General features: G+C 47.6%; 1 protein-coding gene across 1 annotated transcript; it reads left to right on the top strand.

The window, feature by feature from the left end:
* Positions 1–32,109: 32,109 nt before the first annotated feature.
* IKBKB (inhibitor of nuclear factor kappa B kinase subunit beta) lies at positions 32,110–63,237 on the top strand. Its single transcript, XM_044278990.1, has 22 exons — positions 32,110–32,243; positions 37,736–37,858; positions 37,959–38,053; positions 38,128–38,245; positions 39,974–40,043; positions 40,139–40,227; positions 41,224–41,313; positions 43,765–43,889; positions 43,986–44,093; positions 46,980–47,109; positions 47,580–47,774; positions 49,687–49,801; positions 50,860–50,983; positions 51,069–51,220; positions 53,697–53,758; positions 54,642–54,751; positions 54,856–54,905; positions 54,984–55,083; positions 56,577–56,724; positions 58,288–58,376; positions 59,681–59,771; positions 62,717–63,237. The coding sequence occupies exons 1-22, from the start codon at positions 32,232–32,234 to the stop codon at positions 62,780–62,782; spliced, it is 2,262 nt and encodes a 753-aa protein (XP_044134925.1). The 5' UTR covers positions 32,110–32,231; the 3' UTR covers positions 62,783–63,237.
* The last annotated feature ends 8,852 nt before the right edge of the window (positions 63,238–72,089 follow it).

Raw genomic sequence — 72,089 nt, 5'->3', positions numbered from 1 at the left:
ATGATGTTTAGATCCTTTCTCGATGACCTTTGTGCTTTATAACCATGTGACGTTCTACCCGAGCAGCCAAGTTCATAACTTTCTATCTATGCACAGTATTTGTTCTACCTGGAAACCATAAACAAGCAGGATAGGGGCTGCTGTCGACAGATCTTTCTTTGGATTTATTTTCTACAGCAACTCATTGACCATTTAAGGGGTTTTTTCGTCTCAGACAATGGGGCCATATCGCTAGGATATGCTCCCATTGTCTTATAGGTGCGGGTCGGGAATGGACCCCCACAGAGTGGAGGCTGGAGGACTCTGGTCTGGCCACCACCAAGCTCTCTCCCCCATAGAAGTGAATGGGAGTCCACCGCGCATTACCAGCCACCACTCCCATTCCCTTCTATGGGCCCGATGGAAATAGCCGAGCGGCCCCATAGAAAATGAATAGAGGGCGGCTGTACATGTGCAGTGCACCCACCACCACTTTCAGGGCTCTGTTCTCGATATAGGTGCGGGTCCCAGAGGTGGGACCCGCACCTATCAGACAATGGGGGCATAGCCTAGCGATATGCCCCCATTGTCGAAGATTAGAATAACCCTTTAAAATATGGATGTCTAATCCTACAATGAATGTGTTAATGAGATCGGGGGACAGAGGAGGAGTATAAGGGTATATTTATACAACTGAAAGTCTGTTACATACATCTGTAATGAAAAGACCCTAGCCTGCTTGTTGACAGTTTTCACGCAGCCATAGAATTTCTAGAGTGGCATGACTATAGAGGTCCTGGCAGGACCTCTACGCCAGGGAGTCTGAAGGCCCTCCTCACCACTCCAATGCTGTCTGCCTCTGCACTGGTCCTGCCAGCCACTAACCTCTGGCACCAGCATGGGCGGACTGGCTATAGACCCTACAAGGAAAATTCCTGGTTGGTCGATGACCAGGGGGCTGCCTGACTCTTGAGGCTTCCTTTTGAGCCAGGTATATAAAGATCTGATGCCCCCCAGTGTTAAATAAGGTCAGGTACTTTTGTACCAGGCCGGCAGCTGCAGGTGCCCTCCTGAATTTGACTGTATTGCCGTCCTCAGATGTCGTCATGATGGTCTGGGCTGAATGGAGAATAAGAAGAAAGAGACCATCTACATCAGAGGGGCAACTTCTGGGTAGTATTTTGTGCTGCATTGCGGTATTTAGTTCTCGAGCTATATTTTGCACAACGCTATTTTATTGCTGAGCCTACTTGTGTTGGACTCCCCTGTAAGCTAGGCAGGTGGATGGAGACAAACTCACTCTGACAATTGAGGAACGCTGGAACGGCTTTACTGATAATTTTGCAGTATAGAAACAGTCAATTTATATTAAGTAGGGACGCTGTCTCTTTAAGAAACTGAGTTGATAGCAGCAGAGAGGGTGTAACTGCAGTCTCTCAAGAAGTGGTTTATAACGCTATAAAGTCTCCCAGGGGCCGCACTTAGGACTGTATTACACCAACAGATTACCTGACCAATATCTGTCCTATCAGACCAATAGTTGGTGTGTAAACGGCCATCACACCAATGATTGGTAAGAAATCTGTCAGATTACTATTCCTCCCAGTGGGAGAGAGATCCTCCAGGGGCTCGGTCTCTATCTCTCCACGGTGGGCCCTCTCTCTTTGCTGCAGTGGAGGCCGGGCACTTCTGAGGCCTTGCTTACCTGCCACATGTGCTCCACACTCTGCTCCCTTGCACTGGTCCGTGCTGCACTCTTCCCTCAGTGCCACACAATGCTCTGCCTGCCACAGCCTCTCTGTACCTGTCTGGGCAGCCCTGCTATACTAGGGTGACCACATTTCCTAACTGCCATTCAGGGACACTTACTTTCACAAGTGCATTTCGTCAAACTTATACTTGAGACTGGCAAAAACATATCTGCCTGTGCATTTTTCAGTATTTCTGCATAACAGACACACTACATCCATGTACCCTGCCAGCAAAATTATTATTATTATTTTATTATTTATATAGCGCCAGCAAATTCCGTAGCGCTGTACAATGGGTCGACTAACAGACATGCAATTGTAACCAGGCAAATGGACGCACAGGAACAGAGGGCCTTGCTCAATGAGCTTACATGCTACAGGGAGTGGGAAATCGCAGTGATCAATGAATTATCTGACAAATACTAGTGGGGCGGCAGTGTGTCAAATGTCCAATCTGTGGTATTTGACACAGCACCTTTATTTATTTTTTCCTAAAGTCAAAAACAATATTCCAGACTTGCACGCCCTAACATCTACATATCCATTGCTTATATGTTGCCTGAGCCTCTCCATGTGTCTTTTAATTTGCACTTACATTCCATTTCCTTCCTCTAATTCCATGCAGTAACTAACTTACTACACGTTTTACAAGTCACACAACATCCGATCCAACTTTCTAAGAAATAAATATTTGCTGCCCTAACCCCAAAGAAGAGGCAGACATAATTATTCATTGCAAAGTTAAACTTACATTTTGTCCTCTTTAATGCTGATAACGGCCGCACAGTTACAGGCACAGTAGAGATCCCGGCCAGGCCGATATCACGTGAGTCTAAGATCACGCGGTCGCGGTCACGCTACTCGGCCGCGCAGCAAGGCAGGGGAGGAGCCACACACACACAGGACAGTACTATGCGATGCCGATCTGATTCGGCGATCGCATATTATAAAGAAGTGACTGTCACAGCAGCAGTTGGCGGCTCAGGTCATTCCGGGACACTGCATTGTCCCGGAATGACGGTGACCGGGACCCGGGACAGACTCTCCAAATGCGGGACTGTCCCGGGTGATCCGGGACACGTGGTCACCCTAGTGGCCACATCCCCAGCACCCCTGCGCTCTGGTAAGGGACCCTGCTTTGGATCTCCTGCACTGCACTCCTCTCCTCCTCCAGGCACTTCCTGTGTCCTGCAGGCTTTATTTCTAGCTGGGAATGGGCTCCCTCTGCTGGACAGGAATGATGACAGCAAGTCTATGTCCCAGCATCTCCTGACACCACACCCCTACAGCATGAGGCTATTTTAGTTTTTATCCACGGACATTTTACTTTCCCAGTCCACCCCTGGACACCAGACATCCATGACAAGAGCAGACCAAGGCGGAGACCACTGTGGGGCAATGCTGGAGAAATAAACTGCTGCATACCATGAAAACAGCCTACCAATGAGGGGCCAACACAACTGGTCTCCTCCTGCCATCCGCCTCTGCTGCCCATACAACTGCTTCTGACACTAATCACATTGTGCATGCAGCGACAAGATGAGGGCGAATCTACTGCTTGTGGAGACAATCGAAACTGACCGGCAGGGGCGTACCACCAATGAGGCCAGGTGAGGCAGCACCAGCTAGGGGCAAAAGGGGGGCAGCAGAAGGGCCATGGGCAATGAACGCTTTCATTGTGGCAAAGGGGTTAGGTTAAGAAATTGGCATGGGGGGGGGGGGGCGCCATTTCAGTTTTCACCTCAGACAGCAGAAAGGCTAGGTGCACCCCTGCCTGACCAGACTAGATGACCCAATTTATGATGCCCTGATAGCATAGCCTTTACATCAGGAGCTGTAGAGTAAACTTAAAGGTGTTCTCTGGGCTACAGATGTTGACAGTCTATCCTCAGGGTAGGTTATCAGATAGATGAGGGGCTGACACACAGCTGTTTCAGGCTGCCCCCACTCTGGGAACTAACAGTGTATGGATCGGAAGCAGAAGAATTGGTATACTGTGGCACTGTCGTACTGGAGCTGCAGTACCCAGCCACGGCCACTACACAGTGTATGGCGCTGTCTACCTCCAGCTACACAGTTTCCTTTCTGGCACCGTGGACGCCCAAAACAGCTGATCGGTCTTGTGCTGGGTGTCAGACTCCCATCGATGATGATATTGATGACTTATCTGGAAAATAGGTCATCAATATCTAATACCTTTAAAGGGGTTGTCTCATCTCAGACAATGGGGGCAGATCGCTAGGGGATGCCCCCATTGTCTTATAGGTGCAGGTCCCACCGCTGGAACCCGCACCTATATCGGGGACGGAGCCCCACAAAGTGGCGGCTGGAGGGCTGCGGTCTGGCTATCACCAAGCTCTCCCCATAGAAGTGAATGGGAGCGCACCGTACATGACCGGCCACCACTCCCATTCACTTCTATGGGCCCCACGGAAATAGACGAGCCAGTGCTTGCCTATTTTTGGTGGCCACATAGAAAATGAATGGAGGGCAGCTGTGCAGTGTGCCCTCTACCACTTTTGGGGCTAGGTGACTCCCATCTGTAAGACAATGGGGGCATATCCTAGCGACATGCCCCCATTGTCTGAGATGAGACAACCCCTTTAATGTTGAAAGAACTAACCGTCCCACTGAATTAAAGGAGTGTCTTATGACATGCTGTTTCTATTGACAACCAGCAGAATTATGAATGCAGCTCTGAGGATCAGCACAAAATAAGTAATAAAGTGACCCGGCTTTTTATATAGATTCCTTCGTAGGATGGGGGCCTTCAAGGTGGATATAGCAGAAGGATACGGAAAAACGTATTTGTGCTTGGAGAGGTCAAATTAGTGGCAGCATGGAGGACAGAGATATTCATTGCGCATCGTTGCGTCACGCGGGGCTCCGGGAAAATGTGTGAAATAATGACATAAACATGTGGAGTAGTGATATGATCATGGATGACGCACGTCCTAATACGCCCCCCCACCCGGTGATTAGGATGAGAGGATGTGATCATTACTAAGGACCTCCATACACAAACATCCCCAATGTGCGTAAACTCCAATTCTCCAGAAATTTCATGTCTTCAGTTTCCCGTCTGGCAGCGGCCACTTTGGCCTTTTTTTTTTTTTACTGCAGTTCATCATCTAAAACCATCATATTCCAGTTTGGGGCCCCTGTATGTTACTGGGAGACACAGCTGGTTGATTGGATAAGGAGTAATCAGGGGCGCACCACCAATGAGGCCAGGTGAGGCGATCGCCTCAGGCGGCACCAGGTAGGGGCAAGAGGGGAGCAATGGAAGGGCCATGGGCAATGAGCGCTTTCATTGTGGCAAAGGGGTTAGGTTAAGAAATTGGTGTGGGGGGAGGGGTGCTGTTTCAGTTTGTGCCTCAGGCAGCAGAAAGGCCAGGTGCACCCCTGGGCGTAATATTTCGTTGCATACATGGCAGTGGCACGGTACATATTATTGCAGATTTTAGCATACTTTTCATAGGGCAGTATTTTGATACCCCTTATTTAAAGCGTCCTATCCTGGTAAAGGACTGCTGAAAAGGATGGGACAGACCCCTGTGAACCTATCCCCAAGAGTCCTCTTTCATTGCGGCGCTCAATATCTATGGCTCCAGTGCAACAGCGCCACCTGCTGTCTGTGGAAAGAAAACACCCAAATTTCCAAAAGTTTGGATTTACGAAATTCTTATTCTAAATTGTTATTCGTGTCTTTTGGCGGGAAGGTTTACATGATATTATATTTATAAAGGCTTTAATATAATGTGCTGTGTGTAATATGAAGACAGAAGGTGAGGATGGACTTTTTTTTTATGTCATCCTATAAGCAGCTGACAGCGGAGAAATCCTTTAGGTGACAAAAAAGTCATTACAGATGCATGGCGAGTTGGCGACATTTATGCGCAACAAGAAATGCCCGTGACATTTCATGTAGTGTATTTCAATGGTGTCGCAATGCGACATGCTGCTACTGCAATGCAACAGGATTTGCGACTGGATTTTTGCAACTGTCGCATCGCAACACTATTGAAATGCATTACATGAAATGTCACGCTAATGTATTGGGATTGTCCATATTGCCTCCCTGGCTGGCTGGATTCACTTTTCCATCGCATTATACACTGCTCGTTTCCATGGTTACGACCACCCTGCAAGCCATCAGTGGTGGTCGTGCTTGGATAAAAGGAAAACAGGATAAAGCCTTGGCCTCTCTGATGGCTGGGACAGTGGGAGCGTGCAGAGGCACGCATGCACAGCAGCTCCCATCCCGGCCACATTGTATCTGCGCTGCAGCGGTAGTCGCAACCACGGAAACGAGCAGTGTATAATGTGATGGAAAGATGAATCTTGCCAGGAAAGGAGGCAATATGGGCAATCTTCTATATATATAATGAAGGACGTATATATGTATGTATGTTCCGCGATCACTCAAAAACACAACCATCGATTTCAACGAAACTTGGTATACGCATCCCTCGCTACCTGGAAAGAAATCTTGTGGGGGTCATTCGCCCCTACACAGCAGCTGCATGGAGTTTGTATGCTCCAACTTTTTTTGCTACACGTATTTTTCTCTGTAACTCAAGAACTCATCGATCAGTTTCTACTAAACTTGGTCCTTACTATCTGGGAAAGAACACTGTGGAGGTAACATGCCGGTACACAATGGGCTTCTGTCTGTCCGTTCTTTATGCGTGACCAAACGACTTGAGCGATCTTCACCAAATTTGGAACACAGACACATCATAGTAACATAGTAAGGCTACATGCACACAACCGTTGTCAATGAGGCCGCAAAAGATGCAGACAGCGCACCGTGTGCCGTCCGCATCCGCACTTCCATTCCGCGGCCCCGCAAAAAAATTAGAACATATCCTATTCTTGCCGCAACCACGGACAAGAAAAGGCATTTCTATTATAGTGCCGTCCATGATCCAAAACGGATCCACACAAAAATACGGATGATGTCCATGTGCATTCCGTATTTTGCGGAACAGCTGGCCCCTAATAGTCCCATTCTTGTCCGTAATGCAGACAATAATAGGACATGTTCTATTTTTTTGAGGAACGGACATACGGAAACGGAATGCACACAGAGAAACTTCAGTTTTTTTTGCGGACCCATTGAAATCAATAGATTCGTATGCGGTCCGGAAAAATAAAACTGAAGAACGGACACGGAAAGAAAATACATTCATGTGCATGAGGCCTTAGGCGGGATTCACATCACGGTTTCATTTTCCATTCTGTTCCATCTAGAGTTGCACCGGGTATCGAACTTTCGATACCCAAATGATACTTTTGTACCTGGATCGATCCCATACCGGGATATCCTATTTGACTATACTAGGCTGCACTACTGCGCAGCCTAGTATCTGTTAGAGAACATAGAGCGCGCTGCTCTCCGCTCGCGCCATGTTCTCCTCAGCAGCACAGTGCAGAAGGAGAGAGTCCCTCCCTCCCCACTGTGACGCGGCCGCCACTTCCACCAATGAATATAATTAACCCATTAACACAAATGTAGGCAATGGGTACTGGCCGTATCACACAGCTGGCACCTGGCCTCTATGCAGGGCCGGTGCCACCTGTAAGGCGACCTAGGCAGCAGCCTAGGGCGCAATTTAGCAGGGGGCGCCGGAACCGTGCGATAAAAAAAAAAAACGTTGGTTAAGTGGCCAGCAGCGCAGCATGCTCTAGTAAGCAGGGCTGGTGCTTCCATAGAGTCCTTAGGGGCCCCCCCGCAACTAACTATAGGCAGGAGACACGTGTCACCCGGAGATGAGCACTTCCATTGTGGAAGCGTTCATCTCCAGTCATCTGTATCGCCGTCCTCAGGACAGCGATACAGATGACTGTGCAGCAGGGCAGGGGAGGGAGAGGTGTGTCCCGTCCTCTGATAGGCTGCAGGCACTAGGCCAACGCAGGCAGCACGATGACGTCATCACGCCGCCTGAGCCCTGAGCCGTACAGCCAGAAGAGGCCTGCATCGCTGACATGGAGGTAAGTATAAGTGTTTTTTTGTTGTTGTCATCAATAATAATGGTGGCTACTGGGCTGGCACATGATCGGGGGGGCCTATGGCTACTGGGACATGATAGGGGGGCCCTATGGCTACTCGCACATGATAGGGCGGGCCTATGGCTACTGGCACATGTTGATGGGGGGGGGCTCTGGCTACTGGCACACAAAACGTACATAAATAAATAAAAAGTATACATATTAGGTATCGCCGTGTCCGTATCAACCGGCTCTATAAAAATAAAAATATCACATGACCTAACCCCTCAGATGAACACCGTAAAAAAATTAAAATAAAAACTGTGCTAAATAAACAATTTTTTGTCACCTTACATCACAAAAAGTGTAATAGCAAGCGATCAAAAAGTCACACGCACCCCAAAATAGTGCCAATAAAACCGTCATATCATCCCGCAAAAATCATACCCTACCCAAGGTAATCGCCCCCAAAAACTGAAAAAATTATGGCTCTCAGACTATGAAAACACTAAAACATGATTTTTTTTGCTTTTAAAAAAGAAATCATTGCGTAGAACTTACATAAATTAAAAAAATATATACATATTAGGTATCGCCGCATCCGTGATAACCTGGTCTATTAAAATATCACATGATCTAACCTGTCAGATGAATGTTGTAAATAACAACAAAAAATAAAAACAGTGCCAAAACAGCTATTTCTTGTTATCTTGCCTCACAAAAAGTGTAATATAGAGCAACAAAAAATCATATGTACCCTAAACTAGTACCAACAATACTGCCACCATATCCCGTAGTTTCTAAAATGGGGTCACTTTTTTGGAGTTTCTACTCTAGGGGTGCATCAGAGGGGCTTCAAATGGGACATGGTGTCAAAAAAAACAGTCTAGCAAAATCTGCCTTCCAAAAACCTTATGGCATTCCTTTCCTTCTGCGCCCTGCCGTGTGCCCGTACAGCGGTTTACAACCACATATGGGGTGTTTCTGTAAACTACAGAATCAGGGCCATAAATATTGAGTTTTGTTTGGCTGTTAACCCTTGCTTTGTTACTGGGAAAAATAGATTAAAATGGAAAATTTGCCCAAAAATTGAAATTCTGAAATTTCATCTCCATTTGCCAATAACTCTTCTGGAACACCTAAAGAGTTAACGACGTTTGTAAAATCTGTTTTAAATACCTTGAGGGGTGTAGTTTCTTAGATGGGGTCACTTTTATGGAGTTTCTACTCTAGGGGTGCATCAGGGGGGCTTCAAATGGGACATGGTGTCAAAAAAAACAGTCCAGCAAAATCTGCCTTCCAAAAAACGTATGGCATTCCTTTCCTTCTGCGCCCTGCCGTGTGCCTGTAAAATAGTTTACGACCACATATGGGGTGTTTCTGTAAACTACAGAATCAGGGCCATAAATATTGAGTTTGGTTTGGCTGTTAACCCTTGCTTTGTAAAAGTAAAAAAAATATTAAAATGGAAAATCTGCCAAAAAAGTGACATTTTGAAATTGTACCTCTATTTTTCATGAATTCTTGTGGAACACCTAAAAGGGTTAACAAAGTTTGTAAAATCAGTTTTGAATACCTTGAGGGGTGTAGTTTACAGAATGGGGTCATTTTTGGGCTGTTTCTATTATGTAAGCCTCGAAAAGTGACTTCAGACCTGAACTGGTCCCTAAAAATTGGGTTTTTGAAAATTTCAAGATTTGCTTCTAAACTTCTAAGCTTTGTAACATCCCCAAAAATAAAATGTCATTCCCAAAATGATCCAAACATGAAGTAAACATATGGGGAATGTAAAGTAATAACTATTTTTGGAGGTATTACTATGAATTATAGAAGTAGAGAAATTGAAACTTTGAAATTTGCATTTTCACATTTTTTTTGGGTAAATTTGGTTTTTTTTTTATAAATAAAAATATTTTTTTTTTACTTTATTTTACCAGTGTCATGAAGTACAATATGTGACGAAAAAACAATTTCAGAATGGCCTGGATAAGTCAAAGCGTTTTAAAGTTATCACCACTTAAAGTGACACTGGTCAGATTTGAAAAAAATGGCCGGGTCTTTAAGGTGAAATAGGGCTGAGTCCTTAAGTGGTTAATGGCTGTCTGTGCCGTTCTGCAAATTGCGGAACGCACACAGACGCCATCTGTGTTTTGCGGACCGCAAAACACACAACGGTCGTGTGCATGAGGACTTATTCTGCTGCTTCTCCTGCATGATGTGCCTGTTTTAGCAGCAGCAGAGCCCTGTGAGAGAGAGCTCCCCGACACGGTAAGGCTACTTTCACACCAGCGTTTTTACTGGATCCGGCAGGGCTCAGCAAAAACGCTTCCGTTACTGATAATACAACCGTCTGCATCCGTTATGAACGGATCCGGTTGTATTATCTTTAACATAGCCAAGACGGATCCGTCATGAACTCCATTGGCAGATCAGTTTTCTATTGTGCCAGACAAAACGGATCCATCCCCATTGACCTGCATTAGGGGTCATGCTGGATCCGTCTTGCTCCACATCCCAGGACGGAAAGCAAACTGCAACATGTCGCGGTTTGCTCTCCGGTATGGGAACGCAACTAAATGGAACAGAATGCATTTTGGAGCATTTTTTTTCCGGTATTAAGACCCTATAGCCCCTTTCACACGGGCGAGAATTCCGCGTGGATGCGATGCGTGAGGTGAACGCATTGCACCCGCACTGAATACCGACCCATTCATTTCTATGGGGCTGTGCACATAAGCGGTGGTTTTCACGCATCACTTATGCGTTGCCGGAAAATCACAGCATGCTCTATTTTGTGCGTTTTTCACGTAACACAGGACCCATAGAAATGTGTGGATGCGGTGCGATTTTCACGCACGGTTGCTAGGAGACGATCGGGATGGAGACCCGATCATTATTATTTTCCCTTATAACATGGTTATAAGGGGAAATAATAGCATTCTGAATACAGAATGCATAGTACAATAGGTCTGGAGGGGTTAAAAAAATAATAATAATTTAACTCACCTTAGTCCAGTTGATCACACAGCCGGCATCTCTTCTGTCTCCTTTGCTGAACAGGACCTGTGGTGATGTCACTCCGGTCATCACATGTTCCTTCACATGATCTTTTACCATGGTGATGGATCATGTGATAGATCATGTGATGACCTGTCATGGTCTTACCTTCGTTTGACATGTGCTGGCGGCCATCTTGGTTTCTGGGTTTCTTGTAGCCTCCCACCCTGCGGCTTCTCCTTCCCACTGGGAGGAGCTGGATGCCTAGCTCATATATATAGAAGGTCTGTGGCTTCAGTTCCTTGCTTGGTCCTCCTGTGTTCACATGCTTCTAAGACTGCTGCTGCTTCTGGTTCCTGATCCTGGCCTCGTCTGACTACCCCGTTGGTTCCTGATCCTGGCTTCGTCTGACTACCCCGTTGGTTCCTGATCCTGGCTTCGTCTGACTACCCCGTTGGTTCCTGATCCTGGCTTCGTCTGACCACCCTCCTGGTTCCTGACCTCTGTCTACGCAAGACCCTGCTTCGGTTTAGCCATCCGTTTGGACTTTTGCTACGGCTTGATTTCCAATAAAGCCTTCTTATTTCCACTCATCTCTGTTGTACGTCTGGTTCATGGTTCCATGACATGACCGGAGTGACGTCACCACAGGTCCTGTTCCTGCAATGAATGCTCACCACGGGTCCTGTTCAGCAAAGGAGACAGAAGAGATGCCGGCTACGCGATCAAGTGGATTAAGGTGAGTTAAATTATTTTAGATTTTTTTTAACCCCTCCAGCGCTATTTTACTATGCATTCTGTATTCAGAATGCTATTATTTTCCCTTATAACCATGTTATAAGGGAAAATAATACAATCTACAGAACACCGATCCCAAGCCCGAACTTCTGTGAAGAAGTTCGGGTTTGGGTACCAAACATGCGCGACTTTTCTCACGCGAGTGCAAAACACATTACAATGTTTTGCACTCGCGCGGAAAAATCGCGGGTGTTCCCGCAACGCACCCGCACATTTTCCCGCAACGGCCGTGTGAAAGAGGCCTATGACTGATCTCAATACCGGAAAACTCAAGAAACGCTAGTGTGAAAGTAGCCTTAGCAGCACTTTACTGCTCTGACCTCCTGACCACTGTGACCTGCAGAACCCGGCCCGGAAAGGTATCTCCAGTAGTGTTGAGCGAACTTGTGTTTTAAGTTCGGCGTCCGTTCGGGATCGGGTTATCGAAGAATCCCGTTAAGGATTTAGTCACCATGAACCATAATAGCATTCGGAATCCATAACGGGATTCTTCGATAACCCGATCCCGAACTTTGGACGCGGAACTTAAAACACAAGTTTGCTCAGCACTAATCTCCAGCATCCCACAGACAGTCCGCACATGTGCTGCAGGGTGGAAGGGAGGGGGACACAGCGAGCTTACACTGGGTCATTAGTGTGTATGTAGTGTGGGGATTTGCTCTGGTAGACAGGCTAGCTAAACAGTTCGGTGTTAATTCACACAAGGAAAAAACAAATGACCGTTCACAGTCTTGGTGTTTGTTCACACCTTGCAATGTCCATAGAACAAAATCTTCACCTGGTTAGCAGTCTTTCCCCCAGCCGTCCACCGCAGGCTTTAGGGGCCTGTTTTCCAGCATGCGGCTTTCAAGCCTTTAGCACAGCACCAATTCACAGATCCCAAAATAGAGTCTCCACAGCTTCCCTGTCAGATGGAGAATCATCCACACCCTGCTGGCTGGGTTTTATATATGCCAATAAAGACCCGGCCTGGAACTTGAGGAGCAACCACCCACCCAGTACTTTGGCTACTCCCAGAAAGAGCCGGCTCGGATCGGCTTTACAGCCATACTAACAACAAACAGTGTCAATCAGCACTAGCTGCCGCTGACACTTAAAACTACCGGCTCTTACCTCACCGAGGCCAGGAATCTCGGTGACACATACCTTCGATCAATGATGGCCCCTTGCACCTTCCTACATACCTCCCCCCTTTGTTCAACCCTGAGGGGGTGAACATCCGCCAGACAGTGTACCCGGGACAGGGCATCTGCGTTTCCCTGTAACCTGCCTGCCCTATGTTCCACGGAAAATTTAAAGTTCACGACAAGAACCATCTGGTGACCCGAGCATTCCTCTGTTTAGCTTGGCTCATCCACTTGAGAGGGGAGTAGTCGGTCACCAGACGGAACTTTCTCCCCAACAGATAATAGCAGAGAGACTCGAGTGCCCACTTGATGGCCAGGCACTCTCTCTCTCTCCACTTCACTGTACCTAGTCTCGGCTGGGGTGAGTTTGTGACTCAGGAAAACAACGGGATGTTCCTCCCCATTGATTTCCTGAGAGAGTAAAGTCGTGGCCAAAAGTTTTGAGAATTACATAAATATTAGAAATTGGAAAAGTTGCTGCTTAAGTTTTTATAATAGCAATTTGCATATACTCCAGAATGTTATGAAGAGTGATCAGATGAATTGCATAGCCCTTCTTTGCCATGAAAATTAACTTAATCCCAAAAAAAACTTTCCACTGCATTTCATTGCTGTCATTAAAGGACCTGCTGAGATCATTTCAGTAATCGTCTTGTTAACTCAGGTGAGAATGTTGACGAGCACAAGGCTGGAGATCATTATGTCAGGCTGATTGGGTTAAAATGGCAGACTTGACCTGTTAAAAGGAGGGTGATGCTTGAAATCATTGTTCTTCCATTGTTAACCATGGTGACCTGCAAAGAAACGCGTGCAGCCATCATTGCGTTGCATAAAAATGGCTTCACAGGCAAGGATATTGTGGCTACTAAGATTGCACCTCAATCAACAATTTATAGGATCATCAAGAACTTCAAGGAAAGAGGTTCAATTCTTGTTAAGAAGGCTTCAGGGCGTCCAAGAAAGTCCAGCAAGCGCCAGGATCGTCTCCTAAAGAGGATTCAGCTGCGGGATCGGAGTGCCACCAGTGCAGAGCTTGCTCAGGAATGGCAGCAGGCAGGTGTGAGCGCATCTGCACGCACAGTGAGGCGAAGACTTTTGGAAGATGGCCTGGTGTCAAGAAGGGCAGCAAAGAAGCCACTTCTCTCCAAAAAAAACATCAGGGACAGATTGATCTTCTGCAGAAAATATGGTGAATGGACTGCTGAGGACTGGGGCAAAGTCATATTCTCCGATGAAGCCTCTTTCCGATTGTTTGGGGCATCAGGAAAAAGGCTTGTCCGGAGAAGAAAAGGTGAGCGCTACCATCAGTCCTGTGTCATGCCAACAGTAAAGCATCCTGAGACCATTCATGTGTGGGGTTGCTTCTCATCCAAGGGAGTGGGCTCACTCACAATTTTGCCCAAAAACACAGCCATGAATAAAGAATGGTACCAAAACACCCTCCAACAGCAACTTCTTCCAACAATCCAACAACAGTTTGGTGAAGAACAATGCATTTTCCAGCACGATGGAGCACCGTGCCATAAGGCAAAAGTGATAACTAAGTGGCTCGGGGACCAAAACGTTGACATTTTGGGTCCATGGCCTGGAAACTCCCCAGATCTTAATCCCATTGAGAACTTGTGGTCAATCCTCAAGAGGCGGGTGGACAAACAAAAACCCACTAATTCTGACAAACTCCAAGAAGTGATTATGAAAGAATGGGTTGCTATCAGTCAGGAATTGGCCCAGAAGTTGATTGAGAGCATGCCCAGTCGAATTGCAGAGGTCCTGAAAAAGAAGGGCCAACACTGCAAATACTGACTCTGCATAAATGTCATGTAATTGTCGATAAAAGCCTTTGAAACGTATGAAGTGCGTGTAATTATATTTCACTACATCACAGAAACAACTGAAACAAAGATCTAAAAGCAGTTTAGCAGCAAACTTTGTGAAAACTAATATTTGTGTCATTCTCAAAACTTTTGGCCACGACTGTACAGCTCTGAGGCCTACTTCAGAGGCATCGGTCTGCACCACAAACTCCCTCTTGAAGTCGAGTGTCACCAAACCGGGGACCCACACAGGGCCGACTTCAAAGCGGAGAAAGCTTTTTCCGCCCGATCATTCCATTGAACCGTCACTGACTTGCATCCCTTCAAAAGGCCTGTCAATGGTGCAGCAACTGTAGCAAAATTAGGGACAAACCTCATATAGTACCCCACCATTCCTAGGAACGATTTTACTTGCCGAGTAGTGACAGGTCGGGGCCAATTTCTAATTGCCTCAATTTTGTTCACCTGAGGTTTGATAGTTTGGTCTCTTCTAACCCCATCACGCACTTTTTGGGGTTAGCGGTTAAGCCAGCCTTCCTAAGGGAGTCCACTACAGCCTGTATTTTAGGTAGGTGACTTTCCCAGTCGGTAACAATGGGGTAACAATATCGTCCAGGTACACCGAAGCGTACCGACGATGTGGACGGAGTACAATGTCCATTAGCCTTTGAAACGTGGTGGGAGCGCCATGTAGACCAAAGCGTAATCCCTTGTACTGATACAGCCCCTCTGGTGTGATGAAAGCCGTTTTTTCCTTGGCAGCCTCCGTCAAGGGTACCTGCCAGTACCTTTTGGTGAGGTCCAACACAGAAAAATACCGGGCTTGGTCTAACCTCTCAATAAGCTCATCCCCTCGGGGCATGAGATATGCGTCAAACTTGGACACCTCATTCAGTTTGCGGAAATCGTTACAGAACTGCAATGTCCCGTCCGGCTTGGGTATTAAGACTATCTGTCATGGTCTTACCTTCGTTTGACATGTGCTGGCGGCCATCTTGGTTTCTGGGTTTCTTGTAGCCTCCCACCCTGCGGCTTCTCCTTCCCACTGGGAGGAGCTGGATGCCTAGCTCATATATATAGAAGGTCTGTGGCTTCAGTTCCTTGCTTGGTCCTCCTGTGTTCACATGCTTCTAAGACTGCTGCTGCTTCTGGTTCCTGATCCTGGCCTCGTCTGACTACCCTGTTGGTTCCTGATCCTGGCTTCGTCTGACTACCCCGTTGGTTCCCGATCCTGGCTTCGTCTGACTACCCCGTTGGTTCCTGATCCTGGCTTCGTCTGACCACCCTCCTGGTTCCTGACCTCTGTCTGCGCAAGACCCTGCTTCGGTTTAGCCATCCGTTTGGACTTTTGCTACGGCTTGATTTCCAATAAAGCCTTCTTATTTCCACTCATCTCTGTTGTACGTCTGGTTCATGGTTCCATGACATTAGGACCAAGCCATCAATTCTGACGGTACAGGGCCATCCTCGCTACCTACGCTGGTTGCCAGACTTGATCAGCAGGATCACCTGTTGGGTCGGTTCGCTGTGGCGTTGCAAACCCTGCTTGAACGCACGGCTCATTTCGCTTCCGTTGCCGATGGGTCGGTTGTCACTCCTGGGCCCGCTCCTACTGCTGCCCCGGTTGTTGCGCCATGAGTCTACCCCGACACCTGTTGCTGCGCCTGCGGTGTCTCGGGGTATGACCGGTTCTGCCCCCCTTCCACAGCGCTTTGGGGGAGAGCCAACTCAGTGCCGAGGTTTCCTTAACCAGGTGGGCATTTATTTCGAGTTGCTGCCACATGCCTTTCCTACTGAGAGATCAAAGGTGGGCTTCTTGATCTCGCTGCTCTCGGACAAGGCCTTGGCCTGGGCCAGCCCTTTATGGGAGAACAACAATCCGGTGGTTGCCGAGTTTTCCGGTTTTGTTGCTTCTCTTCGGAAGGTATTCGATGTGCCGGCTCGTGCTGCCTCTGCTGCGAAGCTCCTTATGTCCATCAGACAGGGTTCACGATCCGTAGCTGAATACGCCATTGAGTTTCGTACCCTGGCAGCAGAGGTGGGCTGGAATAATGAGGCTCTGGTCGCTGCTTTCTCTCATGGTCTCTCGGATGCCTTGAAGGATGAGGTTGCAGCTAAGGACCTACCAGTGGAGCTCGAGTCTCTTATTTCTTTCCTGATTTTGATTGACACCAGACTCAGGGAGAGACCTTCCTTTAAGGAGAGCCTGCGGAGGTCTCCTAACAGATTGGCGCCTACGTTTGCTGTCCCACCCGTGCCTCCCTCTCCTCCCACGCCTCCTGGGGATGACTTGTCTGGGGGTGAACCCATGCAGCGGGGGTTTGCTCGCCTGTCCGAGGGGGAGAGGGCACTCCGGAGACGCGAGGGCCGATGCATGTACTGTGGTCTCGGTGGGCATTTTCGGTTGGCATGTCCGAACCGTCCGGGAGAACGCTCGCACCTGAGGTCCTGTCGGGGGCAGATCTTGGGTGGAGTCTCCTCGTCCCCGGTTTCCCGTGTTGACAAACCACTGATCACGGTTGTCCTCTCCTGGGTCGGGGGCTCGGTGACGACCCAGGCGTTGGTGGACTCTGGTGCTGGTGGTTTGTTCATTGATAGAGTGTTCGTTGCCGCCAATTCCATTCCTCTGCAGCCTCGAGGTTCCCCACTGGCTCTTGAGGCGATAGACGGCAGACCCCTTCTGCCGCCACACGTGACTCATGAGACCCTTCCAGTGGGGATAGCCATTGGTGCCGTTCACAGAGAGTCGGTCTGTCTCCAGGTTATTTCGTCTCCACACTACTCGGTGGTCTTGGGGTACCCCTGGCTCCAGAAGCATAACCCGACTTTCGATTGGAGATCGGTCGAGATCCTCTCGTGGTCACCGCAGTGTGGGGTTAGTTGCATCCATGGGCCTGTCAAGTTGCTGTGTACTTCCTCGGACTCTGTTGCCTCCTGAATACGAAGAGTACCGGGATGTATTCGATAAGGTGCGCGCGGTTGCCCTACCTCCGCACCGCCCATACGATTGTGCCATAGAGTTACAATCCGGTGCCGTTCCTCCTCGTGGCAAAGTCTATCCACTGTCGGTAGCGGAGAATGAGGCCATGGAGGAGTACGTGAGGGAGGCGCTTTCACGCGGACACATTCGCAAATCCTCGTCCCCGGCAGGGGCTGGATTTTTCTTTGTGAAAAAGAAGGGCGGTGAGTTGAGGCCTTGCATCGATTACAGGGGTCTCAATCGCATCACGATCAAGAACGCTTACCCGATACCCTTGATTTCCGAGCTGTTCGATCGCCTCAAAGGGGCCACGGTCTTTACCAAACTCGACCTGAGGGCGGCATATAACCTGGCAAGGCGGGCGATGAGTGGAAGACCGCGTTTAACACCAGGACCGGTCATTATGAATCCTTGGTTATGCCCTTTGGGTTGTGCAATGCGCCCGCAGTCTTCCAGGAATTCATCAACGATGTTTTCCGTGACCTGTTGCAGCAGTGTGTGGTGGTCTATTTGGATGACATCTTGGTATATTCTGAATCCATGGAGGCCCACATTATGGATGTCAGACGAGTGTTGCAACGGTTACGAGAGAACAGGCTGTTCGGTAAGCTTGAGAAATGCGAATTTCACCGATCCCAGGTAACCTTCTTAGGTTACATCATTTCCGCTGAGGGGTTCTCCATGGATCCTGAGAAGGTTTCGGCTGTCTTACAGTGGCCCCAGCCCAGTGGTCTCCGTGCCCTGCAGCGCTTTTTGGGCTTCGCCAATTATTATCGGAAGTTCATCAGGGACTTTTCCATGCTAGCCAAGCCTCTCACGGATCTGACCAGGAAGGGCAGTAATTTCTAGGTCTGGCCGCTCGAGGCCATCCGAGCTTTTGAGGCTCTAAAGTCCGCCTTTGTGTCGGCTCCGATTCTGTCGCATCCCAACCCTGGGTTGCCCTTTGTCCTCGAGGTGGACGCGTCTGAGACGGGAGTAGGCGCCCTTCTGTCTCAGCGTAGAACACCAGAGGGTCCTCTGCTTCCCTGTGGGTTTTACTCCCGGAAACTGTCTTCCGCGGAGTGCAACTATCAGATTGGTGACAGGGAGTTATTGGCCATCGTGCAGGCCCTTAAAGAATGGAGGCACTTGCTCGAGGGCTCGGTGGTTCCGGTTCTCATCCTGACGGACCACAAGAATCTGACCTACCTTTCTGAGGCCAAGAGATTGACACCACGTCAGGCCAGATGGGCTCTGTTCTTGTCACGTTTTAATTACGTGGTCTCCTACCTACCCGGTTCCAAGAACATCAGAGCGGATGCCTTATCACGGCAGTACTCCGAGCTGTCCGGGGAGGAGTCGATTCCGACTTCGGTCATACCTCCGAATCAGATCCTGGCCGCCATTCGCACCAGCCTGACCTCTCCCCTGGGTGAGCAGATTTTGGCGGCTCAATCTGGTGCTCCCTCTGGGAGACCCAATGGCAGGTGTTTTGTGCCTGAGGAGTTGCGCACTCGGTTGTTGCGAACCTACCATAACTCCAAGGCCGCGGGGCATCCTGGAAAGAACCAGCTGTCCTGGGCTGTTTCACGTCTGTTCTGGTGGCCTTCTCTACGTTCCGACATCGCCGCATATGTAGCGGCATGCTCCGTTTGTGCCCAGAGTAAGTCCCCTCGGCACCTTCCGTTGGGCCTTTTGCAACCCATAGCCACCGGGGAGCGCCCATGGTCACACCTGGGGATAGATTTCATTGTGGACCTCCCTGCATCCCGAGGCCATACGGTCATTCTCATGATTGTGGACCGGTTTTCCAAAATGTGCCACTGTGTTCCTCTCAAGAAGTTACCCTCTGCACAAGAGTTGGCCACGATTTTCGCCAGGGAGGTCTTCCGGTTGCACGGTTTGCCCAAGGAGATTGTGTCGGATCGGGGGAGTCAGTTTGTGTCCAGGTTCTGGCGCGCCTTTTGCTCCCAGTTGGGGATTCATCTCTCTTTCTCCTCGGCCTACCACCCTCAGTCCAATGGGGCCGCAGAACGATCTAATCAGGCCTTGGAGCAATTCCTTTGTTGCTATGTCTCCGATCACCAAGACAATTGGGTTGACCTCCTGCCTTGGGCTGAGTTTGCCAGGAACACGGCGGTGAACTCTTCCTCTGGGACATCTCCCTTCATGGCCAATTATGGGTTCCAACCTGCCGTGTTACCGGAGGTATTCTCTCCCCAGGATACTCCGGCTGTGGAGGATCACCTTTCCGTCCTACGTGCTTCTTGGGTACAGATCCAGAGGTCCCTTGAGGTCTCTGCGCAGCGCCAGAGACTCCAGGCTGATCGCAGACGAGCGCCCGCTCCTTCCTACCAGGTCGGAGACCGTGTATGGTTGTCCACCCGCAACCTCAACCTTCGAGTGCCCACTCCCAAGCTGGCGCCTCGCTTTGTTGGTCCCTTCCGAGTGCTTCGCAGGGTAAACCCGGTAGCCTATGCCCTTGCGCTTCCTCCTGGCATGCGGATCTCCAACGTGTTTCATGTCTCCCTGTTGAAGCCGTTGGTGTGTAATCGTTTCACTTCCTCGGTTCCTCGGCCCCGTCCGGTCCAAGTGGGCAATCGTGAGGAATATGAGGTGAGCAATATCCTGGACTCACGCCTGGTCCGCGGTCGGTTGCAGTTTTTGGTCCATTGGCGTGGTTATGGTCCAGAGGAGCGTTCCTGGGTTCCCTCCGCAGATGTCCATGCTCCTGCTTTGCTCCGAGCCTTCCACGCACGCTTCCCTCAGAAACCGTTCCTTACTCCGCGGAGGAGGGGCCCTTGAGGGGGAGGTACTGTCATGGTCTTACCTTCGTTTGACATGTGCTGGCGGCCATCTTGGTTTCTAGGTTTCTTGTAGCCTCCCACCCTGCGGCTTCTCCTTCCCACTGGGAGGAGCTGGATGCCTAGCTCATATATATAGAAGGTCTGTGGCTTCAGTTCCTTGCTTGGTCCTCCTGTGTTCACATGCTTCTAAGACTGCTGCTGCTTCTGGTTCCTGATCCTGGCCTCGTCTGACTACCCTGTTGGTTCCTGATCCTGGCTTCGTCTGACTACCCCGTTGGTTCCTGATCCTGGCTTCGTCTGACTACTCCGTTGGTTCCTGATCCTGGCTTCGTCTGACCACCCTCCTGGTTCCTGACCTCTGTCTACGCAAGACCCTGCTTCGGTTTAGCCATCCGTTTGGACTTTTGCTACGGCTTGATTTCCAATAAAGCCTTCTTATTTCCACTCATCTCTGTTGTACGTCTGGTTCATGGTTCCATGACACTATCGGACTGGCCCATTCACTTTTTGACTCCTCAATGACACCTAGCTGAAGCAGTAGTTGCACTTCCTCCGCGATGGCCTGTTGCCGAGCCCCGGGCACCCGGTACGGTTTTAACCGGACTTTTGCCTGACGCTCAGTGACTATGTCATGTCGGACTATGGACGTGCGTCCAGGGAGGTCCGAGAACACATCAGTGTTCCGACTAATGAACTCCCTGGCTTCCTGAGTCTGTTTAGAGGAGAGGCTGTCAGCAATTTTCAATGTGGCAGCCGCCTCCCTTGCTTCAGACAGAGGGGCCGAAACCACTTCCCCTAGGAACCCTGGCCATGGGCTGTATCCCGTACAGGTTTCACGATCTATCTATGGTTTGAGCAGATTCACATGGTACACCTGCTCCGGCTTTCACCTCCCTGGCTGGTGTACCTTGTAACCTACCTCTCCTGTTTTTTCAAGTACCTCGTAGGGCCCCTGCCACCTAGCTAGGAACTTACTGTCTACGGTTGGTACCAGAACCAATACCCGATTACCCGGGTTAAAGTTACGGACCCGAGCCTGCCGATTATAGATCCTACTCTGAGCTCACTGTGCTGCCTCCATATGCTTCCTAACCAGAGGTAACACTGTTTCCATCCGTCCCTGCATCTGGGTAACGTACTCAACAACACTTCTGTACGGTGTGGGTTGGTGTTCCCACGCCTCTTTGGCGACATCCAACAGACGGCGAGGATGTCTGCCGTATAGCAGTTCGAAGGGCGAGAACCCAGTAGAGGCCTGGGTCACCTCTCGCACTGTGAACATGAGATAGGGCAGAAGAAGGTCCCAGTCCATCCCATCCTTAGACACTACTCTTTTTAACATTTTTTAAAATGTTTGATTAAACCTGTCTACCAGGCCATCTGTTTGCGGATGATACACGGACGTCCGTAGCTGTTTTATGTGGAACAACTTACAGAGTTCTCTCAGGACCTTGGACATAAATGGGGCCCCTTGGTCAGTCAGAACCTCCTTAGGCAGACCCACACGAGAAAACATCTCCATTAACTCCTTAGCTATGAGTTTGACTGATATATGCCGCAGAGGCACCGCCTCCGGGTACCGAGTGGTGTAGTCGAGGACGACCAAGATGTGTTGGTGTCCTCTAGCGGACTTCGGTACCGGGCCTACGAGATCCATAGCGATTCGCTCGAACGGGACCTCGAAAATCGGGAGGGGTGCCTGGGGACTACGGTAATGTCGCTGGTGGCTGGTTATCTGGCAGGTTGGGCAAGACTTACAATATTCTTCTACCTCTCTGAACACACTGGGCCAGTAAAACCGTTGTAGAATCCGATCCTGCATTTTTTGCATTCCCAGATGACCCCCGAGGACATGCTGGTGGGCTAACTCTAACACGAGTTTGCAATAAGCCTGGGGCACCACCAACTGTTCAATGGATTTACCTCGCAGCTGATTTACACAATACAACATCTCTTGATGAACCACAAAACGGGGAAACACCGACTCTGCCCCCGGTTGTTGTGGTTCCCCATCTATTAATAATACATTTTCCCAGGCTCGGGATAGGCTTGGGTCCCGGTGTTGTGCAGAACCAAAATTATCCCTGGAGACATTCAGTTCGGCTAGCTCCACACCTGGCGGCAAGTCCTTCATGTCTCCCACCATCACACTTAGTGGGGTTGTCTCCCCCTCTTCCACCGAAGTGGTGGTCACCCCTACCGCTGGCCCTTCTGACTCAGGTTCTCAGGGTTCTGGTCTCCCCCCTGAGCCGGGCCACTCTGCTAGGGTCACATCTGTCTCACAGGTATCGGTAACTTTCGTATCCGGCCATAGTGCCAGGAAACCGGGGAAGTCTCTCCCAATTATTAGTTCATACTGTAATTTTCTGGTGACGGCCACCTCATGAGTCCACCTGCCGGCCACCATTGGTAGAGAGACCAGGGTGGTGGGATGGTCTTTTAAGTCCCCATAAATGCACACAACGCCGACCTTTTGCCCAGTATACTCGACGGACCAAGGCAGCTCTTACCAGGGACACCAGGCTCCCTGAATCCAGCAGTGCTACTGCCAGAGTGTCCCCCACTTGCACCTGTTATTTTCCACAACACACCTGACACAGGTGGCTAATGTCTATAGTCTCGGAGGTACCTGTGGCACACAGCTTCCTGGCACACAATGAGTGACGGTAGCAATAGTTGGTATCCATGGGTTCACCCCAATGGGGACAGTCGGCTCTTATGTGGCCAGGCTCGTTACACCGCCAGCAAACCACCGGGGCTGGGGCTGCAGGGGATACGTCCCAGGTGGGTTTGGCTGGCATCGCCCGCTGGGTCTGGTGTGGAGATTTCGGGGGTTTGACTGGCCCGCTCCCAAAAGAACCCCCCTGGAGATTTTTGGTGGCCTCGTAGCGCTCCACCAGGTCGACCATCTCTAAGGCATTACCAGGAGACACCTGGCTGGAGAGGTTACGACAAAGCCCTCCAAAACACATCCGCCAACAGACAGGACAGCATAGCAGTGGGAGTCTATATGTCAGGCTGCAGCCGGTGTAGCAGATTATAATATTGTGGTCTAGTGGGTTCAGCCGGGTTAAATTCCCACTGATGCACCCACTGAGCCCGGACCAATACATTCACCCCCAGTCTCGTCAGGATCTCACCTTTTACGGTCGGGTAGTCGGCCGCTTGATAATCGGGGGATCAAAAAACACTTGCTGGGGCCCAGACGCCAAGCCCACTGGTCTCAGGGTAACTTCTCCCTCACGACCTCCTTTTCGAACATCGCCAGATAGGTCTCGACGTCATCCGAGGGGGACATCTTAGTGATCGCCGCACGGACAGCTTTCTGGGCATCGTGGACGTTCTGAGACGCTCCTGCCGCATGCAACGCCATCACATGTTGTAATAACAGCTGGTTGGTTTCCTGCTGCTGCTTGTTAGCCTCCACGACGGCTTTCACAACCGCCTCCATTTTGTCAGGGGACACGGGTCGTAACCTTGCCGGCTTAATATAGGACATGCACTTGTGCCCGTGAAAAACAAAAAAACTTTTCGGCCTTCAGGCCGACCTCACTGCGTTTGCCCGCATCCGACACCAATTGTGGGGTTTTGCTCTGGTAGACAGGCGAGCGGACACAGTATAGAGGCAATCACAAAGTCTTTAACTTAAACAGTTTGTTGTTTATTCACACATAAGTAAAAACCAAATGACCGTTCAAAGTCTTGGTGTTTGTTCACACCATGCAATGTCCATAGAACTAAATCTTCACCTGGTAAGCAGTCTTTGCCCCAGCCGTCCACCGCAGGCTTTAGGGGCCTGTTTTCCAGCATGCGGCAGCACGGCACAAATTCTCAGGTTCCAAAACAGAGTCTCCACAGCTTCCCTGTCAGATGGAGGATCATCCACACCCAGCTGAGACTGCTGGCTGGGTTTTATATAGGCCAATAAAGACCCGGCCTGGAGCGCGGGGAGCAGTCACCCACCCAGCACTTTGAATACTCCCAGTAAGAGCCGGCCCAGATCAGCTATACTAAATAGCTAGGTGTCAAACAGCAACTGCTGCTGACACATGAAAACTGGCTCTTACTCTACCGAGGCCAGGAACCTCGGTGACACATACCTTCCGTCAATGACTGCCCCTTGTGCCTTCCTACAGTATATATATACACACATACACACACACAACACTATTCACTGCTTACCACACAGCAGCCCCCCATAGACATAGGCTTCAAATTCTGAAGGGGAGGGGCCAATTCTGAATTTTGCTATGAGGCCCCGTGATTTCTATGTACGCCCCTGGTGTGAACAAATCCAGGGCCGGTTCTAGGTGAAATGGGGCCCTGGGGCGAAAAACAATAAGCCCCCCCCATGACACTCGATGACTTTTACAGAAGAAACTGTATATTTTGGGGCACAGTGTAGCGGTATACTGTATATTGTGGGGCACAGTGTAGCGGTATACTGTATATTGTGGGGCACAGTGTAGAGGTATACTGTATATTGTGTGGCACAGTGTAGAGGTATACTGTATATTGTGGGGCACAGTGTAGAGGTATACTGTATATTGTGTGGCACAGTGTAGAGGTATACTGTATATTTTGGGGCACAGTGTAGAGGTATACTGTATATTTTGGGGCACAGTGTAGCGGTATACTGTACATTGTGCGGCACAGTGTAGCGGTATACTGTACATTGTGGGGCACAGTGTAGCGGTATACTGTACATTGTGGGGCACAGTGTAGCGGTATACTGTACATTGTGGGGCACAGTGTAGAGGTATACTGTATATTGTGGGGCACAGTGTAGAGGTATACTGTATATTGTGGGGCACAGTGTAGAGGTATACTGTATATTGTGGGGCACAGTGTAGAGGTATACTGTATATTGTGGGGCACAGTGTAGAGGTATACTGTATATTGTGGGGCACAGTGTAGAGGTATACTGTATATTGTGGGGCACAGTGTAGAGGTATACTGTATAGTGTGGGGCACAGTGTAGGATACTGATAGTGTGGGGCACAGTGTAGAGGTATACTGTATATTGTGGGGCACAGTGTAGAGGTATACTGTATATTGTGGGGCACAGTGTAGAGGTATACTGTATATTGTGGGGCACAGTGTAGAGGTATACTGTATATTGTGGGGCACAGTGTAGAGGTATACTGTATATTGTGTGGCACAGTGTAGAGGTATACTGTATATTTTGGGGCACAGTGTAGAGGTATACTGTACATTGTGTGGCACAGTGTAGCGGTATACTGTATATTGTGTGGCACAGTGTAGAGGTATACTGTATATTGTGTGGCACAGTGTAGAGGTATACTGTATATTGTGTGGCACAGTGTAGAGGTATACTGTATATTGTGTGGCACAGTGTAGAGGTATACTGTACATTGTGGGGCACAGTGTAGAGGTATACTGTATTGTGTGGCACAGTGTAGAGGTATACTGTATATTGTGTGGCACAGTGTAGAGGTATACTGTATATTGTGTGGCACAGTGTAGTGGTATACTGTATATTGTGTGGCACAGTGTAGTGGTATACTGTATATTGTGTGGCACAGTGTAGCGGTATACTGTACATTGTGGGGCACAGTGTAGAGGTATACTGTATATTGTGGGGCACAGTGTAGAGGTATACTGTATATTGTGGGGCACAGTGTAGAGGTATACTGTATATTGTGGGGCACAGTGTAGCGGTATACTTTACATTGTGCGGCACAGTGTAGAGGTATACTGTATATTGTGGGGCACAGTGTAGAGGTATACTGTATATTGTGGGGCACAGTGTAGAGGTATACTGTATATTGTGGGGCACAGTGTAGAGGTATACTGTATATTGTGGGGCACAGTATAGAGGTATACTGTATATTGTGCGGCACAGTGTAGAGGTATACTGTATATTGTGGGGCACAGTGTAGAGGTATACTGTATATTGTGCGGCACAGTGTAGAGGTATACTGTATATTGTGCGGCACAGTGTAGCGGTATACTGTATATTGTGCGGCACAGTGTAGCGGTATACTGTATATTGTGGGGCACAGTGTAGCGGTATACTGTATATTGTGTGGCACAGTGTAGAGGTATACTGTACATTGTGTGGCACAGTGTAGAGGTATACTGTACATTGTGTGGCACAGTGTAGAGGTATACTGTACATTGTGTGGCACAGTGTAGAGGTATACTGTACATTGTGTGGCACAGTGTAGAGGTACTTACATTGTGTGGCACAGTGTAGAGGTATACTGTATATTGTGTGGCACAGTGTAGAGGTATACTGTATATTGTGTGGCACAGTGTAGAGGTATACTGTATATTGTGTGGCACAGTGTAGAGGTATACTGTATATTGTGTGGCACAGTGTAGAGGTATACTGTACATTGTGTGGCACAGTGTAGAGGTATACTGTACATTGTGTGGCACAGTGTAGAGGTATACTGTACATTGTGTGGCACAGTGTAGAGGTATACTGTACATTGTGGGGCACAGTGTAGAGGTATACTGTACATTGTGGGGCACAGTGTAGCGGTATACTGTACATTGTGGGGCACAGTGTAGAGGTATACTGTATATTGTGTGGCACTAAAAAATGGCGATTGCTCACCGCATAGGAGATATTTTTAAATAATTTAATAGTTTGGACTTTTCGGACGCAGCGCTATGTAATATGTTTATTTATTGTATATATTTTTATATGTAAAATTGGGAAAGGGGGGATTTAAACGTAATATTTTAGAGTACTTTCACACTAGCGTTTTTCTTTTTCGGCATAGAGTTCCGTCACAGGGGCTCTACACCGGAAAAGAACTGATCCGTCATATCCCCATGCATTCAGGATGCATCAGGATGTCTTCAGTTCAGTCATTTTGACTGATCAGGCAAAAGATAAAACCGCAGCATGCTACGGTTTTATCTCCGGCGAAAAAAACTGAAGACTTGCCTGAAGGACGGATCCGACATTTTTCCCCATAGGAACGTATTAGTGCCAGATCCGGCATTCAAAATACCGGAATGCAGGATCCGTCCTTCCGGTCTGCGCATGCCGGTAAAAATGTGTAAAACGATACAAGACGGATCCGTCTGTCCGCATGACAAGCAGAGAGATGGATTCATTCTTGCAATGCATTTGTGGGATGGATCCGCATCCGGATGCATCTCATAAATGCTTTCAGTCACATCCAGATCGGTGGCTCCAACGGGCAGTTACGACGACGGAACTGCTTGCCCGATCACACTACCGCAAGTGTGAAAGTAGCCTTAGTGTTTGTGTTTTATTTTTACTTACTATTAGCCCCCTTAGGGGCTGGAACCCTTGTCCTATTCACCCTTAGGCCCCTTTCACATGGGTGAGATTTCTGCGCGGGTGCAATGCGTGAGGTGAATGCATTGCACCCGCACTGAATCCGGACCCATTTACTTCTATGGGGCTGTGCAGATGAGCGGTGATTTTCACACATCACTTGTGCGTTGCGTGAAAATCGCAACATGCTCTATATTGTGCGTTTTCATGCAAATCGCATTGTATCCGCAAGCAAGTTCGGATGCGGTGCGATTTTCACGCTTGGTTGCTAAGATGAAAGTCTATTCACTGTGTAATTTTCCCTTATAACACGGTTATAAGGGAAAATAATAGCATTCTTTAATACAGAATGCATAGTAGAAGGTCAATATAATAAACATTATATACACCCCACTATAATAAACATTGAGCGCGCCCCCCCCAGTATAATAAACATTGAGAGCGCCCCCCCAGTATAATAAACATTGAGAGCGCCCCCCCAGTATAATAAACATTGAGAGCACCCCCCCAGGATAACATTGAGTGCGCCCCCCAGTATAATAAACATTGAGAGCGCCCCCCAGTATAATAAACATTGAGAGCGCCCCCCAGTATAATAAACATTGAGAGCGCCCCCCCAGTATAATAAACATTGAGAGCGCCCCCCCAGTATAATAACATTGAGAGCGCCCCCCAGTATAATAAACATTGAGAGCGCCCCCCCCCACAGTATAATAAACATTGAGAGCGCCCCCCCAGTATAATAAACATTGAGAGCGCCCCCCAGTATATCAAACATTGAGAGCCCCCCCCAGTATAATAAACATTGAGAGCCCCCCCAGTATAATAAACATTGAGAGCGCCCCCCCAGTATAATAAACATTGAGAGCGCCCCCCCAGTATAATAAACATTGAGAGCGCCCCCCAGTATAATAAACATTGAGAGCGCCCCCCCAGTATAAAAACATTGAGAGCGCCCCCAGTATAATAAACATTGAGAGCGCCCCCCCAGTATAATAAACATTGAGAGCGCCCCCCAGTATAATAAACATTGAGAGCGCCCCCCAGTATAAACATTGAGCGCCCCCCAGTATAATAAACATTGAGAGCGCCCCCCCAGTATAATAAACATTGAGAGCGCCCCCCCAGTATAATAAACATTGAGAGCGCCCCCCCAGTATAATAAACATTGAGAGCCCCCCCCAGTATATAAACATTGAGAGCCCCCCCAGTATAATAAACATTGAGAGCGCCCCCCCCAGTATAATAAACATTGAGAGCGCCCCCCCAGTATAATAAACATTGAGAGCGCCCCCCCAGTATAATAAACATTGAGAGCCCCCCCCCAGTATAATAAACATTGAGTAGCGCCCCCCAGTATATAAACATTGAGAGCGCCCCCCCAGTATAATAAACATTGAGAGCGCCCCCCCCAGTATAATAAACATTGAGAGCGCCCCCCCCAGTATAATAAACATTGAGAGCGCCCCCCCAGTATAATAAACATTGAGTAGCGCCCCCCAGTATAATAAACATTGAGAGCGCCCCCCCAGTATAATAAACATTGAGATGCGCCCCCCAGTATAAAACATTGAGAGCGCCCCCCCAGTATATAAACATTGAGAGCGCCCCCCCAGTATAATAAACATTGAGAGCGCCCCCCAGTATAATAAACATTGAGAGCGCCCCCCAGTATAATAAACATTGAGAGCGCCCCCCCAGTATAATAAACATTGAGAGCGCCCCCCCCAGTATAATAAAAATTGAGAGCCCCCCCCCAGTATATAAACATTGAGAGCGCCCCCCCAGTATAATAAACATTGAGAGCGCCCCCCCAGTATAATAAACATTGAGTAGGCGCCCCCCAAGTATAATCAAACATTGAGATGCGCCCCCCCCCAAGTATATCAAACATTGATGACGCCCCCCCCAGTATAATCACACATTTGAGAAGGCCCCCCCCAGTATAATAACATTGCGAGCGCCCCCCCCCCAGTATAATAACATTGACTTCGAGCGCCCCCCCACCCCCAGTTTATAATAAACCTTGAGAGCGCCCCCCCCCAGTATAATAAACATTGAGAGCGCCCCCCAGTATAATAAGACCTTGAGAGCGCCCCCAGTATTAATAACAAGTGAGAGCGCCCCCCAGTATAATAACATTGAGAGGCCCCCAGTATAATAAACATTGAGCGCGCCACCCCCAGGTATAATAAACATTGAGAGCTCCCCCCCCCAGTATAATAAACATTGAGAGCGCCCCCCCAGTATAATAAACATGAGAGCGCCCCCCCAGTATAATAAACATTGAGAGCCGCCCAGTCCCCCCACCCCCCCGAAATTGAGAGCGCCACAGATAATAAACATGAGTGCGCCCCCCCAGTATATAAAACATTGAGAGCGCCCCCCAGTATAATAAACATTGAAGCGCCCCCAAAACCCCCCAGTATAATAACATTGAAGTGCGCCCCCCAGTATATAAACAATTGAGTGCCCCCCCGTATATCAAACCTTGAGAGCGCCCCCCAGTATAATAAACATTGAAAGCGCCCCCCCCAGTATAATAAACATTGAGTGCGCCCCCCCCCCAGTATAATAAACATTGAGAGCGCCCCCCAGTATAATAAACATTGAGAGCGCCCCCCAGTATAATAAACATTGAGTGCCCCCCCAGTATAATAAACATTGAGAGCGCCCCCCCCAGTATAATAAACATTGAAAGCGCCCCTCCAGTATAATAAACATTGAGAGCGCCCCCCCCAGTATAATAAACATTGAGTGCGCCCCCCCAATATATCAAACATTGAGAGCGCCCCCCCCGTATAATAAACATTGAGTGCGCCCCCCCAATATATCAAACATTGAGAGCGCCCCCCCCCAGTATAATAAACATTGAAAGCGCCCCCCCAGTATAATAAACATTGGAGTGCGCCCCCCCAATATATCAAACATTGAGAGCGCCCCCCCAGTATAATGAACATTGAAGCGCCCCCCCAGTATATCAAACATTGAGAGCGCCCCCCCAGTATAATAAAACATTGAGAGCACCCCCCCAGTATAATAAAACATTGAAAGCGCCCACCCCAGTATAATAAAACATTGAGTGCGCCCCCCCCAGTATATCAAACATTGAGAGCGCCCCCAGTATAATAACATTGAAAGCGCCCCCCCAGTATAATAAACATTGAGTGCGCCCCCCCCAGTATATCAAACATTGAGAGCGCCCCCAGTATAATAAACATTGAAAGCGGCCCCCCCAGTATAATAAACATTGAGTGCGCCCCCCAGTATAATAAACATTGAGTGCCCCCCCAGTATAATAAACATTGAAAGCGCCCCCCCAGTATAATAAACATTGAAAGCGCCCCCCCAGTATAATAAACATTGAGTGCGCCCCCCAGTATAATAAACTGAGTGCCCCCCCCAGTATAATAAACATTGAAAGCGCCCCCCCAGTATAATAAACATTGAAAGCGCCCCCCCCAGTAATAAACATTGAGTGCGCCCCCCAGTATAATAAACATTGAGTGCCCCCCCAGTATAATAAACATTGAGAGCGCCCCCCCAGTATAATAACATTGAAAGCGCCCCCCAGTATAATAAACATTGAGTGCGCCCCCCAGTATAATAAACATTGAGTGCCCCCCCAGTATAATAAACATTGAGAGCGCCCTCCAGTATAATAAACATTGAGAGCGCCCCCCCCCCAGTATAATAAACATTGAGAGCGCCCCCCCAGTATAATGAACATTGAAAGCGCCCCCCCAGTATAATAAACATTGAAAGCGCCCCCCCCAGTATAATAAACATTGAGTGCGCCCCCCCAGTATATCAAACATTGAGAGCGCCCCCCCAGTATAATAAACATTGAGTGCGCCCCCCCAGTATATCAAACATTGAGAGCGCCCCCCCCCCAGTATAATAAACATTGAGAGCGCCCCCCCAGTATAATGAACATTGAAAGCGCCCCCCCCAGTATAATAAACATTGAAAGCGCCCCCCCAGTATAATAAACATTGAGTGCGCCCCCCCAGTATATCAAACATTGAGTGCGCCCCCCCAGTATAATAAACATTGAAAGCGCCCCCCCAGTATAATAAACATTGAGTGCGCCCCCCCAGTATATCAAACATTGAGAGCGCCCCCCCAGTATAATGAACATTGAAAGCGCCCCCCCAGTATATCAAACATTGAGAGCGCCCCCCCAGTATAATAAACATTGAGTGCGCCCCCCCCAGTATATCAAACGTTGAGAGCGCCCCCCCAGTATAATAAACATTGAGAGCGCCCCCCAGTATAATAAACATTGAGAGCGCCCCCCCCCAGTATAATAAACATTGAGAGCGCCCCCGCCCCCCCCCCCCCCAGTATAATAAACATTATCCATAAAATCGGATATTGTCCGCCTTGTGTGGATGAGATCTGAGATTTCTGGTAGCTGCTTATCTCTAATGTATGCATGCTCGGCCCAGCGGAGATTGCATGCTTCTATTGGGTGGACCAGGTAGATGTCGGCCGATCTGTAGTCGGAGGTCTGTGGCTTGTTCTAAAAGGTCTGAAGTGTTTTGCTTCTGACTTGTGACTGTCTCTTTAAGTGTGACCACGCCTCCTCAATGACGTCACACCGGGAACCGAGTGAGGAAGTGTACAGACTACAGAGCGCAGGGCGCCGCGCTCCCCTCAGTCCTGTCCGCGATCCCCGAGCCCAGCGCCGCGTACACCCGGCTCCTCACCGCCCCGGCCCATGACACATCAGGTAGGAGGGGGCCCCGGGGGATTCCTGCTGTGGACTGACCGTATACTCTGTACTGTGCACACTGTGTACATATACTCTGCACTGCCTGTATACACTGTACTGCCTGTATACTCTGTACTGCCTGTATACACTGTACTGCCTGTATACTCTGTACTGCCTGTATACACTGTACTGCCTGTATACACTGTACTGCCTGTATACACTGTACTGCCTGTATACTCTGTACTGTGTACACTGTACTGCCTGTATACTCTGTACTGTGTACATATACACTGTACTGCCTGTATACTCTGTACTGCCTGTATACTCTGTACTGCCTGTATACTCTGTACTGCCTGTATACACTGTACTGCCTGTATACTCTGTACTGCCTGTATACACTGTACTGCCTGTATACACTGTACTGCCTGTATACACTGTACTGCCTGTATACTCTGTACTGTCTGTATACACTGTACTGCCTGTATACACTGTACTGCCTGTATACACTGTACTGCCTGTATACTCTGTACTGTGTACACTGTACTGCCTGTATACTCTGTACTGTGTACATATACACTGTACTGCCTGTATACTCTGTACTGCCTGTATACTCTGTACTGCCTGTATACTCTGTACTGCCTGTATACACTGTACTGCCTGTATACTCTGTACTGCCTGTATACACTGTACTGCCTGTATACACTGTACTGCCTGTATACACTGTACTGCCTGTATACTCTGTACTGCCTGTATACACTGTACTGCCTGTATACACTGTACTGCCTGTATACACTGTACTGCCTGTATACTCTGTACTGTGTACACTGTACTGCCTGTATACTCTGTACTGTGTACATATACTCTGTACTGCCTGTATACTCTGTACTGCCTGTATACTCTACTGCCTGTATACTCTGTACTGCCTGTATACTCTACTGCCTGTATACTCTGTACTGTGCACACTGTGTACATATACTCTGCACTGCCTGTATACACTGTACTGCCTGTATACTCTGTACTGCCTGTATACACTGTACTGCCTGTATACTCTGTACTGCCTGTATACACTGTACTGCCTGTATACACTGTACTGCCTGTATACTCTGTACTGTGTACACTGTACTGCCTGTATACTCTGTACTGTGTACATATACACTGTACTGCCTGTATACTCTGTACTGCCTGTATACTCTGTACTGCCTGTATACACTGTACTGCCTGTATACACTGTACTGCCTGTATACTCTGTACTGTGCACACTGTGTACATATACACTGTACTGCCTGTATACTCTGTACTGACTGTATACTCTGTACTGCCTGTATACACTGTACTGCCTGTATACTCTGTACTGCCTGTATACACTGTACTGCCCTTATACACTGTACTGCCCTTATACACTGTACTGCCCTTATACACTGTACTGCCCTTATACTCTGTACTGCCCGTATACTCTGTACTGCCTGTATACTCTGTACTGCCTGTATACCCCGTACTGTCTGTATACCCCGTACTGTGCACACTGTGTACATATACACTGTACTGCCCGTATACACTGTACTGCCCGTATACACTGTACTGCCCGTATACACTGTACTGCCCGTATACACTGCACTGCCTGTATACACTGCACTGACCGTATACACTGTACTGCCTGTATACACTGTACTGCCTGTATACACTGTACTGCCTGTATACTCTGTACTGCCTGTATACTCTGTACTGCCTGTATACTCTGTACTGTGCACACTGCACTGCCTGTATACTCTGTACTGCCTGTATACTCTGTACTGCCTGTATACACTGAACTACCTGTATACTCTGTACTGTGCACACTGCACTGCCTGTATACTCTGCACTGCCTGTATACTCTGTACTGCCTGTATACTCTGTACTGACTGTATACCCCGTACTGTGCACACTGTGTACATATACTCTGTACTGCCTGTATACTCTGTACTGACCGTATACTCTGTACTGACCGTATACACTGTACTGCCTGTATGCTCTGTACTGCCTGTATACTCTGTACTGACCGTATACCCCGTACTGTGCACACTGTGTACATATACTCTGTACTGACCGTATACTCTGTACTGCCTGTATGCTCTGTACTGCCTGTATGCTCTGTACTGCCTGTATGCTCTGTACTGCCTGTATGCTCTGTACTGCCTGTATACTCTGTACTGACCGTATACCCCGTACTGTGCACACTGTGTACATATACTCTGTACTGCCTGTATACTCTGTACTGACCATATACCCCGTACTGTGCACACTGTGTACATATACTCTGTACTGCCTGTATACTCTGTACTGCCTGTATACTCTGTACTGACCGTATACCCCGTACTGTGCACACTGTGTACATATACTCTGTACTGCCTGTATACTCTGTACTGACCGTATACCCCGTACTGTGCACACTGTGTACATATACTCTGTACTGCCTGTATACTCTGTACTGACCGTATACCCCGTACTGTGCACACTGTGTACATATACTCTGTACTGCCTGTATACTCTACTGACCGTATACACCGTACTGCCTGTATACTCTGTACTGACCGTATACTCTGTACTGCCTGTATGCTCTGTACTGCCTGTATACTCTGTACTGACCATATACCCCGTACTGTGCACACTGTGTACATATACTCTGTACTGCCTGTATACTCTGTACTGCCTGTATACTCTGTACTGACCGTATACCCCGTACTGTGCACACTGTGTACATATACTCTGTACTGCCTGTATACTCTGTACTGACCGTATACCCCGTACTGTGCACACTGTGTACATATACTCTGTACTTCCTGTATACTCTGTACTGACCGTATACTCTGTACTGACCGTATACCCCGTACTGTGCACACTGTGTACATATACTCTGTACTGCCTGTGTACACTGTACTGCCTGTGTACACTGTACTGCCTGTATACTCTGTACTGCCTGTATACTCTGTACTGACCGTATACCCCTTACTGTGCACACTGTGTACGTATACTCTGTACTGCCTGTATACTCTGTACTGACCGTATACTCTGTACTGACCGTATACACTGTACTGCCTGTATACACTGTACTGCCTGTATACTCTGTACTGCCTGTATACTCTGTACTGACCGTATACCCCGTACTGTGCACTGTGTACATATACTCTGTACTGCCCGTATACTCTGTACTGCCCGTATACTCTGTACTGCCTGTATACATGGGATTGACCCTATACACGGTACTGTGCTGACTGTATACACTGGACTGTACTGACTGTATACAGGGGATTGACCATATACACTGCTGACTGTATATATTGTACTGTTATATTCATATATACCGGACTGTCCACATTCATTGTACTGTATATATTGTATTTACTTGACTGTCCATATACACTGCACTGCCTGTATGCCCTGTTCTGTACATAGTGTGTATACTGGACTGACTGTATACACTGCGCTGTCCTTACAATTCATTTAGAAAGTCCTCAGACCCTTCTACCTTTTCACATTTTGTTATGTTGCTCCTTGTGCTATAATAAATGTACGTTTCCCCCTCATTCTCCCCTCAGTCCCCATAATAAGGCCTCATGCACACGACAGTATTTTTTTTTGCGGTCCGCAAAATGGGGTTCCGTTGTTCCGTGATCCGTGTCCGTTTTTGTTTCCGTGTGTCTTCCTTTATTTTTGGAGGATCACCAGAAATGAAGGAAAGTAAAAAAAATCTCAGTCAAGTTTGCCATGCAAATGATAGGAAAAAAACAGACACGGACGCGGATGACAATCTTGTGTGCCTCCGCGTTTTTTCACGGACCCATTGACTTGAATAGGACAGGTCATATTTTTTTCACGGACTGGAAACACGGATCATGGACGCGGATGACAAACGGTGCATTAGCCGAGTTTTCCACGGACCCATTAAAAGTCAATGGGTCCGCAGAAAATCACGGAAAACGGAACAACGGACACGGGACACAACAACGGTCGTGTGCATGAGGCCTTAGAAAGTGAGAACAGAACTTTAGATGTTTTTGCTAATTTATTAAACAAGCAAAACTAAAATCTCACCTGTACATAAGTATCCAGACCCTTTGCTGTGGCACTTGACATTTAGCTCCGGGGCCTCCCATTTCTCTCGATCATCTTTGAGATGTTTCTACACCTTGATTGGAGTCACCTCTGGTAAATGCAGTTCATTGGAGATAATTTGGGAAGACACTGCCCTGTCTGTGAGGTCTCACAGCTGACAATGTACAGTATATCAGAGCGAAAACCAAGCCATGAGGAGGAAAGAACTGCCTGTAGAGCTCAGAGACAGGATTGTGTGGAGGTGCAGATCTGGAGAAGGTACAACAAATATTTCTGCTGCACTGAAAGTTCCCAAGAGCACAGTGGTCTCCATAGTTCTTAAATGGAAGAAGTCTGGAACAACCAAGACTCCTTCTAGAGCTTGGCCGTCCCACCAAAGTAATGGAGAGAGAAGGGCCTTGGTAAGAGAGGTGACCAAGAACCCAATGGTCACTTCCAGAAGGTTAACCATCACTGCAGCATTCTTGCTATCTGGGCTTTCTGGCAGAGTGAAAAGATAGAAGCCCCTTCTCAGTAAAGACACATGAAAGCCTCTTGGAGTTTGCAAACAAGGCACCTCTTAGACTTTGAAACAAGATCCTCAGGTCTGATGAAACCAAGATTGAACTTTTTGATCTCAATACTAAGCACTATATTTGGAGGAAACCAGGCACTGCTCATCACCTGCCTAATACCATCCCTACAGTGGTGGCAGCATCATGCTGTGGAGGTCTTTTTCACCGGCTGGGTCAAGGAGACTGGTCAGGGTTGAGGAAAAGCAAAATGGAGCAAATTATTTGATATTTGCAAAGAAAACCTGATCCAAAGTGCTCTGGACCTCAGACAAACAAGACAATGACCCTGAGCACACAGCCAGGGCAACACAGGAGTGACTTAGGGACATCTCTGTGATTGTCTTTGAGTGACCCAGCCAGAGCCCTGACTTGAACCCAATCGAACATCTCCGAAGAGACCTGAAAAAGGATGTCCACCGACAGTCCCCATCCAACCTAACAGAGCTTGAGAGGATCTGCAGAAAAGAATGGCAGAAAATCCTCAAATCCAGGTGTGCAAACCTTGTGGCCTCATCTCCAAGAAGACTGGAGGCTTTAATCGCTGCCATAGGGGCTTCACCTGTCCTGACTTAAGGGTCCAAAATTCCAAATGGTATATACTAATCGCACTGACCCATTGAAGTAACTGCGTCACGCACTGCAAAACCTGAAATGCACAAAACAAATGTGGTAAAGGAAAAAATAAAAATAAAAATTCTTAGAAGGCGGGTATAAAAATATGGAAAACAAAAATGGTGCTTCCTGGAGGGTAAAATAGGCTGGTCCTACAGTATGGGATGTCTCTTTCTGTACATTGGTTGTCCCTTAGTTGTGTGCCAATACATTATGTGCCACCCCTCGAATACCAATTATTCTTTATGCCCATAGGATGTCCCCGCGTGCCGGACCAGCTGGCCTCCGCCGACGCACACGCAGAGCTGTGGACCCTGGGAGATGAAGGAGCGGCTGGGCACCGGAGGCTTCGGATACGTCATTCGCTGGCTCAATAGTGTAAGGAGCTGCCTCCCTGTGTACGGTGTACCGTATTACTGAGACCTGTCGACCGTCGCAGGCCAGGGCGGGATGATCTCTGTCTCTTATGTCTCCGTAGGACACAGGGGAGGAAGTGGCCATTAAGCAATGTCGGCAGGAGCTGAGCCCCAAGAATCGAGAGAGATGGTGCCTGGAAATTCAGATCATGAAGAAGTAAGAACTTGCGCCTAAATCCGAGAGGCGTTTTGTGTCCGCGTGTTTACACCACCTTGATATTTGTGTCACAGATTAAATCACAAGAACGTGGTGTCAGCCCGGGAGGTGCCAGAGGGGCTGCAGAAGCTGGCACCTAATGATCTTCCTCTGCTGGCTATGGAGTTCTGCCTGGGAGGTGACCTACGGAAGGTACGTGATACACACCAGGACCAGATCCTAGTATATAACACGCACGTCCATGGCTTTTGAGGTTCTCACCCATGATGGAGTGTACTCAGAAGTACTTTGTTGCTATGGGTCAGGCTTCTCCATGAGCGTTGTGAAACTTTCCCATAATGACTCTTGCTCTAACATACGCCCTCTTGTGGGTGGGATTTTTTTTAAAAATTTTTTTTTATGTGAAATCTGATTTTATTGCATTTTAAAAAAGGAAACCTTCACATAGTTGTCTAAGTGCAGACCATGACCTGCATGAGGCTGACTGTCCTGTGTAGTCCTATGGCTGACAAGGCACCTCGTACTTAAAGGGGTTGTCCAGAGGGTAGGTCATCAATATCTGATCAATGGGAGGCCGCCACCCCAACTCATTATTATTGGCAGAGCCCACTGTTTACTTTGGGACTAGCTGATAATCTAATGTGTATAGGAAGCTCATGACTCTCCTCGGACAGATGACTTCAGGAGAGAGAAGGATCGGGCGGACTGAAATTCACCGCCCAACCCGATCCTTTTGTTCTCTGGCGAGATAAGACATTTCTTCTGCCCTGGGAGATAAGTCTCTTCCCATGGACAACACAGACACTTGTAAGGCTACCTTCACACTAGCGCTTTCCCTTTCCGCTATTTTGATCCGTCATAGGATCCCAACAGCGGAGGAAAACGCTTCCGTTTTGTCCCCATTCATTGTCAATAGGGACAAAACTGAACTGAACGAAACGGAGTCACCAGAATGCCTTCCGTTCCGTTTGGTTGCGCTCCCATCGCGGACAGAATAACGCTGCAAACATGTGGTGCGGAGAAAGACATGATCCGTCCTGACACACAATGTAAGTCAATCGGGTTGGATCCGTTTTCTCAGACACAATAGAAAACGGATCCGTCCACCATTAACTTTCAATGGAGTTCATGACGGATCCGTCTTGGCTATTTTAGAGATAATACAACCGGATCCGTTCATAACGGATGCAGACGGTTGTATTATCAGTAACGGAAGCGTTTTTGCTGATCCATGACGGATCAAGCAAAAACGCTGGTGTGAAAGTAGCCTGATCGCCGATGGAAGTGACGCAAACTCATCATAACAGATGCAAACTGATGCTGAGCATAACGGAAAGCTAAGCGGTGATGTCAACCCAGCCTTATTGAAGGAAAAAAAGTAAGGGGTGGATTGTAGGTCCTTGAGGTATAGGCCATCAGTATCTGACCGGTTGGGGTCCTACACCCGGGACACCCGCCGATCTGCTGTTCTGAGAAGGCATCGGTGCTCCTGTGAATACCAAGCACAGCGCCGTACATTGTCTAGTGGCTGTGCTTGGTATTGCACTCAGCCCCATTCACTTCTATGGGGCTGAGATGCTCCTAGGTCACGTGATCAATGAAAGTCTGGCCTAGGAAAAGCAGAAAGAAGGCTGCGGCGCTGGAACCTTCTCAAACAGCTGACCGGTGGGGGTCATGGGTATCGGACCCCCACCTATCAGATACTCATGACCTTATCCTGAGGATTCGTCTTTAGTAAAAAAAAAAAAAAAACTGAATTTTAGAAAACCCCTTTTAATCGGTGTGGACAACCCCTTTAGCACCCATGGTTTTGGGACGGGATGCCCAGCATGCTCATATGGGGGGGGGGGCGGGGGTCCGCATACCTTTGGCAGATGCTGTATATTCCTCGTGTAACTGTTTGCCGTCTTCTCCGTGCAGCACTTAAATCACTATGAAAATTGCTGTGGACTGAAGGAAGGGCCCATCCTGAGCCTGCTGTCTGACATCTGTGAGTGCTCCTTACCTGTGCTGGATGTCTGCGCGTGCGTCACTCAGCTGAATTAACCCCCGCACCCCTGACACCTTATTCCATCTTGCCTTCAGCTTCCGCTCTTCGTTATCTCCATGAAAATCGGATCATCCACCGGGACTTAAAACCGGAGAACATCGTCTTACAGCAGGAGGAGCACAGGGTAAGCTGAGAGCAGGACCTGCCTGCCCCGACAACAACGAGGGGTCGGAGCCCAGCAGCGGTACCACCACGGGCTCATCGCATATTAAGGGGTGGTCCGAGATAATTAAAAGACATGTCTGTGAGGAAATAGGATAGAAAATAAAGGTGGCTGATGTGTATAGTAAGGGGGGGGGGTCCCGAGTCTCTTCCCAGTAGCGCATGTCAGGGGAAAGAAGGGTCAGGCATGTTGGATTTCAGCATGCTCAATCCTTTTGATCTTAAGGGAGATAAGCTGCTGCTTTGTCCTTTGCTATCCAATTGTATAACCATTTCTTGGAATGAAGGGGACGCGGTGCTCTTTTGGTGCTGCGACCCTAGGAGCACCACTGCTAGGAGCACCACTGCTAGGAGCACCACTGCCAGGTGCACCACTGCTAGGAGCACCACTGCCAGGAGCACCACTGCCAGGAGCACCACTGCCAGGAGCACCACTGCCAGGAGCACCACTGCCAGGAGCACCACTGCCAGGAGCACCACTGCCAGGAGCACCACTGCTAGGAGCACCACTGCTAGGAGCACCACTGCCAGGTGCACCACTGCTAGGAGCACCACTGCCAGGTGCACCACTGCTAGGAGCACCACTGCTAGGCGCACCACTGCTAGGCGCACCACTGCTAGGCGCACCACTGCTAGGAGCACCACTGCTAAGTAAAACTTAGTACGGGATGTAGTGTGAGAGCAGCGGCAGGATTGGCCAGGGTCCCAGAGAGCAGACCCCACCGATCACCAGGTGAGGGCATATCCTAACTATATGCCTACAGTTTAGAAGAGGAGTACCCCTTAAAGTTACTCTTTATCACTGCTTCCCTTCAAAACTATCACCTTTCACTGTAATATGAATGAACCAGGAAGATCAGTATGAATTCCTCTGTACCAGCTTGTAGCTGCAATATTTGGGAACTTTTGTGGCTGTGGGGGCCATATTAACTGCATAAGTATTTCTTTTTTTGGTCAGTTCATCCATAAGATCATTGATCTGGGATATGCCAAGGAGCTGGATCAGGGCAGTCTCTGCACCTCCTTTGTTGGCACCTTGCAGTACCTGGTGAGTAGTCGCTTCTTCATGGTTCAGAGATAGTTACATAGTCGACAGGATTGAAATATTGCATAAATTCATGTAATTAAAGGATCACTCCAGACTATATAATGCCTGGAGGGGGAAATGCATGACATAGAGATTCAAAGAATGCCAAAGACCGAATCGGCATGTCATGCATCGCCTCCTCGCCCCTGCACTAGACATAACAAGGTATGTCGTGTCTGCCCAGAGCGTTCCATTAAACTGGATGTTGACCCTTGAACACCATGGGTGTGCTGATTTAAAGGGGTTGTCCAGGTTTTTACTGTTGATGACCTATCCCCAGTATAGGTCATCAATATCAGATTGGCAGGGGGTCTCTCTTCCTGTTCGCCGCTGCTGTCTATGGCAAGGACCATAGACCGCAGCAGCGGACAGGTAGAGAGACAGCACGTGCACACTGCGCGCGCCGTCTCCTCATACAGCTGATCAGCGGGGGTGTCGGACCACCTCCGATCTGATATTGATGACCTATCCTGAATGATAGAATTCTAGCTGCCTGCAGCTACCACTAGAGGGAGCTTAGGAGCTCACTGATTACAGTTTGCACTCAGTAACAAATGCTTTCCCTCTAGTGGTGGCTGCAGGAGGTGATAATTCAATTATTTTACTCTCTCTCTCTCTCTCTCTCGCTCGCGCTCTCGCTTTGTTGGGGATATAGAAGAAAATGTGTAACAAAGCTGATTTTGATGCACCCCATGGCTTTGTTGCCTCTATGGTTGATTTGACTATCCTCTAGCGCAGGGGTGGGGAACATTTTTGCTGCTGAGGGCCATTTGGATATTTGTATCATCGCCATACAAAATTCTCAACTTAAAAATTTGACGGCTATATTGTGACAAACAGATCAGTGACTTAGGGGTAAGTTACAGAAATTGTGCTTCAATGAAAAAAATCTAGAGCGCTGTATTTTTGCAGCACAAAATGGCGCCTGCACTTATATATTACAAATAGTTCAGGCGCCATTTTGACCACATATAGCAGTCTAATATAGAAGTTCAGAATGTTATTTATTTAGTTCTTTATTTGGCATTAATGGCAGCAAAGCTAAACCCAGCAGGGTCCGGAGAGGGGTTCACCCAGCTTCCACTCTCCCTGCCGCTGTCCCTGCCTCTTTCTTCGCAACTGTCCCTGCCTTTGTCCCTTTCTCAGCCTCAAATCAGCCTCCTATCAGACCCCCCCAGCCTACATCAGCCTCAGATCAGCCCCCATCAGACCTCCCAGCCTCAGATCGCATCCCGTCAGACCCCCCCAGCCTCAGATCGCATCCCGTCAGACCCCCCCAGCCTCAGATCGCATCCCGTCAGACCCCCCCAGCCTCAGATCGCATCCCGTCAGACCCCCCCAGCCTCAGATCGCATCCCGTCAGACCCCCCCAGCCTCAGATCGCATCCCGTCAGACCCCCCCAGCCTCAGATCGCATCCCGTCAGACCCCCCCAGCCTCAGATCGCATCCCGTCAGACCCCCCCAGCCTCAGATCGCATCCCGTCAGACCCCCCCAGCCTCAGATCGCATCCCGTCAGACCCCCCCAGCCTCAGATCGCATCCCGTCAGACCCCCCCAGCCTCAGATCGCATCCCGTCAGACCCCCCCAGCCTCAGATCGCATCCCGTCAGACCCCCCCAGCCTCAGATCGCATCCCGTCAGACCCCCCCAGCCTCAGATCGCATCCCGTCAGACCCCCCCAGCCTCAGATCGCATCCCGTCAGACCCCCCCAGCCTCAGATCGCATCCCGTCAGACCCCCCCAGCCTCAGATCGCATCCCGTCAGACCCCGTCAGACCCCCCCAGCCTCAGATCGCATCCCGTCAGACCCCGTCAGACCCCCCCAGCCTCAGATCGCATCTCGTCAGCCCCCGTCAGACCCCCCCAGCCTCAGATCGCATCTCGTCAGCCCCCGTCAGACCCCCCCCAGCCTCAGATCAGCCCCCCCCCCCCCCCCCAGCCTCAGATCAGCCCTAATCAGACCTCAGATCAGACATTTAAAATAAATAAATAAAAATGAACTTACCTCTCCAGCTCCGGACGGCGCTGCTACTTGGCAGATTCACTCACCCTCCCTGGTCGTCTTCCTGCCGCGCTGTACTGTGACCTGACAGCGCACAGCGTCAGGTCATAGTGCACGTCTACTTGCACTACATCCTGACACTGTACGTGTGAGGACACAGCGTGGGGCCGGAAGAAGATCAGGGAAGGTGAGTACAGCCAGTGCAACGCTGTTCTCATCTTCCTGTGGGGCTTCCATAATGGAAGCGGTCATTAGCATTTTCACGATATGTTCTGGCAGGGGGCGGGGGCCACATGAAACGCGACCTGCGGGCCAGAGGTTCCCCATCCCTGCTCTAGTGCCTCCATATATTTTAGGTTTTCTGTTTAATGTCTCCCTATCTTGCCTAATATCCTCTTGTGTGTCTCAGGCCCCGGAATTACTGGAGCAGCAGAAGTACACAGTGACTGTAGACTACTGGAGTTTTGGCACGTTGGCCTTCGAGTGTATAACAGGATTTCGGCCTTTTCTTCCTAACTGGCAGCCTGTGCAGTGGTGAGGCACCGTCCTATCCCTTTACTATGTGCTGTTCTCTTCTAACCTGATAAGCTGTGACCTCTCACCAATGACACGTGTGGTTTTGGGCTGCAGGCACAATAAGGTCCGTGAGAAGAGCAACGAGCACATCGTGGTGTATGAAGACCTCTCGGGAGCCGTGAGGTTCGCCAGTGTTTTGCCAATGCCTAATCACCTCAGTGGGTAAGAACGTCCTTCCTCATCGCCCCTCGTGGTCAAGACTTCGGGCTTCACGTACAGTAGGAGATACAAACAAATATAGTATTTGCCAGAAGCAGATTTCGTTATCCATGGTGGGGGATATTTTTCATGTCCCGAGTCCTTTGCAAGCCCCACTATGTTCACATTTATAGTAACGGTCCTGATTGTCGAAACCATCTGGCCACTGATTACCAGTAGGCATTGATATTATTCCATTTCTTGCCAAACTGGAAGTACTTGTATGGCACTTACACTCGGGTACGTTCAAAAGGGTTGTACAGGAATAGAAAAATACTTATTCAATGAGTTCGAGAACTAGAGATAAGGGCTACAGATGTCCCAGCAGCTCTATGACGGATTTCATCGAGGAGAAAGGGCAGTCTGCAGATGCAGTGAAACTGAAGGCTGTAGGCAACAAACTGTTGAAGATTTTTGGTGAATACTGCAGATGAAAATAGAAAAAAAGTTATGGTGATGCAAATAAATTTTTTATATTGTCAAAGGTTTTCATATTTTTTAAATGCAGTAAAACTTACTAAATTTACCTAGTTTTTATTATCATCATAATCGTACTGATTATCGGCAGTGATAATTATTGGTCTGGTCCTTAAGTGGTTAAAAATGGAGACTCACTTTAAGAGTAGGTTCACACAAGTTTTTAAAGGGGGATTTGAGTCAGATTTTCCTGTAGGTTTTTCAGTCACAACCAGAAATGGACTCAAAAGTAATTGGAAATACAGTGCTTTGAAAAAGTATTCATACCCCTTTTCCACATTTTTTCACATTACTACCACAAAGAAAAATGTATTTTATTGGGATTTTATGTGACAGACCAACACAAAGTACCGGTATGTGTGATGTGAGAAGAAAATGATACACGGTTCTCAAAATTTCAATAAAAATCTGGAAAGTGTGGCGTGCATTTGTATTCAGCCCCCTGAGTCAGTACTATGCAGGACCACCTTTCACTGCAATTACAGCTGCTCGTCTTTTGGGGGACGTCTTCACCAGCTTTGCAAATCTAGAGGCTAAAATTTTTGCCCATTCTTATTTGCAAAATAGCTCGCGCTCAGTCAGATTGGATGGAGAGCGTCTGTGAACAGCAATTTTCAAGTCTTGCCAAAGATTCTCAATGGGATTTAGGTCTGGACTGTGACTGGGCCATTCTAACACATGAATATGCTTTGACCTAAACCATTACATTGTAGCTCCGGCTGTATGTTTAGGGTCGTTGTCCTGCTGGAAGGTGAACCTCCGCCCCAGTATCAAGTCTTTTTTCAGCCTCTACCAGGTTTTCCTCCATGATTGTCCTGTATTTATCTCCATCTTCCCATCAACTCTGACCAGCTTCCCTGTCCCTGCTGAAGAAAAGCATCCCCGCAGCATGATGTTGTCACCATCATGTTTCACAGTGGAGATGGTGTGTTCGGGTGATGTGCAGTGTTAGTTTTCTGCCACACATAGCATTTTGCATTTAGGTCAAAAAGTTCAACTTTGGTCTCACCTGACAGAGCACCTTCTTCTACATGTTTGCTGTGTCCACTACATGGCCTGAGGCAAACTACAAATAGGACTTCTTATGGCTTGCTATCAGAAATAGCTTTCTTCTTGCTAATCTTCCATAAAGGCCAGATTCGTGGACTACACGACTAATAGTAGTCCTGTGGACAGATTCTCCCACCTGAGCTGTGGATCTCTGCAGCTACTCCAGTGACCATGGACCTCTTGGCTGCTTCTCTAATTACTGCTCTCCTTGTCTGGGCTGTCAGTTTAGGTGAATGGCTGTGTCTTGGTAGGATTGCAGTTGTGCCATACTCCTTCCATTTTCGGATGATGAATTGAACAGTGCTCCGTGAGATGTTCAGAGATTGGGATATATATTTTTTTTATAACCTAACCCTGCTTTACACTTCTCCACAATTTTATCCCTGACCTGTCTGGTGTGTTCCTTGGTTTTCATGATGCTGTTTGATCACTAATGAACCTCACAGTACAGCCGGTAGTTATACTGAGAATAAACTACACACAGGTGGACTCTATTTACTAATTAAGCGACTTCTGGATTTAATTTAGGGGTATCAGAATGCAGGGGGCTGAATACAAATGCATGCCCTGCTTTTCAGATTTTTATTTATTAAAAATTGTGAAAACCATGTATCATTTTCTTCTCACTTCACACATGCTTGCTACTCTGTGTTGGTCTATCACATAAAATCCCAATAAAATACATTTAGGTTTATAGGTGTAAGGTGAAAAAATGTGGAATAGTTCAAGGGGTATGAATACTTTTTTCAAGGCACTTTACAAAGCAAGGATTTCGACTTCTCCTTCCTGCTGGATCCACTTCTGGTTTTGGCTGAAAAACCTGAAGGGAAATCTGTCTCAAATCCTTCTCCCAAAAACGGTGTGTAAACGCTTTCTTCCTGTGTGAAGAAAGCCCCAGAGAAGAATTGCATGATGAGTAAGTATAATTTGCTATAATATTCTGCATATAATAAGTAGGATGGACTCTATATCTAGACCTCATGCAAGGGTCACTTGGCATTTATTTCTGGGAACATTCCTAAAGCAGGTACTAAAATACCAAGTGGTAGCCTGTGACATTGACTAGAGCAGGCATGTCCAACCTGCGGCCCTCCAGCTGTTGCAAAACGACAACTCCCAGCATGCCTGCATAGCCTACAGCTATTAGGGCATGCTGGGAGTTGTAGTTTTGCAACATCTGCAGGGCCGCAGATTGAGCATCCCTGGACTAGAGGATCCTCCTGTGCTCCACCATGTCGATTTCATATATAAAAGATTGCTATTTCGTACTGTAGATAATATCTCTTCGGGCTTTTAACAGTAGCATTGGTTTCTTTACGTTAGGATCTTGTCTAGTAAATTAGAGCGCTGGCTACGGTGCATGCTGATGTGGCACCCGCGACAAAGGGGTACAGATCCCCAAAATCCAGAAATTGGCTGCTTTCAGGCACTGGACTCCATTCTTAGCCTCAAGGTAAGTGAACATAGCCACAGCGAGAGAGCTCTTTATCTGCATCAGATGCCATGCATTGTGTGGTCCCTTTTTAAAGAGTTTTTCCACCATGCTTTTTATGGTCTAGACCAGGGATGCTCAACCTGCGGCCCTCCAGATGTTGCAAAACTACAACTCCCAGCATGCTCTAATGGCTGTAGGCCAGGCATCCTCAAACTGCAGCCCTCCAGCTGTTGTAAAACTACAACTCCCACAATGCCCTGCTGTAGGCTGATACCTGTAGGCTGTTCAGGCATGCTGGGAGTTGTAGTTTTGCAACAGCTGGAGGGCCGCAGTTTGAGAATGCCTGCTGTAGGCTGTCCAAGCATGCTGGGAGTTGTAGTTTTGCAACAGCTAGAGGGCTGCAGATTGGGCATCCCTGGTCTAGACCATCATATGGGCCCCACGGGTCCTGTTTCCAGTTCTGTCATTTTCCGTCTATTTCTTGGCAGCTGTTGTCCGTGCTGAATATGGTGTCCGGCCATGTGCACACGTACCCTGTGACAGAAGGGGAGAACCTGCAGTCTCTGAAGAGTCGCCTGCAGCAGGATACCGGGATACCGGAGGAGGAACAGGAGTTACTACAAGCTTCAGGCCTGTCCTTAAATCCCCTCCAGCCTCTCATACAATACGTGTCGGACAACATGGTGAGACAGCGCACTCTGCTAATCTGCTCCATATATGTGACCAGGATACAGTGATATCTCATCCAAGGCTATTGTATACTGTTGCTGTGGACAGTTCACTGAGATCCAAAGACATCCTGATAGGGAACTTAGATTGTGAGTCCCTTTGAGGACAGCCGGATGCTAATGTGTGTAAAGCGCTGCAGAATATAGTAGTGCTATATAAGTGCGTATAATAATAATCTAGTGTATTTTTTAAAAAATTTTGTCTTAGGGGGCTATGTTCAAATCTTGGCTAATTCACTTTAACAAATACAGTACCCTTTACGGCTATGTACAAAATTCTCACCCATTTAAAATAAAAAAAGAAGCGCCTTAGTTAAAAAAAAAAATCTATGTATTTCCATGGTAACAGACAACAAATAAATCCAGTGTAGTCAGATTCTGCAGTCACATCCTGCCCCTTTTGTCCTCTACTCGCTCGCTCCTCTACCAAATGTATGTTTGGAAAATGTAGGGGACAGATCCAAAGGAGCGTTGTAACAGCGGCTGCTGTGCGCTGCTGTTCCCCTGCTTGCCGCTGCGTTCAGCGGTGATCTGCGGCCGGTGCTTCCCATTTGACGCTGCAGTCCTGGGTTCTGTCTGTGTGGGTGCTGTTGTTCTGGGATCCGCTCCACAGTTTGCTCGCAGCCCTGGCGATAGCATGCTTGCTGCTTGTTTCCTGCAGCACTTCTTTAAAGGGTAACTGTCATATTTTTTTATTTATTTGCTAGTTTATTAGAGCTAGGCATGTATACCTGAGTTAGTCTGTCAATGATTGTCAAAAGATCTGTCATTACCTTATAACAACAGCTTTCATTAATGTCCCCTGTCCCTTTCCACTGCTCCCTTAAAAGACAGTTGCTAGGGCTCATCTGTCTCCCAACTTAATGTAAACAGAAGACAGAGGGGCGGTCCTTCACACTGCATGCCTGCATTAGGCTTCAGAGTGAGGAGGCGTGTCTTTCAGTAATCCAATCTGATTGGCTAGCAGGAAGCTGCTGGCTACAGCAAGTGTGTATGGGAAGTTAAGGGAAGGCAGTTTTGGCCTCAGAGAACTGGCAAAGGAGCCATCTAAGGGGAAATCTCAAGGAAAACTGTGGTATGTGAGGAAACTAAAGATTGCTTTATGCATAATGCTGCTGCAGCAGTAACATATGCTAAAAGTTTTTTTTTTTAATGAAAACATGAGTTATCTAAGGGCAGGCGCGCGTCACTTTCTGGGCTTTATGAGTTAGGTCATGTGACCTCGCTGACCTATCCTAGCCCTCCTGCGCATATATAAGTGGCTCAGCCCCCTTTGCATATGCCTCAGTGTCAAGGTCCTTGTGCCCTGCTAAGGTTCCTGTTTTCAGCTTGTGTTCTTGTGTTCCTGACTCATATCTGTATTCTTGGACTCTTCTACCTGTTATATCCCTACCTGTTTGCCTCGACTCTCCTGTTGCCGACCTGGATTGCCTGACCTGCACCTGTGCTACCTGCCCTGACCTTTTGCCTGTCTGACTACTCCTCTGGCTCATCCTTTGGTCCTGCACCTCTGGTATCTTTCTCAGGTACCTCCTGGTCCGGCTGGACCAGCTGCCTCGTGTGCCTATCCTCCTCAAGAGGTAGCGACCTGGTGTTTTCCTCTGGAAAGTCTATCCCCTCCATCAGGGGTACTGTGAACATCCAGGGGTTCACTTAGACATCGGTAGGACACGTGGCACAGTGGGTTCACACCCGCTGGTTCGTGACAAGCGTGAATACAGGATCAGACTACACAGGGTTTATTTGTTGTCTGTTACCATGGCGATGCTTCAGATTGTACTGTGTATGAAGAGCAAACTTGTGTTTTATTATGGCCAGTTATAATTTCCCTTTTTTTTTTTTTTTTTTTTTTTTTTTTTTATCTCAGATAAACGATAACCGCCAAGTAGAAAGTGACCTTCTGTTTCTCTTTGATAATCGGAAAACGGTATATGAACCCCAGATTTCCGTTCGTCCCCACCCTGAAGGTGTTGAATATGTGTGTAAGTATTCTTTTGCAGTCATATCCTTCATTGGAAGTAATGGCACCAACATAAATAGTCATTATGGTACGGTGTTGTGGAAAGCCAGTTGGGCACCCATAGGAACGCATGGGGCCTTGTGTCCAATTTGATATGGCGGTCACGCATACAACCAGAGGTATGGCGGCACAGACAGCCTCCTGTTTTTGGTTCTGCTGTATGTATCAGGTCTTAGGCCGCACACAACATAGCAGTAGCTTCTGCAGCTGGCGCCCAGCCATGCCCTGTTTCTATTTTCAATAGGCTATGTAATCCTCAATTGCAGCAGTGCAAGCAAAAAAGGGTATTAAAAGGGTTGGCCACTTTCTAAAATAACCTCTAAAAGGCCATAAACTTGTGGCCCCTAGCACAGGAAACCCCAAGACCCCTCTCATTTCTTACCAGAGCGTCCCCCCGCTGCCGATGGATTTTGTTCTGTAAACAGTGGACCCTGGCAGGCCGCCACGTCCATAGCAGTCAAGATGGTAACAGTCACATGATTTACCCATCTGACTCTTGCCCTGGATGCATTCCCTTCTGCATTTGCGCTCAAAAAATGCAGCGCATGCGCAGATACGTAGAGCAGGATCTCCTGTGTTTGCACATGTACTGAATAGTTGCAGTATAAGCGCAGATGATAGCTGCTGCCATCCTGATTGCCATGGGTGTGGTGGCTGCCGGCGTCCACTGTTTACAGGTGGAATCCATGATATTCTAGCTTATTGTTTGCTAAGTAAAGGTGGCGACTTCTTTTGTGGGTTGGGACTGCTGCACAATACTTTGGCCACTAGGGGCAGTGCATGATTGCTGTGTTTTATTTATTAGATCATTGGAAGGGATTGTCCTAGACAGACAGACAGACGCTTTCCCCTAAAAGAGAGATACCCTGGGGATCAGCCGATTGTGATTCCGGCTGTAGGTGGCCCAGTGGTCAGCAGATATTCCTGGGGAAGGCCAGACATTACAGTTTAGGTAGAATTCCCGGCAGGTCTTTTATTTGCCACATAAGTGGTTAACTGCGTCTTCTTCTCTCTTTCCAGTGCAGGACCCCAAGCATCCATTGCCGTATCCTCATCTCCGTAGGGTGTGGGGACAGATATGGCAGACAATACGCACGTTGAGGGAAGACTGTGCCCGGCTGCAGATGGGACAGCGTGCTACTATGTGAGTGATGCCCGGCAGTCAGACATAGGACTGCAGACCTCCTGGATCTCGTATAAAGCCTATGATTTGTCTTCCTGTATTTTAGGGTGAACCTGTTGCGGTACAACACTGAACTGTCCAAAAAGAAGAACCTGATGACCTCTGAGTGTGAGCAGCTAAAGGCCAAGCTGGATTTCTTCCGAAGTAGCATCCAGATCGACCTGGAAAAATACAGCGAGCAGATGGAGTTTGGAATCAGTAAGTTCTCTCCTCGAAGGGACTGATCCCTGTAGGAGTCGTATAATTTCATTGGGCACCTAAATGTTTGACTATCAGACATACGCTCATTGACAAAAACATCCTGCACCGAGGGCTTTCTATGTGTGAATGTAATGGTGATAAATGTAATTACAAGATTAGAGGAGACGTTTATTGGGAAAACTATACAACCGATGGAGGCTCTAGGACCCTATTAGCTGCCTCTAGCCTGGATACAAGATGAGATACGGCCTCTCGCCTGGATACAAGAGGAGATACGGCCTCTCGCCTGGATACAAGAGGAGATACGGCCTCTCGCCTGGATACAAGAGGAGATACGGCCTCTCGCCTGGATACAAGAGGAGATACGGCCTCTCGCCTGGATACAAGAGGAGATACGGCCTCTCGCCTGGATACAAGAGGAGATACGGCCTCTCGCCTGGATACAAGAGGAGATACGGCCTCTCGCCTGGATACAAGAGGAGATACGGCCTCTCGCCTGGATACAAGAGGAGATACGGCCTCTCGCCTGGATACAAGAGGCGATACGGCCTCTCGCCTGGATACAAGAGGAGATACGGCCTCTCGCCTGGATACAAGAGGAGATACGGCCTCTCGCCTGGATACAAGAGGCGATACGGCCTCTCGCCTGGATACAAGAGGCGATACGGCCTCTCGCCTGGATACAAGAGGAGATACGGCCTCTCGCCTGGATACAAGAGGAGATACGGCCTCTCGCCTGGATACAAGAGGAGATACGGCCTCTCGCCTGGATACAAGAGGAGATACGGCCTCTCGCCTGGATACAAGAGGAGATACGGCCTCTCGCCTGGATACAAGAGGCGATACGGCCTCTCGCCTGGATACAAGAGGCGATACGGCCTCTCGCCTGGATACAAGAGGCGATACGGCCTCTCGCCTGGATACAAGAGGCGATACGGCCTCTCGCCTGGATACAAGAGGCGATACGGCCTCTCGCCTGGATACAAGAGGCGATACGGCCTCTCGCCTGGATACAAGAGGCGATACGGCCTCTCGCCTGGATACAAGAGGCGATACGGCCTCTCGCCTGGATACAAGAGGCGATACTGCCTGGGGCAGTGTCACCCACAGCAATGGCAGGACTGAAGCGCTCACCATGAGGTCTCTATATTCAAACCTGACCGTCATAGATCCCAAACACAACCTGGATTCATCACTAAAGACAATACAGTTCCAGTCCATAGCAGTCCAGGTTTCTCATCCATGACAGTCAGTGGGTGACATGATACAACATTCCCTGTGTGTATGTCTACTGTAGGTGCCACCTGTGCCGGGATGTTGGACAACAAAATCTGCTTGTGCTGGTTGGCGGATTAAAAGATCCTATCTACTGGTGCTCTGTTTGGGCCGTCCAGAGCCCGTTCGCCATGTCTGCGTGCCCTCACATAACCACTGCTACTAATACCTCTCAACAGTTAGATCAGAACGGCCTAGAAGGCGGGTAATTCGTCGAAACTAACATTCTGCTTCCCTCAGTCCAATGATGCGCCCCACTCTGTGACCTGGGCTAAATGTCTTTGAGTGCATTGTAGAGGCATGACTAGCAGTCAGTGATCTCTCGCCAAGAGGTACACTACCCAAAAGTAGCCTCTGAGAGTCTTTTTATAGGGAGGCGGAGGAAGCACTTTTACGCCTTGTGGCATGACGTGGTATCTAATCTGACCACACCTGTATCACATATCTGCATGCCGAGTTTTGCAGAAATTTGACATTTTCTATCTGGGCGCGTTATTTATAACTTTTTTGGTCAGTTGTATTAGGGCTGGGGGCGGTGTTGCATTTAGTGTCTATGAAGGGCATCTGGGACCTACAGTGGTGAAAAGTGGTACTGCAGGTGACAACTGAATATTTCAATGAACTTTGAGAAAAATGTCCACCAGTTCAATACGGAATATAGCAATTACATATCCTTCTACCTAGCACAGGGAAATATAATATAATAGTGCAGAAGATTGTCTGCCGGCTGGCCAGATATTGGCAGGACAGGCCAACACGTATCTAATGACTATGGCTGGCCTAGGACTCGCATCACATGAGAGCTTTCCATTCAGAGTGCTCTTTTCTATACAGTAATAATGCATACTGATGCATCCCACCTTAATCAAGGCCATAAGCGCAATCATTTATCCTCTGTCAGGTGAATGGAGGCCTGTGTGTGGCGGGAGCTTTTACTGCACATGTGCCTTGGAAGGTATGTTTTACTGCCAACACATGCTTACACTGGAGATGGCCACAAACCCCACCGCAGTTATGGGGAAGCTGTGACATGAGCTGCTGAGTGAGAGGTTTTCTGCTTGTCTGAAGTGTAATCAGTTGTGCTGACATCTAGTGGCCAAAGTGAAAACTGCAGCATATCCTGACATCTAGTGGTCAAAGTGAAAATTGCAAATGATTAACAGAAATACAAACTCATTTATCATTTTTCATTTATTAGCCTCTGAAAAGCTGCTGTCAACATGGAGAGAGATGGAGCAGGCAGTGAAAGAGTGCGGAAGGGTGAGAGAAATCTTCCTTTATTCGAGAAAATGTGTGGTTTGGATTGGCGTCTACTACCTTTATTACTGTACTGTGTGGTACTCCTCTACCTTTATTACTGTACTGTGTGGTACTCCTCTACCTTTATTACTGTACTGTGTGGTACTCCTCTACCTTTATTACTGTACTGTGTGGTACTCCTCTACCTTTATTACTGTACTGTGTGGTACTCCTCTATCTTTATTACTATACTGTGTGGTACTCTCATACCTTTATTACTGTACAGAGGAGTTCTCCCCTACCTTTATTACTATACAGTGTGGTACTCCCATACCTTTATTACTCTACAGTGTGGTACTCCCATACCTTTATTACTATACAGTGTGGTACTCCCATACCTTTATTACTATACAGTGTGGTACTCCCATACCTTTATTACTATACAGTGTGGTACTCCCATACCTTTATTACTATACAGTGTGGTACTCCCATACCTTTATTACTACACTGTGTGGTTCTCCCCTACCTTTATTACTACACTGTGTGGTTCTCCCCTACCTTTATTACTATACTGTGTGGTACTCCCATACCTTTAATACTGTACAGAGTGGTTCTCCCCTACTGTTATTATTACACTGTGTTGTACTCCCATACCTTTAATACTGTACAAAGTGGTACTCCTCTACCTTTATTACTACACTGTGTGGTATTCCCATACTTTTATTACTGTGCAGAGTGGTTCTCCTGTACCTTTATTACTGTGCAGTGCTGTATTCCTATGTGCAGCATAGTCTTTCCATCCCTTTGTTACTGTGCAGTGCTGTGTGTGACCCAACCAACGAGAGACAGTAATCGTAGTATTTCCATAATGTCTGCATGCGCTCATCCTCTGTGTGCTGTACAGGAGCAGGAGGTGCAGCACTTGGTGGAGAAGATGATGGCCCTGCAGACAGACAGTGTGGATTTACAGAGGAACCCCCTGGGCAGGAGAAGTCGGGGGACTCTTGATGATATGTAAGTGACCCCCGTGACGTGTAGCCGGCCCTACGGCTGGAGTGCTGATGGTCAGTGTCTGGTGTCTGCATTATATGGGACCTTTTTTGTCTTTTATTGAACAGAGAGGAGCAGGCTAAGGATCTGTACCGGAGGCTGCGGGAGAGGCCGAGAGGTAACTAGAGCGCTCCACGTGCCGTTCTCTGTACTGAAGCTCCGCCGTCTAACAATGGATTTTTCTGTAATGTTGCAGATCAGAGGACAGGAGGCGACAGCCAGGAGATGGTGCGACTGCTTCTACAGGCCATTCAGGACTTCGAGAAGAGAGTGGCATTAATATATGACCAGCTGAGGTATGTGCTGCGTACTTACCTTTCTGTACCGTGCAGTGTGGTGTTCCCCTCCATTCATTGTGCTCTCTTCACGTCATATTTCAGCCCTCAGGGAAGTTCCTGGCATAGAAACATAGAATGTGTCGGCAGATGAGAACCATTTGGCCCATCTAGTCTGCCCAATATACTGAATACTATGGATAGCCCCTGGCCCTATCTTATATGAAGGATGGCCTTATGCCTATCCCATGCATGCTTAAACTCCTCCACTGTATTTGCAGCTACTACTTCTGCAGGAAGGCTATTCCATGCATCCACTACTCTCTCAGTGAAGTAATACTTCCTGATATTACTTTTAAACCTTTGCCCCTCTAATTTAAAACTATGTCCTCTTGTAGCAGTTTTTATTCTATTAAATATTCTCTCCTCTTTTACCTTGTTGATTCCCTTTATGTATTTAGCAGTGTCTATCATATTCCCTCTGTCTCGTCTTTCTTCCAAGCTATACATGTTAAGCTCCTTAATCTTTCCTGGTAAGTTTTATCCTGCAATCCATGGACCAGTTTAGTAGCTCTTCTCTGAACTCTCTCCAAAGTATCATCAGACACACGCATAGGCTTCATTGTGCTGAATAGAGCATTGTAGTAACCACGCTAGAGGCATCCTGCCGTATACTGTCACAGCGGTATACATCGCTCAGAGGCCGCTGTGTGACAAGCCCTATACTGCACATATACACCTCCTGTGCCATGTGGTTTCCTCCCACTTCCTTTCCTCGCCCCTGCACAGCGGCCCCCCTCCTTCTTCCTCTCCTCGCCCCTGCACAGCGGCCCCCTCCCCCTTCCTCTCCTCTGCACAGCGGCCCCCCTTCCTCTCCTCGCCCCTGCACAGCTGCCCCCTTCCTTTCCTCGCCCCTGCACAGCGGCCCCCCTCCTTCTTCCTCTCCTCGCTCCTGCACAGCGGCCCCCCTCCCACTTCCTCTCCTCTGCACAGCGGCCCCCCTTCCTCTCCTCTGCACAGCGCCCCCCCTTCCTCTCCTCGCCCCTGCACAGCGGCCCCCCTCCTTCTTCCTCTCCTCGCTCCTGCACAGCGGCCCCCCTCCCACTTCCTCTCCTCTGCACAGCGGCCCCCCTCCCCCTTCCTCTCCTCGCCCCTGCACAGCTCCCCCCCTCCCCCTTCCTTTCCTCGCCCCTGCACAGCTCCCCCCCTCCCCCTTCCTTTCCTCGCCCCTGCACAGCGGCCCCCCTCCCCCTTCCTCTCCTCGCTCCTGCACAGCGGCCCCCTCCCCCTTCCTCTCCTCGCTCCTGCACAGCGGCCCCCTTCCCTCTTCCTCTCCTCGCTCCTGCACAGCGGCCCCTCTCCCCCTTCCTCTCCTCGCCCCTGCACAGCGGCCCCCCTCCCTCTTCCTCTCCTCGCCCCTGCACAGCGGCCCCCCTCCCTCTTCCTCTCCTCGCCCCTGCACAGCGGCCCCCCCTCCCCCTATATCCTTATCATATGGTTTTGGCTTTTTACAGCAAGACGGTCGTGTGCAAAAGGAAAGCCTTGGAGCTTGCTCCGCGTTTAAAGGAAGTCATGACCCTAATGAGAGAAGATGAGAAGATGGTGGGGAAGAAACAGGAGAAGAGACAGCAGGAGCTGTGGGACCTCCTGAGAATTGCCTGCGTGAGTGACACTCATACATACTATACTATTCATACTGCTACATGCTATACTATTCATACTACTATACACTGTGCTATTCATACTGCCACATACTTACTATACATACTGCTACACAGTATACTATTCATACTGCCGCATACTTGTACTATACATACTGCTACACAGTATACTATTCATACTGCCGCATACTTGTACTATACATACTGCTACACAGTATACTGCTACATAGTATACTATACATACTGCTACACAGTATACTATTCATACTGCCGCATACTTGTACTATACATACTGCTACACAGTATACTGTTCATACTGCCGCATACTTGTACTATACATACTGCTACACACTGTACTGTTCATACTGCCGCACACTGTACCATTGATACTGCCACATACTGTACTATTCGTACTGCTACATACAGTTCAAACTCTTGGAGACTATACTACTCATACATACTATATTTATTTATTCATACAGCCACATACTACAATACATAATAATATTAATATTTCTACATATTGCTAATAATACTCTTACATGCTAATCTATAATTCTACATACTATATTATTTATACTTACATACTATACTGTTTATACTCCTACATACTAAACTATTCATACTCCTATATGATATACTAATTATACACCTATATACTACTACACATACTACTGTTCATATTTCTGCATGCTAATACACACTCCTAAATACTATACTATTCATACTTCTATATACTACTGTTTATACTCCTAAATACTAAACTATTCATAATCCTAAATGCTATACTATTCTTACTGCTACACATTGAACTAATCATATTCCTACTCACTATTCTATTCATACTTTCTAAAGTTTCTACTATTCATACTCCTAAATAAGGATGAGCGAATCATAAAACTACGTTCCAATACTGTACAGAGCAGTAGCTCTGTACAGTATTAGAATGTATTGGCTCCGATGAGCGGAAGTTATTACTTCTACTGTAAAAAGCCATTTTCCGAACTTGGGTTCGGTTCCAAGGTACCAGTCGTACGGAGCACGAGCATTGGAACGTAGTTTTATGCGAATCGACTTAGGTTATTTCATCCAAAGTCTATTCGCTCATCCCTACTCGTAAACTATCCATTCTCCTTCATACTATCTTATTCATACTATTATTCATACTCCTACATGCTATTGATATTCTTACATACATACAATACTACTCATACTCTGATACTTTTTTACCTAGTCATACGCCTACAAACTCTACTGCTCACACATACTATGCTTTTTGAACTCTTAGATCTTACACCTACATACTATGCTATCCATACTTATAAATACTACTATTCATACTCCTACCTGCTAAACTGTTCTTAGAAGTGACTCAGCGCTGTTTCCTTGATCATGTTACTTTACATGAAAACGCTTGATATCGGTTGAGTAGAGATTTCCCAATGTGGCGTTTTGCCCTGCTCCAGATAAATCGTGGCAAGAACGTGACAGCCTGCGATGTGTGAACAGCTCCTTATGTTGCATTCATTGGTGATGTTTCTCTCTACTCTTATTCTCTGCTCAGAGCAAAGTACGAGGACCTGTGAGTGCCCCACTACTGCCGCAGCCTGCGCCCGTGCCCCCGAGTCTGCCCCAGGATAACCCAAAGAAGAGGTACGTGGTCATTGTAGTAATTCAGTATGTCTGATGGAGCACTACTCCCAACCTCCACAACTTGCTGTACAGCTTATTGAAAGAAGTGCTGATAATCACACATGAAGGCGTTCATGGAAGGTCCTGAGTACTGAACATATTCGGCTACTTTCACACCAACATTTCTGCTGGATCCGTCATGGATCAGCAAAAACTCTTCCGTCATAATAATACAACCGTCTGCATCCGTTCTGAACGGTTCCGGTTGTATTAACTCTAAAATAGCCAAGACGGATCCGTCTCTAAAACCATTGTAAGTCTATAGGGGACAATGAAGCGGCGCCCCCCCCCCCCCCGCTATTGAGATCCTAGCAGATCCAGTTTCTCTAAGGCCCCCTTTCACGCAAGCGAGTTCCGTGCATTGGACTAGCAGCATGTGTCAGCGCAGCTCCCGGCCTGACCTCCCAGAACTGCCAGGGTCGCATAGCATTATATTGATTTATGATGCTATGTAACCCTTACAGTTCTGGAATGTATTGTATAACACTGACATAATGCTGATCATGCTGATTTAAAACAATACCTTTATTTATAAACCCCACTGACACCAGTAACTCTGTCTATATTAATGCTGGACCACCAATGAATATTTGTCAGTCACAGCTTGGGCACAAGAAGATGGGGCCCTCAATCAGTGGTGCTCAAAGCTCTGCAGCCCGCCCCTTGGTGCTCCAACTACCCGATTTGCCTAAAGATAAAAATCCTCATATGTCAGGAACACTGCAACCTACAAAGATAAAGAAGGTGTCATTTTAATCAGCATGATCAACCCTACTCTACCATTCCTCGTTTAATAGGGTTGATTATGCTGACAGCATTTTTAAAGGGGTATTCTGGTTGTACAAAGTTATCTCCTATCTAGAGAATTATTAGATTGGTGGGGTCCTACTGCTGGAAGCCCCACTGATCATGAGAACAGGGACACTTGAACCCCCTGAAATGCCAGGAGTGGGCGGTCGGGAATGCGCGCAGCTGTTCCATTTATTTCTATGGAAGTTCCGGAGGTCGCCGAGCAGAATACCCCTTTAAAGAACCAGTACAGAACTCAACATAAACCTCACTGGGTGCATGATTACTGATCTTTTTATTGTACCCACCAAATAGAAGTATAGTATAAGTATAGTGCATACTCCATGGTATAAATAAAAGTACGTATAAAATGTCAAACGGGCGTCTTGTGGGACAGTTCTAGTAGAAGCTTCCATTCATTTCTACGAATACTGGAAGTGATGCAGTAAGTGTGACCCTCGCTTATGTCCTCCTAGTGAAGACCTTCTGTCTGAGCAGCAGAGTCTGTGTGGACAGCTGGAGACGTCCATGAAGAGTTTAATGACTGAGCAAGACACCAGTCTAATGGTAAGTACCGTGGGACCACCTACAGGTGCTGACACCTCCTGTCTCCTCCAGTTCTTCCTATAATTCCTGGTTCTGGTTCTTGCAGGCACCAGTCCATTTGCTAAACTAGTAGTAGACAAGTCAGTTCAGGGCCCCGAAGTGCAGCTCATGTGTAGGGCTCATCGTTCTACTTTCTTTACTTGCGTGCATTATATGCAATGTTAAATGGTGACATTAGAAAGTACAGGGTTATACAGCTATGTGAATGGAAAAATAAAAAAGTTATGGCTCCGGGATGGCAGGAAGCAAAAACAGAAAATCGCAAGGTCCTGAAGTGTTTGATTGTAGCTCAGAGGGTGCGGGTTGGAGCCGTAACTACACAGTGCCGTCAGTTGTGTAGTGGTCGGAACTGGTTACTGCAGCTCCACTCCTAGTGAAGGGACTGCTCCAGTAAGGCTGCTTTCACATCTCCGTTTTGGAGACCCGGCATGTAATGATTTTTGTCTGGCTGGAAATTGAACAGATCACCGCTGGACCTCATTGCAGTCACTGGGGAACCGGCAGTGAAGTAGAGGATCCGACAGGCTGCTCTGTGCCGGAACAGCCTGCCCGGTCTCCGAACTGAGATGTGAACATAGCCTAACCTGCTCCGTCCACTGCGCCATGGGTAGAGCTGTGTAGTCCTTCCGCCACCAGAGCTACTCAGAAGCATCTTATCAGTGGGGGTGCGGGATGTCAGACCCCTGCCGATCTGATATTGATGGCCTATCCTGAGGATCACTATAAAAATCCTGGACAGCCCCTTTAAGGGTAAACGGCCCTCTACTACACTATTCCATAGCTGTTTTAATACCAGCTAGAAAGAGGCCAACGGGACACTCTTTTAGTCTCTTTGTGGCGTACGTTGGGAGCCTTCCCGGCACTCATCACAAACATAATGTGAACATAGTCTTAATCTAGTGCGCCTATAGCGTGCAATATACCACATCACTCATAGTCTACAGAGCCAGCATCTGTGGTGGCATCAGGGACAAGTCCTGTGACCACATTGTGGAAAGATAGCGATGCTTATATAGTATACAGCAGCCACCTCCCCGGAGCCGAACCATCAGCTAATACAGGCTATGCCACTCTCCTGCTCGGTTCTGGTCCTCTCACCACAAATGCTGCACCCTGCGATAGGTAAGTGGCCCGGCCAAAGGGCATATCACAGCTAATAAACGGAGGACAAGTGCCAACCCTGATGGCTGAGGGAGTGTAGACCGCCCGCTATAGTGTTATTAGTGCAGTAGACCGCCCGCTATAGTGTTATCAGTGCAGGAGACCGCCCGCTATAGTGTTATTAGTGCAGTAGACTGCACGCTATACTGTTATCAGTGCAGGAGACCGCCCGCTATAGTGTTATTAGTGCAGTGGACCGCACGCTATACTGTTATCAGTGCAGGAGACCGCACGCTACACTGTTATTAGTGCAGTGGACCGCACGCTGTAGTGTTCTTAGTGCAGTGGACCTCACGCTGTAGTGTTCTTAGTGCAGTGGACCTCACGCTGTAGTGTTCTTAGTGCAGTGGACCTCACGCTGTAGTGTTCTTAGTGCAGTGGACCTCATGCTGTAGTGTTCTTAGTGCAGTGGACCTCATGCTGTAGTGTTCTTAGTGCAGTGGACCTCACGCTGTAGTGTTCTTAGTGCAGTGGACCTCACGCTGTAGTGTTCTTAGTGCAGTGGACCTCACGCTGTAGTGTTCTTAGTGCAGTGGACCTCACGCTGTAGTGTTCTTAGTGCAGTGGACCGCACGCTGTAGTGTTCTTAGTGCAGTGGACCGCACGCTGTAGTGTTCTTAGTGCAGTGGACCGCACGCTGTAGTGTTCTTAGTGCAGTGGACCGCGCGCTGTAGTGTTCTTAGTGCAGTGGACCGCGCGCTGTAGTGTTCTTAGTGCAGTGGACCGCGCGCTGTAGTGTTCTTAGTGCAGTGGACCGCGCGCTGTAGTGTTCTTAGTGCAGTGGACCGCGCGCTGTAGTGTTCTTAGTGCAGTGGACCGCGCGCTGTAGTGTTCTTAGTGCAGTGGACCGCGCGCTGTAGTGTTCTTAGTGCAGTGGACCGCGCGCTGTAGTGTTCTTAGTGCAGTGGACCGCGCGCTGTAGTGTTATTAGTGCAGTGGACCGCGCGCTGTAGTGTTATTAGTGCAGTGGACCGCGCGCTGTAGTGTTGTTAGTGCAGTGGACCGCGCGCTGTAGTGTTGTTAGTGCAGTGGACCGCACGCTGTAGTGTTGTTAGTGCAGTGGACCGCACGCTGTAGTGTTGTTAGTGCAGTGGACCGCACGCTGTAGTGTTGTTAGTGCAGTGGACCGCACGCTGTAGTGTTGTTGGTAGTGTTGTTAGTGCAGTGGACCGCACGCTGTAGTGTTGTTAGTGCAGTGGACCGCACGCTGTAGTGTTGTTAGTGCAGTGGACCGCACGCTGTAGTGTTGTTAGTGCAGTGGACCGCACGCTGTAGTGTTGTTAGTGCAGTGGACCGCACGCTGTAGTGTTGTTAGTGCAGTGGACCGCACGCTGTAGTGTTGTTAGTGCAGTGGACCGCACGCTGTAGTGTTGTTAGTGCAGTGGACCGCACGCTGTAGTGTTGTTAGTGCAGTGGACCGCACGCTGTAGTGTTGTTAGTGCAGTGGACCGCACGCTGTAGTGTTGTTAGTGCAGTGGACCGCACGCTGTAGTGTTGTTAGTGCAGTGGACCGCACGCTGTAGTGTTGTTAGTGCAGTGGACCGCACGCTGTAGTGTTGTTAGTGCAGTGGACCGCACGCTGTAGTGTTGTTAGTGCAGTGGACCGGTGTAGGTTTAGTTTAGGCATTTGCATTGCTTTTCTGGTGGTGGGCCTTATACAGTAGCGGCCATTATAGCTGTATGCCCCCATAAAATCCATTCATTTATGTCGGCGGTCTCACAATCGCTGTTTCTCTATTCTGCAGGCTCTAGACTGGTCTTGGCTGACATCACAAGAAGAGGAGACGCAGGCCTGTCCGATAACAGCATGAGCCTAACCTGAGGCAGTGGAGGATTAGAACGGGAAAACGGTGCCCTTAAGTGCATAGGGTTTCATATTCTGCTGCATGTGGCCAAAAATAAATAAAGCTGTGCTTATTTCTGTTGAAAGAAAATGGCTGCCATATCGAGAAATTGTACAGTAACGGTTGGTGTCCTGATGGCAGGACCGCTATTGTTTTTACCTATGGAGCAATTGGAAACGGGTATAGTGACACCTACAGGCTGCTAGCAGGTACTGCAAACAATCCAATTATACCTTAAAATTTGACTTTATGCCATAGGCCTAAGAAAGAAGCCATTTTTAAGCACGTTTGCTCTTTTATGAGTTTTTTTTTTTTTAAGAGTATTTTTTTTACTGGTTCAACAATTCAGATTATAAATAATATTTTTTTTGCTTGTTATGTTAAAAAGACAAAATGATCTGTCATGAAATAAATGTATTTTATTATATCGTAATTCTGTCTTTATTCATTATTACTGGTTGGAAACATTATCTGCTAGTCTTGTAAGTAATGGCAGAAGACTTCGCCTCTGTTCACACCACGTACCCTTGGTGCAAAAGGCTGAAAGTGTCGTTAGACCAGACGGATGCCAACAGAGTGTCTGCCGGGCAGGTTTAGAGACTTTTCATCGATAACTAATGGCCGCCCGTGGATGTCACCGTAGGACTTTTACGGGGACAAGTCCCTATTATCTTCTGTCTGCTGGAGCGGGCACATATGGGGGTATACAACGTGCTGCCGACTTCAGTAGTCTTTTTTTTTTTTTTTTTTTCCAAAAACAGTGACGCTCCTGTCCATTTAACCTTTTTCACCTGAATCGGGATGACCTGTAAAACCAGACACCGCCCATGGACAGGAGTGCCGCTGTTTGAAAGACAGACCCTTTAAACTGGTCATACATATACTATTAAGACTAGGCACCGTGCAACCAATCGAGCGCAAAACTTTTTGTGCAAGTGCAATTACTCAGCTGATATCGCCATTTTTCTGAAAAGGGGGCGTGGGTGGCGGCCCCGCAACATTTATCATCTTCTATGCCGGTTTTCTGACGTAGAAAAACACTGAAATGTACGCCAGCCAGGGGCTAGCGTAGATTTTCGTTCAGGCGCAAGGATTGCCGGATACTGTGCCTAAATTATGACCAGGCGTACGCCTCATCATAAATCAGGCGCAGCATTCAATAGCGCGCCTGGTTATCGTAGCCCGATGTACAACGCCAAGCTATGATCAATCAAGGCCAATATGTCAGTGCGTAAATTTCATCCTTTGGGGTAACGACCAGGGCTGTGGAGTCGGTAGATAAATGGTCCGACTCCGACTCCTCAGTTTTTGGTACTTCCGACTCCCCGACTCCGACTCCTTTGTATTTAATATGCGAATGTCATTACCACAGAACTACTGTCTAGGAAGCCGCTGCCTTCTCCTGTGTGCGCTGATCTTCTGCTGAAGATTGGGCAGTGGGGGCCTCCAGGAAGGGGCAGGGGAAGGGGCATTTATTGTAAAGCCTGATTTCCCTAGAAGAATCCCATAGTCATGTTTGAAGTTTAAGCTAACAATCTGAGTTTACAAGTTTTTATAGCCTTAGCTGAATGACAGCAGTTTTTCAAATGGTTTACAGCTTCAGTCTTGAACTATTGACCATCCATTCCCGTCACTTACACAAGTGTCTAGTCCTGGAAAAAACATATTTACTTGATCAGTTATCAGTGAGAGGCTAGGGTTAACCATTGGCATTGTGTTCCCTGTAATAGCGGAACACAACACAATAGAAAGTATAAGTATTGCCGCTCCTTAACTGTGTGTTGCGTGCCATATAGTGAAGCATATAAAAAAAAGCTTCTTCATGGTCACTTTACGTGTTCGTTTTGCGGTAACGTGACGCACTGCATTGGCCTTTATTCTTACAGTAGAAAAGTACCGTATTTTTCACAAAAGTAAGGGAAAAATAGCAGTGCGTCTTATGGGGCGAATGCTGCGACCGTCCGGTGAATAGGCTGAGAGGGAGGAGGGGCTGGGGGCCGGCATCTGTTTCTGTAATGGCAGCGAGGCCCGCTGCAGTCACTGTATTCTACTACACCGGGCCCCGCTCACTGTAGTATACAGTAATCATATCTAACTTGTGGGTATTGTTAACCCTTTCATGACCAAGGGTCATTGATGCCCCAGTGTCCAGGTCAAAATTTACAAATCTGACATGCGTCACTTTATGTGGTAATAACTTTGGAACACTTTTATTTATCCAAGCTATTCTGAGACTGTTTTCTTGTGACATATTGTACTTCATGATAGTCAGTCATATATTTGAGTCAATATATTTCACCTTTTATTTATGAAAAAATCCCACATTTACCAAAAAATTTTAAAAATTCTCAATTTTCCAAATTTCTATTTCTCTGCTTCTAAAACAGAAAGTCATACCTAATAAAATATTTATTACTTAACATTCCCCATATGTCTACTCTATGTTGGCATCATTTTTGAAATGTAATTTTATTTTTTTAGGTCGTTGGAAGGCTTAGAAGTTTAGAAGCAATTCTTACAAGTTTTAAGAAAATTTCCAAAACCCACTTTTTAAGGACCAGTTCAGGTCTGAAGTCCCTTTGTGGGGCTTACAAAGTGGATACCCCCATAAATGACCCCATTGTAGAAACTACACCTCTCAAGTTACTCAAAACTGATCTTACGAACTTTGTTAACCCTTTAGGCGTTCCACAAGAATTAAAGGAAAATGGAGATGAAATTTCAAAATTTCACTTTTTTGGCAGATTTTCCATTTTATAATTTTTTTTTCTTTAACACATTGAGGGTTAACAGCCAAACAAAGCTCAATATTTATTACCCCGATTCTGCGGTTTACAGAAACACCCCACATGTGGTCGTAAACTGCTGTACGGGCACACGGCAGGGCGCAGAAGGAAAGGAATGCCATACGTTTTTTGGAAGGCAGATTTTGCTGGATTGGTTTTCTGAACGCCATATGTTTTTTATTTTTCTGCCGATCGTCTTGTGCAGGGGCTCGTTTTTTGCAGAAAGTGTTGAGTTTTTTATTGGTACCATTTTTGTGTACATAGGATTTTTTGATCATTCATTATTACACTTTATGAGGCAAGGTGACCCAAAAATTGGCTGTTTTGGAACAGTTTTCATTTATTAATTTTTACAGCGTTCATCTGAGGAGTTACATCATGTGATAGTTTTATAGAGCAGATCGTTACGGACGTGGCAATACCTAATATGTATACTTTTTCTTATTTATTTAAGTTTTACACAATAATAGCTTTTCTGAAACCCCAAAAAATGATGTTTTAGTGTCTCTATAGTCTGAGAGCCATAGCTTTTTTATTTTTTGGTCAATTGTCTCAAATAGGGTATTATTATTTGCGGGATGAGGTGACGGTTTGATTGGTACTATTTTGGGGGTCATAAGCCTTTTTGATTGCTTGCTGTTGCACTTTTTGTGATGTAAGGTGACAAAAATAGCTTTTTTGGCACTGTTTTTTTTATTTTATTTTTATGGTGTTTGTCGGACGGGGTCTATCATGTGATATATTTATAGAGAAGGTCGTTACAGACGCGGTGACACCTAATATGTGTATTTAATTTTTTTATAGGAAAAGCCAATTTCTTGTAATTTACATTTTTATAAAAAAACATTCACATTCTTTTTTTATCAAGTCCCTCTTGGATCATGAAGATCCAGTGGGGCTGATGGCTGTACTATACTTTGCAATGCTCTTGCATTTCAAAGTATAATTCTATTAGATGCCCTGTAATGCCTTGTAGGTGGCAACAGCGGATGCTTTTGCAAAGCGTCCAGTTGCCATGGCAACCATTGGGTGCTGCAATCACAGCGCTGCAGCCCCGATGGTTGAGAGAGGGAGCTCCCTCCCTCTATTAACCCCATGGATGCCGCAACCGTGGCATCTATGGGGTTACAGGAGAGTGACAGCATAGAGCTAACACTCTCTGCTGATGGCGGCGGCTCAGGAATGGAGCCGCCGCCATCACACACAGCAGGGGGATCAGGGGCAGCGCTGGAAAGGGGGGAGGGGGGGATCGGAGGGTACGGCCGCCAACATTGAGGGAGGCTGGAGCAGGAGGGGCGAGTGAGAATGAATGAATGCATGGGGCGGACCGCATCAGGGCAGCTGCCTCTAGGAGATGAGCTGCAGGCGGACACAAGGGGGGCTTGGAGGGGCACAGATGGGGGGCACAGCCACAGATCTGGGAAGGGGGTAGTACGAGGACACTACCTGATTTCAGGCTCTGATCTGCAGAGCGCAGATCAGAGCATGAAACCGGCATTTTTTTCACTGACGCAATCCGATTGGTTAGTCTGCACAGACTAACCAATCGGATCTATTGTCGGCAAGGGGCCACTCTGATTGGTCCCTTACTGGCATTACTAGACTGTATGCTGTCCGTGACAGCAGCAGGGCTTGGGCAGAAACTTTAATCCAAGCGCTTTGCAGCGCTTGGATTAAAGAGCTTGTTTGACGTTTATAGACGTTATAGCTGCACGGGGCATGTGCAGCTATCACGTATATATACAGATTGCGGTCGGGAAGGGGTTAAAGTATTCCAATCATCTTAAAAACTTCTTGGCAGTCAGGAGGCCGGGCGGGCGCTCGCAGCGTAGCTCACTACGTCACGCGCCTGCTCCGCCCACTTTATGAATGAAGCAGGCATCGGGCCCCGCTGCCATTACAGAAACAGATGCCGGACCCCATTCACTGCACAGGGACACTGTTATTAGGGGGAAGGGGGGATCTGTGGATGACACATAAGATAAGATGCTATATATGTGTCATCCACAGATGCCCCCATAACAGTGTCATCCACAGACCACCATTAGTTCAAAATCACACCTTTTGGTTCAAAATATTTTTTTTCTTATATTCCTCCTCAAAAACCTAGGCGCATCTAATAGGGCAAAAAATACGGTAATTAATTATAACTGTTTGTGAATTGGGACATTTAAGCTTTTTTTTATTTTTATTCCAATTTAAATCTAGGAGGAGTCGGAGTCGGTTCATTTTTTTCCGACTCCAGGTACCCAAAATTGACTCCACAGCCCTGGTAACGACAACCCAGGCTGAGAATCCACCAGGCTTCACGATTCAGAACCTCCTCACTCTTTCTATCCCAACAACTTGGAGAGTGTTCACACTACCACTACGATGCTTAAAGGATAACTGTCATATTTTCACTCAAAATAAAATTTTCATATATGTTGTTGCTGCTGTGGTGATAATCCATAATCACTAATTACTGTGTTCACATACCACTTGTTTAACTGCTACCCGACCGCCTAACGCAGGATTGCGTCCTGCGGGCGGCCGGGTTATTCCTCGTTGACGCGCCGGCGCGTCCTCTCGCGAGACGTGATATTTCCTGTGAACGTGCGTTCACAGGATCGGAAGGTAAATTTGCTGATCTACAGCCTGCCAGCGGCGATCATTCGCTGGCAGGCTGTAGATGCGATTTTTTTTTTTTTAACCCTTGAAAGGTATATCAGACGCTGTTTTGTTAACAGCGTCTAATGTACCTGCTACCTGGTCCTCTGGTGGTCCCTTTTGTTTGGATCGACCACCAGAGGACACAGGCAGCTCTGTAATAAGTAGCACCAATCGCCACACTACACTACACCCCCCCCCCGTCACTTATTAACCCCTGATCACCCTCCTGTCATTGATCACCCCCCTGTAAGGCTCCATTCAGACGTCCGTATGTGTTTTGCAGATCCGCAAAACACGGACACCGGCAATGTGCTTTCCGCATTCTGCGAGAACTATATAGAAAATGCCTTTTCTTGTCCGCAATTGCGGACAAGAATAGGACATGTTCTATAGGCTCTACAAAAAACGCAGTGTTCGCCCGATCAGGCCTGATCTTGTGCGCACACTTGCGTTCGGTCCGCCCCACCGCAGTTTTTATTTTCTGATCACTGCAAAAACACCGTAAAATCGCTGCAGCGCTATAAAAAGATCACTTTTGAGGGGGATGGCGAGTTCATAGAAGATTTATTTTTTTGGGCACAGGTTAGCGGAAATAGTTTCTCAAAAGTCTCATATTCAACTAACTTGTGACAAAAAATAAAATCTCACATGAACTCACCATACCCCTCACGGAATCCAAATGCGTAAAAATTTCTAGACATTTATATTCCAGACTTCAAACGCATTAGGGCCCCTAAAATGCCAGGGCAGTATAAATGCCCCACATGTGACCCCATTTTGGAAAGAAGACACCCCAAGGTATTCCGTGAGGGGCATGGCGAGTTCCTAGAATATTAATTTATTTTTGGGCGCAAGTTAGCGGAAAATGTTTTTTGTTTTTCTCTTACAAAATCATTTTCCGCTAACTGGTGCCAAAAAAAATATATTCTAGGAACTCGCCATGCCCCTGACGGAATACCTTGGGGTGTCTTCTTTCCAAAATGGGGTCACTTATTTATACTGCCCTGGTATTTTAGGGGCCCTAAAGCGTGAGAAGAAGTCTGGAATCCAAACGCCTAAAAATGCCCTCCTAAAAGATACTCATTGGAATTTGGGCCCCTTTGCGCACCTAGGCTGCAAAAAAGTGTCACACATGTGGTATCGCCGTACTCAGGAGAAGTAGGGCAATGTGTTTTGGGGTGTATTTTTACATATACCCATGCTGGGTGAGAGAAATATCTCTGTAAAATGACAACTTTGTATAAAAAAAATTGAAAAGTTGTCTTTTACAGAGATATTTCTCTCACCCAGCATGGGTATATGTAAAAATACACCCCAAAACACATTGCCCTACTTCTCCTGAGTATGGCGATACCAGATGTATGACACTTTTTTGCAGCCTAGGTGGGCAAAGGGGCACACATTCCAAAGAGCACCTTTTCGGATTTCACAGGCCATTTTTTACGCATTTGGATTCCAGACTTCATCTCACGCTTTATGGCCCCTAAAATGCCAGGGCAGTATAAATACCCCACAAGTGACCCCATTTTGGAAAGGAGACACCCCAAAGTATTCCGTGAGGGGTATGGTGAGTTCATGTAAAATTTTATTTTTTGTCACAAGTTAGTGGAATATGAGACTTTGTAAGGAAAAAAAATATAATTAAATCATTTTCTGCTAACTTGTGACAAAAAATAAAAACTTCCATGAACTCACTGTGCCCATCAGTGAATACCTTAGGGTGTCTACTTTCCGAAATGGGGTCATTTGTGGGGTTTTTCTACTGTCTGGGCATTGTAGAACCTCAGGAAACATGACAGGTGCTCAGAAAGTCAGAGCTGCTTCAAAAAGCGGAAATTCACATTTTTGTACCATAGTTTGTAAATGCTATAACTTTTACCCAAACCAATAAATATACACTCATTGCATTTTTTTTTTATCAAAGACATGTAGAACAATACATTTTGAGAAAAATTTATATAGAAATGTAGTTTTAATTGGAAAAATTTACAACAGAAAGTGAAAAATGTCATTTTTTTTTTTGCAAACATTTCGGTCAATTTTGATAAAAAATGTCAGCAGCAATGAAATACCACCAAATGAAAGCTCTATTAGTGAGAAGAAAAGGAGGTAAAATTCATTTGGGTGGTAAGTTGTATGACCGAGCAATAAACGGTGAGAGTAGTGTAGTGCCGAAGTGTAAAAAGTGGTCTGGTCATTAAGGGGGTTTAAGCTAGGGGAGCTGAGGTGGTTAATAAGATTCCGTCCATAGCAACCGCTCCTCACAAGACTTCTTTCTGACTATCTTCTCAGGATGGTCGCTGATGCCCTTACCCTGAGGCTAAGACCTCCCTCCCTAACTACCCAGAATTCATTTGGCTCATCTCAGGAACGCGCAGCCTCGCCCCAACCAATCGGCTTTCTCCAGGCCTCTTCCTCCAGAGTAGTTGATCGTGAATATTCTAATTGCAAATTTTTATCGCAAATATCGGCACAATCCCGGTCCGACGGGAGCACACACGCAGCGTTTGGGACTGCCCACTACTACGTCCTCTGTCTTCTGTATATAGAAGATAGGAGACAGAGGACACCTAGCAACGCTGTTTTAGCCGCACCACTGAAATGCCTGGGGGAGGAATGAACATGCTGCAATTACTAGGTAATTCAATACCTATACAAAAGTATTAAAGGAGTTCTCCGGGCTTTTAATATTGATGACCTATCCTCAGGATAGGTCCGACACCCGGCACCCCCGCCGATCAGCTGTTTGAAGAGGAGGCGCGTACTGTGCCAGCTCTGCCTTCTCTTCACCGTTTACCTTCTCGCCGTCGCCTTTGCAGCGGTGAGCAGGTGTAATTACACCCAAGCCGTCCCATTCATTTCAATGGGACTGATCGCTCCTATACAAGTACCATTGAAAAATACCTGGACTCATTAATACTTTACGCAATTGTCTTGTAGTGCACCCTACATACTGCAACCTGCATGATGTACAATTGATGCAGTACACCATGTGTTAAAGGGGTTATCCCATGATTAATGTAAAAAATGGAAATCATACATAATCTAGTACATGACAATCTCTTTCTAGCAAAGCTAGGACCAGCCCTGTACCTCACATGGATCCAGAGATCTCCCCAATTATTGCTCAGCTAGGATTTATATCAAGCTGACAGCTGAAGGAAGCAGTTGAAGGATGAAACTGAGCATGTGCGGCCATCTCAGTGGGCAGGGCAAAGAAATAAGAAAAAGAACAAACAGCAGGTGGCGCTATACCGGTACATTTTATTGAATAACTCAGTGGCTATGCAAAATTTTTAATTACATGCAATTACAAAAGTATTCAGATCTGTGTGCTGGTTTGAAAACTGTTATTTTTTTGTGAGACAATACCACTAAACAAGATGCCACTACATGATGGGGTGTTTTTTTTATTATTAAGGAGACTAGGTGATAATTGGTTCCCCAATGTAGGCGCTTTCTTTGCCACAAGGTGGCCCCTGGAGCCATGATTTGTCTCAGCACTTAATCCTTATTCATTATAGGAATACAATACTAATAACACGATAAAAAAAAAACAAAGCCTCCTGTTCTTTATTAGGCTCCCTCCTTCTCAGCTCCACATTGTGTTATTGGGCCTCAGATCCACCCTTTTCCGCGCCTCCCTGATGCTATGTAAAGGGTATCCTGGCGGAAGTAACCGGTTAATGATAATATCACATTCCTGAATATAGTCCAACTCTCTGCTGCAGCTGTGTCTCGCTTTGATAAACCCCTTCACTGGGAGATGCCTTATATAATGTCCTGGATGGCGACTGCCAGCAGGGAGTTGTCTGAGACCGGTTTCCTAAAAAAAC

The sequence above is a fragment of the Bufo gargarizans genome, chromosome 2, assembly GCF_014858855.1.
Source record: "Bufo gargarizans isolate SCDJY-AF-19 chromosome 2, ASM1485885v1, whole genome shotgun sequence".
NCBI lineage: Eukaryota > Metazoa > Chordata > Amphibia > Anura > Bufonidae > Bufo > Bufo gargarizans.
This window is presented reverse-complemented; position numbering and strand designations above follow the sequence as displayed.

Bases quoted from the DNA above. Each gene is read 5' to 3' on its own strand.
- IKBKB (XM_044278990.1), top strand. The intron at 40,228-41,223 runs GTAAGCTGAGAG...TTTTTTGGTCAG, and splicing joins TACAGCAGGAGGAGCACAGG to TTCATCCATAAGATCATTGA. The intron at 49,802-50,859 runs GTAAGTATTCTT...CTCTCTTTCCAG, and splicing joins TGAAGGTGTTGAATATGTGT to TGCAGGACCCCAAGCATCCA.